The following is a 72,089-nucleotide window of genomic DNA, read 5'->3' on the forward strand; positions in this document are numbered from 1 at the left end:
CGTAGTAAATAGAAGTTATAATATTTTTATAAATAATTGGCTTGTTTAGGCTCATGAGCCTAGTCAAGTTTGATATATGCGAATGAGGCTCAGGCTTGTTTATTAAACGAGCTCCAATCTAGGATCGAGCTCGTTTTTTAAGCTTGGCTTGGTTCGAGCTTTTAGCAAACTGATCTCGAGTAGCTCACTGGTGTATTGGATCGTTGACACGCCTAGTCAAACGGGTTGAAAGTCATCTAAAGTTTTATTAACGTATAAAACCTCCTAAATGGTTTCAATCAACTATTACTGAAATAATACAATTTATTTTTCATTTTGACATGTTAAGTTTCAAAGTTGATGGACAAAAAGTGACGGGTCAACTCAACCTCGAGACTTATTTCAACCTGTACAAAAGGATTGGGTTGACCCGAACATGTTACCCGACCCGGCCACGTTGCCACCTCTACTTTATCTCTTCTAGTGTTAAATCTTGTTTTATGCAACTTACATGCTTGTTTCAGATGAAGTTGATCCGGAATGGGTTTCATCACAAACCACAATTGGTCATGTGAATGGAAATAGTGACCTAGCTCACAGTGTGCTTGAGGTATTTTTTATTTATTATTCTCAATCTGCACACATTATTTAACATGATGCTGAGATCAAGCAATTAATCTTTTATGTTAGTATTTCATTATACTTAATCAACAATCTGAATTTCTGAATAGAACTGATTTAGAATGCATTAAGATTTAAGAATATGCTTGGATGGCTTTCAACCCGTTTGACCTGTTCCCCTTTTAGCTAAATCGCTTGATATGCTCTTTTGAGATAAAACGTAACCTAAATTAACACATCCAAAAATGAATTGGATTAAAGCTGTCACATCTACCTTAATCTGTCTGTGCTAAACATTGTTTTCATCTCATTTTTTGCGGTTTATCTCGTTGGCTGACAATTTACATTATGTTGTTTTAATTTTAAACACGACAGCTTCAAATAAATGACCAAAGGTTTGAGGACGCCGATGAAATGGAAAGCAACAACCGCAATGGTGGCCGTCAATGATCATCTTTGCTTCTACATTTACATACCAAAAATTAAGTTTACATGAGGTTTTCAGTTAATATGTAAGGTCAACTATTCAAGTCTAGCATGTTGTCTGTAGTTTGTAAGCCTATTGCTCTTACATCTAATTTTTGACTCTTTTTTAGAACATCTGGTGCTTTGGCTTTTCTTTTTGTGTGTTTTAGACTAAACAAAATCTTGTTTTTATAATGTTGTTTCCTACAAAAAAAATAATTGCAATTTGTGTTCCTGGATCTGGGTATAAGGAGAGTGCGAATATGATAGGGGTTTCAATGACAGGGTGTTGGCGACCAGACTAAGGCCGAAAATGCTAAATTATTAGACCAAAGACTAGACTAGTTAGGTCTTGGGCGGGATAGCGAATGTTCAGTTGGTTTATGGGATATTTATAGATTATTATGCATAGTGATAATGTATGATGGTGTTTGGTATAGGATATGTAGTTTACAATGTTATATGGTGTTTGGTATAGTATATGTTGGAGATGCACAGGTATTGTTTTAGATCGAGACATCATCTGGCGACCAACCCGTCACCATAATCAGGCAACTTTGTCGCACCCTCAACCCCACTCTCACCCGAATCTGTACCGATCTCATAAACCGGTATCATTGTTCTTTGTTTTTCACTGGAGATTTGTAAAACGTTGGGATGTTTCATTGGAGTTTTTAAAATGAACTGAAAAAATGAAGGTGGGAAAGTAGGAGGTCATTGGAGTTCTTTAAATGAACTGAAAAAATGAAGGTGGGAAAGTAGGAGGGTGGGGCAGAAGTGGCAGGGTGGTGGTGGGGTGATGAAGCTTGCACAAATCACCGGAAAAAGGAAGATGGCCGGTGATGAAGGTTGGCCGGTGATGGGGGTGGGGGTGGTGGCGGTGGCGTGGGGTAGGGTGGGATGGTGGTGGTTGGTCCCACATGTATTTTTTTAATATTTTAATGTTTTATTTATTAGGTTTTTAATAGTAAGGGCATTGTAGTCATTTCACATCCACTTAACTGAGAAAACTAACTCTCATCCACGTTGGGGACCATACAAGAATGAATGTACAAAAGCTGAGGACTATAGCTGTAATTTTATAAATATGGGGACTATAGGTGAAATATCACCAAACCAGAGGGACTATCCGGGCATTTTTCTCCATTTGGATAAAAAACAAGCCTTTTTCTTGAAATGTCCGGATCAATTTGAATGATTGTTTTAGCATGACTAGAACCAGATTACAAGCTAAGGTGTTGCAATATGTATTCCTCATGGGATGCAAGGAGAAATACATTAATTTAGGCAAGTACCTTCATTTCCCCAAATTTGACACGACGACAACAGAGGTCCGGTTTTCCCCAAATTCGACGGCCTAGGGTTCTAGCGGAAGCCACAACGGAGGTGCGGCTACCCAACCATGATGTTCTGAGCGGCTTGGAATTTAGGTTTAAAGAGAGAGCAAGGGGGAGTTTCAATTTAGTGAGAGAGAGAGAAAAGATCGAGAAGAGAGAGAGAAGGGGAGAGAAAGTTTATTTTTTTTTTACACAATATAAATTATTTACACAATAAATAATTTTTTTTTTGTGAATGGTCAATATTTTATTTTTATTTTTATTTTTTTTTACACAATAGTCCTTCAAAATAAGAAATGACAATGCCTTATGCGGATAGCACATGATCATATTTAACCAAAAAAGTAACTAGGTTAGGCTTAAAGGATATACCGTCTAAAATTTTAAAACATCAAGTACATAACTTGTTAACTTTTACGCTAAAGTACACCATATGAAAAAACATATATAGATAAATGACAGTAATTTACTCCTTTTAAAACAATTAAGTTTCAAACGACCATCTAAGATAATTTAGTACACAACATATTTATGAAAAGTGGGGTTTTCGAATTCTAGCCTACCAGTTTGCTATCACTCATTAATCATTATTTCATCTCTTATTTAAATTTCTAACACATTAACAAAAAAAAAAAAGATAAAGAAATTATCCTTGGCAAACTGCCTTAGCTGCTTCAATTACAGCTTCAACTGTAAGTCCAAACTCCTTATATATCCTGCCTGCTGGCGCACTCGCCCCGAATCTATCGATCCCGATGGCCCTCCCTTTCTTTCCGACCAACTTCTCCCACCCAAATGTGGACCCCGCCTCGATACTAACCCGAGCCGTCACACCACTCGGCAACACACTTTCTTTATATTCATCACTTTGTTCATCAAAAAGCTCCCACGAAACAAACGACACCACCCGCACCGCCTTTCCGTCTTTCCTCAGCTCATCACCCGCCTTCACTACAATTTCTAGTTCCGACCCTGTTCCGATCAGGATCACATCCGGTTTGTTGTTTAATGAATTGTCTGACAAAACATATCCGCCTTTCTCGACTTTTTCTATCGCCGTTCCGTTTAGATTCGGAAGCTTTTGTCTCGAGAGTGCCAAAACCGAAGGGCGTTTTGTGTTGAGAATCGCAACGCGATAAGCACCGGCAGTTTCGTTCCCGTCAGCAGGTCGGAGCATGAGGATGTTGGGCATGGCTCGGAAACTTGATATATGTTCTACAGGTTGATGAGTGGGCCCATCCTCCCCTAGACCGATCGAATCGTGGGTCATGACGTAAATCACTCTAGATTCGGATAGTGCAGCGAGTCTAATGGCGGGTCTCATGTAATCTGTGAAAACAAAGAAAGTTGCACAGTAGGGAATGAGTCCTTTTGTGTGATGAGCGATTCCGTTACAAATCGCTCCCATCCCGTGCTCCCGGACACCAAACCGGATGTTACGCTCTTCGGGGGTCTCTTTTTGAAGATCTCCAAACATTTTTAGAAGAGTCATGTTGGAGGATGCGAGATCTGCACTGCCTCCGAGAAGCCCGGGTAGAACTTTCGCTAACGCGTTCAAGCACTGTTGTGAAAGATTTCGTGTGGCATCTCCCGGGATGTCTGGAGTGTAAGTCTGTATAAAATATAAAATAAACATGTCTCAATAACGCCTAAAACATTTAAGAAATGGAAAAAAAGTTCTAATTTATATAGGTATCAAAGATCATAACATTTTATATAAATGCGTGAAGTACCAAAATAGGTGGAAACCGGCAAAGTGTTGGGTTAGTCAAGTTGGTCCGTTGGATATTGGACAGGCTATCCATTTACCTATGAACGGGTCGATTTATGTTTTTGTTTCATCTAACACGGGTAAAATTGAAAAAAAAACATAGCCAAAAAGGTGTTAAAATTGCCACCTAGAGCAGAAACTAACCGGTAGAGCTTTTTCCCAACCAACGGGCAATTCACCGCTGATAAGAGCTTTCAACTCTGTGGCATCTTCCTTGTACTTGTTCTCATATGCCGCAAACTTTTCATTCCACTCAGTTTCAACAACTTTTCCTTCAGAAATGTGATGACTCCAATGCCTACACACAAATTCTCAACCCGTTTAGCCGATTTTCTACATTCTAATGTGACGACTCAAATTACGAACACAAACAATGACGTACTTTTTAACATCATCAGGCACATGAAACGCCTCGTGGGCCCATCCAAGATTTTTTCTTGTGGCCTCGACTTCCTTAGCTCCCAACGCGCTACCATGAGCACTATATGAGTTAGCTTTGTTTGGTGATCCAAATCCAATCGTAGTCGTAACCTATATAGATAAAAGTTAGTCAAACAATAAAAAGAATCCGAAAAATAGAAGACAAAGATTCACACATATTAATCTTGAACATATATAACCAAAAAGATTCTTTATCGTTTAACAAAACATGTTAGTAATGTAAAACTAATATATAAGTAAATGCCACCTCAACTAATGCATAACAGTATTTATGATTATAAACAAAAATACCTTGATCAAACTCGGCCTATCTGTAACAGACCTAGCTTCCTCAATCGCTTCACGTATTTCATCATATCCGGAATTACCGTTCTTCACCCAAATTACATGCCACCCTAATCCTTCAAACCTCTTGTCAACATTCTCGGTGAAAGCAATATCTGTGTCTCCATCAATAGAGATATGATTGTCATCATAGAAAGCTATTAGCTTCCCGAGCCCCCAATGTGCAGCAAGAGAACAAGCTTCATTTGAGACCCCTTCCATTTGGCAACCATCACCAAGTATAACGTACCTAGTTGAATATTAAGATAAGTTAGATGTGACAAAATGGGCAGTTCGGGAAGCTTTACGGGTCAATACTAGTAAATTTTCTACTATTTCTCCAAATAAATTAGTGTGTTAAGAGACAAAATATAGCCTGAATTGACCCGTCTATAAGTAAATGGATCAAAATTGCCACATCTAAGACAGGTACAACCAGAAAGAAAAAGTTAAAAAAAATGAAGTTGATAATAAAATGTTATGGCGCATTACGTGTAATGATCAACAATCTCATGGCCTGGTTTGTTGTATCGGCTTGCTAGATGCTTCTCTGCAAGGGCTAAACCAACCGCATTAGCAATACCCTGACCAAGGGGTCCTGCAAGAATACATATAAAACCAATTTACAAATTCAAGTGCTCATCCAATTTTTTTCTAAACAGTTCTATAAATTGGAAAAAATGTTTTGTGTCAACCCGGCCCATACCCGTTACCCAACTTGACATGTTTCAACCCGTAACCATTACCCAACCTACCAGAGGCACCCATTTTACCACCTCTACATACCAGTTGTGACTTCAATTCCTGGTGTCACAAAGTTTTCAGGGTGTCCAGGTGTTTTGCTTCCCCATTGCCTGAAGCTTTTCAAGTCTTCTTCCTACATTCAATTTAAATAAAACAAATAAAATCAAACGTTTATCAGCATCTACATCTAGGTGTGTAAACTAGACGAGCTGAGCCCAAGCCCGGCTCAATTGGAACTCTGTTTCCAACTGAGCTAGGCTCTCGCTCAGTTATTGTTTAGTAACTATTTTATTAATTATAATTTAAAATACAAAAGGCTTTTAACGTGCAACGGTTGTGGCTCATTTATTGTTTATTAACTATTTTATTAATTACTAATAGATATAAATTTATAGAGAAAGTGTAAAATATCAAAGGCTCTTAATGTGTGACGGTACGCGACCACCAATATAACGTGCGTAATTAAGGTTAACCCAACCCATGCGTAATTATGTAAATAACGTGTGTAATTAGGGTTTAACCCAGCCCATGCATAATTATGAAAATAACGTGCGCAATTATGTATTATAGCGTGCGTAATAGCTTAGATCGAATGGGCGGTTGAGATGCTCAGATACGCATTGCACGATAAGGTGGTCTTGTACGTTGAGTAATTATTAACACCCATAAGACAAACCCTAAATTGAAAAACAAAAGTGTATATGCAAATTGTTTGGATTCATAAAACAAAAGTGAAATCAAATGAATGAACAAGATAAAAAACAGGTTTAAAGAGAACAAACCTGAACACTATCGTAACCAGCGAGATGAAGCAGAGCATAGTGCAGCATGCAGCCATGACCAGCCGACAACACAAACCGATCACGGTTAAACCAGCATGGATTCTTCGGGTTATACTTCATGACTTCATCAAACAAAATATGACCCAAGGGAGCACAGCCCATGGGCAACCCAGGGTGACCCGAATTCGCCTTCTCAACCGCATCAACTGCCAGAAACCGGATCGTGTTCACCGATTCTTCCACCAACCGCGACTCCTTATCAACTGTTTTTGCAGCCGACTTGACGGTGGCGCGTGTGAACCACTTTCTCCGGGATGGAATGAGGGCGGAGGAGGTGGAACCGGAAGTGAAGGTGAAGTTGAGGGTGGGGTGATTGGAGATTTGTGGTTTGGTGGTGGATATGGGGTTACAGAGGAGAGAAGATGAAGCCGCCATTGTTGATTTTGGTGCAGAGAAGATGATCATCGGAAGTAGTAGTATTACTATATAGGAGGAGGTGGTGGTGGTGGTCAAAATATTGTTTTCGTGTATTCCAGCAGCAGCGAGGTGCCTCCACGTGGATTTGGATTTCTCCGCCTTCTATAATTAGCACTTTTCTTTTCTTTTTTTTTTCCTTTTTATGGAACGGATTCAAAGTTTGGTTTGGGCATTCCCGTGAGAAAATATACGGCCAACTGGTACTTGATAGACGTTGTGCCACCACAAGAGTTAAACACTCTCTGGCGTAACACACAGTTGGACGAAAATCCGAGTGAGCTCAAGATAGAATCTGTCACACCCTCAATTTTCACATACAAAGTTTTACCACGAAGCGTGTGACTGACCAGAATCTAGCCACTAACCATGTTGAACCATCCATGTAAAATTATAAAACCGTCACTAACAACATGATTAGTGATAACGTTTTAGTTTTTCAAAACACAGTTTATGTTGCGGCGAAAGTAAAGTAAAACCCAACACGAATTTAAAGAAAAATCACGAGTTTAATAAGTGTTTCAAAATATAAAGTGTTAACGAACCACGCCACTCCAGCCGTTTGCAACGCCCGTCCACAGCTGTTGTAACAACCCTCGACAAAACTATTATTTATTATATTATTTTATTCAATAGGAAAACCTAACTGAGACACCCAAGTAATTCTGCACAAACCCTGAAAGTTTCAGAACAATCAGAATCAGGATCAGGGCCCCTAAAACTCAGGGGGGGCAAAACCCTAGTTACGATAATCTAAATAACTTTCTGGCCGTTTAGAATTTTACAATTTCATCGACTCACCCAAGCTACTGAGACACGTGGCTACCTATAGAAAATAGGTTACCCCTCGCGTAGCGCGACGCCCATGGGGGGTACCCCTCGCGCTACGCGACAGGGTCAAATTTCGTGTATAAATAGAGGAGTCTGGGACTTGAAATTCTGCGTTTGAACGACGAAGAAATTCGTCTGAGGCACGGAGTTATGCTCTGTTTACCATAATTAACACACACAAACCTCGAAACGCTGCCGCAATCAGGGTAATAACTCGATCGCTATTACGATTCAGTTTCCGGAATCAATACATTCAAAGAATGTCTAAGTGCCGCCCACATTGGGCTATGCTTTGTCGTTTGTCGGTAATCCGATAAATGAGTTGAAGCATTGTACTTTGTCGTTTGTCGATAATTCGATAAATGAGTTGAAGTACTATACTTTGTCGTTTGTCATTTTGATAAATGAGTTGAAGTATTGCACTTGGTCATTCATTGTGAGAAATTGATCTCGGAAATTATCGTAACTGCTGTATTGATCATTAACCTAGAATTGTGTGCTTGTTATTAAACTTAGGATAAAAAGGCTAATCAGTAGACTAGACTCTGCCCAAATTGAATCAGCAGTATATCAAGGATATCGGTAGACTAAACTTTGCCCGTAGAAATCTGCACTGTGAGTTCATTTCTCTTTTCTCACCGTTTGTGAGTCTATACTCTTTTATCACAGTTTTATCACCTTTTTGTGAAACAATTATATTACAAAATGCTTTCTAAAAATCTTAAATGGTTACCAGTTATACTTACAGTAATTAAGTTATTATATTTTACTGGTATGGGAGGTATTATACATTATTTGATTCTCATTGCTATTACCCAGAAAGTTAGCATGACCACAATTATTATATATAAATCTAAATGGCGGATACCATAACAAAAGTAGAGTATACTGTATTCTATGTGTAGTCAGGTTATTATATCATAATATTACAATTAGTGAATTAACATATTTTAATAAATTATAATAATTGATATAAAATGTCATTATTCTGGATTACATGATTTTGTGCTAGAGATAATATGATTGACAAAGTAATAAGACATCATTATGTCCAAAGTCACTAGCTGAAAGAATGATCAGCAGTGATATGTCCAAAGACACTAGTTGAAAGAATGATCAACAGTGTTATAATTAAAATCACTAGTTGAAAGAATGATCAACAGTGATAATGACCAGAAGCACTAGTTGAAAGAATGATCAACAGTGCCATGAATAGAATCGCTAGTTGAAAGAATGATCAACAGTGATAATGACCAGAAGCACTAGTTGAAAGAATGATCAACAGTGCCATGAATAGAATCGCTAGTTGAAAGAATGATCAACATCGATATGACCAAAGACCTTAGTTGAAAGAATGATCAACAGTGTTATGAACAAGTGATATGGTCAGAATCACTAGTTGAAAGAATGATCAACAGTGATATGACCCAGTCATAGGAATTGCTTAATGATAGATAAATTGAATAACAGTAAAGTATAGTTATTTGATTAATTCACTATTGGATGAAAGTAAACCAATGAGTGATATTATTGCTGTTATATTGGAATTGTTATTATGTGACAAAATACTGATTGAGTAAGGTAAAAGCAAATAAATATAAAACCTTAATACTGTAAGGTATAACAATATATTTGCATAAAAATGGAATGAATTCACTCAGCATTCCTGCTGACAAAACCTTTTTCAAACATGTTTCAGGTAATTATCATAAGGCTGGATACGGCACTGAAAGGCATCAAGAAATGGCTTATTAAAGAAATATTGTTTTATAAAATAAAATTTATCTTTATTAAAGCTACCATTTTAAAATAGGGAGTTATCCCATCTATTTAAATCAAATCCGGTGTTTTCTAAACTCTGATATTTTTCCTAACTCACGGTCCTGATGAAAATTCCGCTGCAATGTTTTTCAAAAATAATCACCGGTACCACGGGACTGCTCACGGCACCCGATTCCGTCCAGGGCGGGTCGGGGGTCGTGACAGAAGGTGGTATCAGAGCTAAGCCACTACTTTGATCCTATAAGTGTTGTGATAATAATATTTAAACTTAAATAAAAGAGTTAGGACATTGCTATTAACTGGTAGCATATCTGACTTGAATATAAGAAGAGATGCCTTAGTATAAGCTAAGCCACTTGTTTAAGCTAATTAGGTGTTCTTTAATACCTAAACAATAAAGTCAGGAAACTAATGCAAATTAACTTATGTGTTGTACATGAATATGTATATGTCAATATGCACATATAATATCCTGGAGGTATTATTTTGTTATAATTATTTTGTGATATTAATAAGTAAAAATATTTGTAATCCAGATGTCGAATGAAGTATCACATAATCCAGAAGCTCATGCTAATAATGAAAATCCTTTGGATAAAATGCTATAGAAAATCTAATAGCTCAAGGAATAGCTAATGCTTTACCTTTAATAATTAAAGCTGTTAAAAATCCCATAGAACCCACCAAAGCTATGAGCAGTAAGCATACCCGTGACGATAACCATAGTGACAATAGTAATAATAATGATATTATCAAAACCCCATTTCCTAAGAAGAAGAAGGCGATGACTCTCGGGTGTACCTACAAAGAATTTCTAGCCTGTAAACCAACCGAGTTCGCGGGCAGTGAAGGTGCCACGGCTGCTCTTCGATGGTTGGAAAAGACAGAGGCTGTTCTTACGATCAGCAAATGTGCTAAAGAAGATAAGGTGATGTATGCATCTAATCTCTTTAAGGAAGAAGCCTTAGAATGGTGGAATACAATTCTTCAGGCAAAAGGAAGGACCATGGCTTATGCCATAAACTGGGAAGAATTCAAGGACGTAGTAGAAGGAAAATTTTGTCCTCCTTATGAAAAGGAAAGAATAACTAACAAGTTCCTAAATCATAAAATGATAGATGTTAATTGTCGTGAATATACGACAATATTCTTCGAATATGCAAGAATGGTACCAACTCTGGCTTCGCCAGAACCCGTACTAATTTCTCGTTATATTTGGGGATTAGTTAGCGAAATCTGAGACATAGTTAAGGCCGTTAGACCACAGACTATTGAGGAAGCAGTTGAACTAGCTAACATGCTGACAGATGGACTAATCCGCACAAGAGAAGAAAACAAGAAGAAAGAATTAGCCCAGAAAATTTCCCAAGAACTCAAGAAGAAAGAAACTGAACCGTCATTGGAACAACCTATCTGCAGAAACAATAACAAAACGCATTCAGGACGATGTCGTTTTAGGAACACACCTTACTGTGACTTCTGCAAGACGACTGGGCACATAGAAGAAGAGTGTAGAAGGAAAACTAACGTCTGTTACAATTGCGGGGAAACCGGACACATCAAACCATATTGCCCGAAACTAACCAAAGTATCTGACAACAAGGCTAGAACAACAAACGGAGCTAAGAAGAACGCGCTAGCATACGCACTTACTACACAAGAAGCAGAGATGATTCCAGACGTAGTCACTAATATATATCTAAGTTAAGTTATTATTTGACCCTAGTACAAATAAAAGTTCATAAAATAAATACATTCCGCCAAATATTTAATCCATTTCCAAACCATAACAGACTTGTTTGGTCTTCACTTTCGTTGAATCATTTTGGTCACGATCACCTTGTGGTGACATTTTCACAAATTTGAAGCTTGTGTTAATCTCGTTACACCTCTTATATACGGGTTTAATTATTCATTTATGTTGAATCCGCTTTGATTTATTCTATCAAAACAATCTTAACACAATCGTGTGCTGAGATAATGATACACAAATTCATTTCATATTTCCGTGTATCTATCGAGCGCTTCGCAATCTTTATTGCTTTATCATCTTTGATCATTTCAATTTCAATCCAAAATCCTAATGTATTTATTTGAAACATTCGGATTTACTTCATTTGATTTACATCATGGTGAAACTCGTTTCATCCACCACTACTATGACACCTTGTGGCGTCATAATAAATTTATAGCTTGAACTATTTTCAATTTTACTCCTAATATACGAATTTTAATTTTTGGTTCATATTCTTAACCAATCTTAATACAACTATGTGTTAAGATAAAAGTACACAAATTCGTATCATATTCCGGTGTGCTTCTTAAACGTTTCTTCTATCATCAAAAATTTTATAATATTTCATTTTGTCTTTTCATCATCAATTGAAACTCCTATTTTTGAGTATCCAAGTTTTCTTCATTTAAACTTTCAGTTGATTATACGGTAAAATTGTTCGAGCACCGTAACTATTGAAATTATTCCAATCATTACGACACCTTGCGGAGTCATTACAAACTTGTAGCTTGGGCTAATCCTAATCATACAAACCATTCAAAACCACGTATGTCTTTCGTTTGACTCATCATATGAAAGTAATCTTGATATAATTGTGTATTAAGACAATGATACACTAAACTTTATTGCATTCCAGTATATCCTTGCAATGTCAATACACTGATTCTCTCTTGATATGATTCGATAATTAACAATGATCTTCGTGCTATTATTTCATTCTGACCTTATTGATTCTGAGTCTTCCCCAGTTGCCAATCAAAGTAAGTTTTCTTTTGACCATGAATTTTATTCTAAAAAGTTATTCACTAACTGTAAACAGATATCTATTTGATCATATATCTGTTGACTTGAACCTAGTCCCATTCAAAACCATATCATTTCATCTCATTCGGTTATCATCAATTTCTCGAAATAATTCAGTTGAACCATTGAGTCCTATTTATTGGTATTCACAAAATTTGACTCTGTGTCATTTACCTTAAGAATCTAGTGACTAAATTATGACATAAATCTAACAGAAATATCATAACCCAAATCTCGAGGACGAGATTTTTATTAAGGTGGGGAGGATGTAACAACCCTCGACAAAACTATTATTTATTATATTATTTTATTCAATAGGAAAACCTAACTGAGACACCCAAGTAATTCTGCACAAACCCTGAAAGTTTCAGAACAATCAGAATCAGGATCAGGGCCCCTAAAACTCAGGGGGGGCAAAACCCTAGTTACGATAATCTAAATAACTTTCTGGCCGTTTAGAATTTTACAATTTCATCGACTCACCCAAGCTACTGAGACACGTGGCTACCTATAGAAAATAGGTTACCCCTCGCGTAGTGCGACGCCCATGGGGGGTACCCCTCGCGCTACGCGACAGGGTCAAATTTCGTGTATAAATAGAGGAGTCTGGGACTTGAAATTCTGCGTTTGAACGACGAAGAAATTCGTCTGAGGCACGGAGTTATGCTCTGTTTACCATAATTAACACACACAAACCTCGAAACGCTGCCGCAATCAGGGTAATAACTCGATCGCTATTACGATTCAGTTTCCGGAATCAATACATTCAAAGAATGTCTAAGTGCCGCCCACATTGGGCTATGCTTTGTCGTTTGTCGGTAATCCGATAAATGAGTTGAAGCATTGTACTTTGTCGTTTGTCGATAATTCGATAAATGAGTTGAAGTACTATACTTTGTCGTTTGTCATTTTGATAAATGAGTTGAAGTATTGCACTTGGTCATTCATTGTGAGAAATTGATCTCGGAAATTATCGTAACTGCTATATTGATCATTAACCCAGAATTGTGTGCTTGTTATTAAACTTAGGATAAAAAGGCTAATCAGTAGACTAGACTCTGCCCAAATTGAATCAGCAGTATATCAAGGATATCGGTAGACTAAACTTTGCCCGTAGAAATCTGCACTGTGAGTTCATTTCTCTTTTCTCACCGTTTGTGAGTCTATACTCTTTTATCACAGTTTTATCACCTTTTTGTGAAACAATTATATTACAAAATCCTTTCTAAAAATCTTAAATGGTTACCAGTTATACTTACAGTAATTAAGTTATTATATTTTACTGGTATGGGAGGTATTATACATTATTTGATTCTCATTGCTATTACCCAGAAAGTTAGCATGACCACAATTATTATATATAAATCTAAATGGCGGATACCATAACAAAAGTAGAGTATACTGTATTCTATGTGTAGTCAGGTTATTATATCATAACATTACAATTAGTGAATTAACATATTTTAATAAATTATAATAATTGATATAAAATGTCATTATTCTGGATTACATGATTTTGTGCTAGAGATAATATGATTGACAAAGTAATAAGACATCATTATGTCCAAAGTCACTAGCTGAAAGAATGATCAGCAGTGATATGTCCAAAGACACTAGTTGAAAGAATGATCAACAGTGTTATAATTAAAATCACTAGTTGAAAGAATGATCAACAGTGATAATGACCAGAAGCACTAGTTGAAAGAATGATCAACAGTGCCATGAATAGAATCGCTAGTTGAAAGAATGATCAACAGTGATAATGACCAGAAGCACTAGTTGAAAGAATGATCAACAGTGCCATGAATAGAATCGCTAGTTGAAAGAATGATCAACAGCGATATGACCAAAGACCTTAGTTGAAAGAATGATCAACAGTGTTATGAACAAGTGATATGGTCAGAATCACTAGTTGAAAGAATGATCAACAGTGATATGACCCAGTCATAGGAATTGCTTAATGATAGATAAATTGAATAACAGTAAAGTATAGTTATTTGATTAATTCACTATTGGATGAAAGTAAACCAATGAGTGATATTATTGCTGTTATATTGGAATTGTTATTATGTGACAAAATACTGATTGAGTAAGGTAAAAGCAAATAAATATAAAACCTTAATACTGTAAGGTATAACAATATATTTGCATAAAAATGGAATGAATTCACTCAGCATTCCTGCTGACAAAACCTTTTTCAAACATGTTTCAGGTAATTATCATAAGGCTGGATACGGCACTGAAAGGCATCAAGAAATGGCTTATTAAAGAAATATTGTTTTATAAAATAAAATTTATCTTTATTAAAGCTACCATTTTAAAATAGGGAGTTATCCCATCTATTTAAATCAAATCCGGTGTTTTCTAAACTCTGATATTTTTCCTAACTCACGGTCCTGATGAAAATTCCGCTGCAATGTTTTTCAAAAATAATCACCGGTACCACGGGACTGCTCACGGCACCCGATTCCGTCCAGGGCGGGTCGGGGGTCGTGACAGCTGTACCTAGTGACCTGCAAAGCATGCAACTACATGTTAACAATAAAGTTGGCGAATTCATAAATTTGAGTTTAGCAAAGTAAAGTTCACAATGTTTTTTATTTATGTATGACTCAGGCAGCTAACCCTTATCACGTGACTAAACTGTGTACCGAATGCTGACGTTTCGTTTGTGCCCTCATTAAAGTTCACGCCCGGCCTCCAGCACAGTGTGAGGTTTGTCAAACCTAATAGCGCTGTCAACTAATACCCCGCGTATGCACACCCGACAATCTAATCGGTAAAATGTAGGGACTTTCATGATAGAGTTTTTTCGTTAGTACAAGTGTACTACCCCACCTCCAGTGGATAGTATGTTTAAGTGGTTCACACAAGGAACGCGCGCGTAGCCCCAAACAGGTCTACCGTAAAAAATGTTGTTCCAACTAGAAACGCATGCTTTTGGAAAATGATAGTGAACTCACCGTAGTTTGCTTGGTAGCAAACGAGAAATGCAATCATGAATGTCAATCTCGTCCTGATATGTAACACCCCAAAATGCATAATTGATTATTGTGCCTTTAAATGTATTTGTATGTAATAAAATAACTTTAGTTGACTAACTAAGTTAAGTAAGAATGACTCTTGTTGTTACACCCCAAAAATGTTAGTTTTTGCATATGGGTTAATTAAATTGGAAAGTTGATGTAGTTAATAAATATGTTAAGGTAATTGACTTAGTATGTGAAAAAGTTTAAATGAAAACAAACACCTAAAATAGAGGGGCTGAACATGTCAAGTTGTAAAGTAAAAATATAAATTTAATTAAAACCAAAACACACACACTAGGTGTGTGTGTCGGGATCGAACTAAAGGGGAGAAACAAGGGGAAGCCCTTGTTTTCAAAGAACCCAAGAAATTGAAGGGGAATCTCATTGCAAATCAAGTGCATGAAGTCAAATTCTGTATAATCTAAGCTTTCTAAACAAACGGTAAGTTGTAATTCCCTGATTGATGATTTTTTTAGGAAGTGGGTTTTGATCAAACTTAAAGAATCATGAAATTTGGAATGATTGTATGTTAGCTTAATCAATTAGAATGAGTATATGCTTGAAATTTCTCAAATTAGTGACTTATGTTAGAAAACCCACTTGAATGCATAGAAGATGATGAATGATTAAGATTGTAGGTGAAGTAATTGAAGTAATGTTAAGATGTAGGAAGTGTATTTTGATTTTAGATAGTTAAGAGATGAAAGATTAGTTGAAATTGTTAACCTTGACAAACCATAATATGAATTAGTAGGTTTATGCTTGAACACTTGTACATAACACATTGTTGGTGGTACACACGCCAAGTGTTCGACAAAATGCCTCAATGAGAAATTTTGTATTTTTGACTTAGAATATGTATATGATGGTCATGTTTTAAGTATGTAAATAACGTTCGAATTGAACTAAGATGCTTTATCCCAAAAACACCATTGAGAAGTAAATATGAAATGTAAAAGTCTTAATGTAAATATTTATATGCATAGCGATAAAGGAAGAAAGTTCAAGTCACACGAAGCAAGAAGGAAATCACGACCGAGGTACGTCACTTGTACAATTTGAATTGTAGTAAAGGTGTCCTTATGTCTTAAATTGTAGAATTGGTTGCTTATTTTTATCAAGATGAATTTGTTATGTGTTTATGTTGTCGAATTAACCCGAATGGGTCAATTTATTAGAAAAGTATGTTAGATATAGGTTTGTGATGATGACTTGTTGTAAACAGGTCAAATAATTGATATGTGAATTTTGAGAAAGAGTTACTAGCACCCGTCTCGAACGGGTCAAATAATTAGAATGAATCGTGACAAGGGTGTTATGTTGCAAATTCGTTGTAAACGAGTTAAGATAGGAAGAGCCTAATGAGGAAGAATGAATAAGTAATAGACTCATTCCGAATGAGTCATATGAGAAAGAATGGTGTAACCGATTTGGTTGCGAAATCAAGAAAGTCGGATTCAAGAAAGAGTTAGTAAAGTATTGTACAAAACTTAAGATGGCGAATTATTAGTTCATTGAAATTAGTTGAATTATAAATGATATGCTAATGTTGTTTTGGTTGTGTTGGTTTTAGGTAAAACTCAAGTTTAGATGGTTATGCTTCGCTTGGATCGAACACACTTTGAACGCCGTTCATGCGCTTCCGCAAATTTTGTATAACATGTAAAAGGGTCAAAACACTTTTGTTAAATGGTTTATGTTTAGCAGTTGAATCTTAAACTTATACATGTTTTGTTATTTTGTAAATTCTAGAATGTAGTATAACTTTATTATAATTACGGTTATGTTATGTTTTATTGAAACGTGTCATAGTATTAGTTTGAATGTTGATTTTATAAAAAAACAGGGAACCGTTCATAGTACGAACGGGTCATGCCCAAATTTCATTAAAAATAGTATGTCGTCACCTTACTTTTGAAGTAGAAAAAAGTGGGCGTTATAAGTTGGTATCAGAGCCGAGGTTTGAGGGATTCAAGTATTAGAGTTAAAATGCTTGAACTCAAACCGTAAGTTCGTATGAAGGTGTGTTCGATCCGAAGCGCTATGCAAGTAAGTAATTTATAAATTTTCGATTTATGTTTTTAGTTGGAAACGGGAAGGGGTTATAGTTAACTCAGTAAAATAACCTAGGTTGGAATATTACGGAATGTTACGGGAGGTTTCGGGTTGAACCGGGGCTCGGGAACGAAGTTTTTACGTAAAAATGAATAAAAACAGCAATTGCAAGTTAGGTCTGGGATTCAGCGCCCAGTGCACCAAAAACAGCGCCTAGTGCGCCAAAATGAACTTTCCAACTGTGGTGCGCTGAAATCAGCGCCTAGTGGCGCCAAATGTTACAAAACTTCCTGGTTTTCACTTTTTGACCTTCCAACTTGTGTGTATGCTTCCAATACTCCGTAATGCCTCCCAAAAACCTTCCATCAAGCCCCAAAACGCCAATGAAATTCAAGAATACAAACTGATTAACATGAATGCCTTTAGTAAAAGTATGAACGAGAAGGAAGTTAAGTACATGAATCAATGTATGATTTAATTAACACGTCTAGGATGTTTGTAATGAAGAATGATCTACGAGAATGAATTGTTAAAAAAAACTAATAAAGTATAAAATGATAAAGAGAATGAATGGAATGCTATCTAATACAAGTATGTAATTGTAGATGGCAAATGAAGGAGATGCAAATACAGCGGATTTAAATGGGTATCGTTACGGGAAGGGTTGTGCGGATTAAACTTATAAGAATGGAATATAATAATGAAAGGTAAAACCCGTAAGCAAATACGGATCGAACATATAAGAGTCATAAGTAAGAATGAAAAGACTTGAATCCATATGTATCTGCGAACCAAACACGTAAGAACAAAAGGTCGAATCCATAAACAAGTGGAAGTGGGTAAAAGTGAGGGAGAGAATGTGCTTGTTCATCCTACTAAGGTAAGTATAAATCTTGTAGTATAAATCTTGTCAGTAAGTGATGCAGGTAGCCTTGTCAAGTCAAGTAGGTCACTTGACTAACATGATGTATATATACATGTGATGCACTTACGAACAAGCGAGGGATAGGTTGAGTTTAAAAAAAATGTATTGACGGTTCGACCTTGATGGAGTCAAACGGGTTATATGGATAAGTGTGTCAGAACTCAAGGATTGAAACCACAAACACAGTTTTATTATGAATCTCAGCAATCAGACACACGCAATAGACAATCAGTCAACACAGATTGTTCTACAAGTAAAGATCTCCAGTAGGATGATCTGTATAAGACAGAAGGAAACCCTAATCTCACGAATATATGTGTGAGCAGAGGGAATCAAGACAGAATGATATAAGATGAGAGCGAGTGAAGTAAGGAGCTCGAATCAATCAGCCACACCAAACACCCTTCTTTATACGGGACAAGCCCTAAGGGGCCACCGAGAATCAAGGGAGCCCAAAGCAATCAACAGCTAAGCATAACGGTTACTAGCCCAATGACAGCAACCTCACAAACAATAAACATGGAAATATATTAGAGAAGGCAATGAACATTTAAACTGAATAAATAGTATAAATAGTATTTTTAACACCCCCCTCCCCCCCGCAGTTTAAATGTGAAAAAGATTAGACAGACCTAAGAACTTACACATGTCTGCATGAGCTTTTGGCAGCAGGCCTTTAGTGAAAATATCTGCCAGTTGATGTTCAGACTTGACACCAGTCGCTTTAATTAAGCCTGAAGCAATTTTTTCTCGCAAAAAAAAGAGGTCAACCTCGAAATGTTTCGTTCTGTCATGAAAGACAGGGTTAGCAGCAATGGATAAGTCTGCTGTGTTGTCACATTTCAGCACAACAGGAATATCTACATCCACTTTCAGTTCCCTTAAGATGTTTATCAACCATAATACTTCACATGTAGCATTGCACATAGATCGATATTCTGCTTCGGCAAAGGATCTTGAAACAACGTTTTGTTTTTTGCTTTTCCAGGAGATCAATGAGCTTCCAAGGAATATACAAAAGCCGGTGACAGATCTGCGGCTTTCAACACATTTGGTTCAGTCCGGATCTGCAAAGGCTGTTAAATGAAACGTGCTACTTTTTTGAAAAAGAATGCCAGTACGTGGTGCACTTTTCAAGTAGCGCAGAACCTTGAAGGCAATTTGGGTATGAGCCTCAGTTGGCTTATGCATAAACTGAGACAAATAATGAACCGAATAGGCAATGTCCGGTCTTGTATGTGATAGATAAATTAATTTTCCTATCAGTTGTTGATACTGTGTGACGTCCACAAGTTTTGACTTAGTGAGAGTTAGATTTGTCAAAACATGATTTTGATCTATGGGACAGCTGTTGGGCTTACTTCCACTCATCCCGTATTCATTTAACAGGTCCATACAGTACTTCCTTTGAGAAAGGCAAATGCCATTGGTAGTTTTAATTACCTCAATGCCCAAGAAATATTTGAGTAGGCCAAGATCTTTGATTAAAAACTCAGTTTTTAAAAAATCCTTAATTTTGTTTATTTCTTTTTCACAGTTTCCAGTTAGAACAATATCATCTACATAAACAAGAAGCACAATAAACACAGAGTTCACAGATTTGATGAACATGGAATGATCACACTTAGATTGTGTAAAGCCAATTTTGACCAACACTTGAACAAGTTTTTCATTCCACATTCGTGGAGCTTGCTTTAGGCCATATAGAGACTTATTTAACTTACATACTTTGTTCCCTTTAACATCCAACCCATCAAACCCATCAGGTAAAGTCATATAAACTTCTTCTCTAAGATTACCATATAGGAAGGCGTTGTTAATATCCAGTTGATACAGGGGCCAATCATTTTCGACAGCTAGACTGACAACACATCTGACAGTTACCATTTTAACGACAGGGGAGAATGTTTCCTCAAAGTCAATCCCCTCTCGTTGGTTAAAGCCTTTGGCCACAAGCCGAGCTTTGAACCTATCTACTTCCCCTGTTGACTTGTATTTGACCTTAAATACCCATTTACACCCAATAGGTTTTTTACCACTAGGAAGATCAACAATATCCCATGTATTATTCTTATACAAGGCAGATAATTCATCATTCATAGCATCAATCCACCTTTTATCATTAAGAGCATCTTTATAGGTGCATGGTTCAATTATTTTATTGATATTAGTAGCAAAGCAAATGTTCTCACTAGGTAAGTTGGAATAATTGACGACTTTATCATAGCTATATTTTGCATTCCCAACAATATAATCATCGAATCTTTTAGGAACAGAAGCGGACCTAGTTGATCTTCTAATGTTTTGAGTACCCTCAGGAAGGTTTGACTCATCACCAATGCCACTAGACTCAGCCCTCACAGGTTCAGTTGTAGCCCCTATGGACTCATTCCTCTCAGTCTCAACATCAGCTCCTGATGATTGCCGAGTATCACTATCGACAGTTGACTCAACTGCATCACTGTGTTGCTGAGTCACAGTGGTTGAGTCAGAAATATCCTTCTCTTCATCATTGGGATTTGTATCACTTGATGTTTCAAAATTTTCAAAGAAGTTGAGTTGGTTTAAAAGGTTTGTACTTATTTGTTCATGAGTGTTATTAAAAGGGAAGACAGTTTCGTGAAAACTGACATCCCTAGAAAAAATGAATTTTCTTTGTTCTAGACTCCAAACCTTATATCCCTTTTTAAGATTTGAATATCCCATAAAAACACATTTTTTAGCTCGTTCCTCAAGTTTATCAGAGTTGTCTAAAATGGTAAAATAGCAAAGACAACCAAAAACTTTCAAGTGATCAAGAGAAGGTTTAAAGCCAAATAACATTTCATAAGGAGAACAACCATGCAACACAGAAGAGGGAAGCCTGTTAATCAAGTAGGAAGCAGTAAGCACACATTCAGACCAGTATTTGAGGGGAACTTTAGACTGAAATAATAAAGCTCTTGCAACATTTAGCAAGTGTCTATGTTTTCTCTCCACAACACCATTTTGTTGTGGAGTATATGTGCATGAGGTTTGATGAATAATCCCTTTGTTTTTAACAAAGGATGACATTTGAGAATTAATAAACTCGGATCCGTTATCCCTACAAAAAACCTTGATATCGACTTTAAATTGAGTTTTGACCAGATTGTAAAAATTTTGTATGTTTTCAAAAACTTCTGATTTGGATTTTAGTAAGTACACCCAAACAGTCCTGGTAAAATCATCAACAACTGTGAGGAAAAATTTGTAGCCATCTATGCTAGTGACTTTGTAGGGACCCCAGACATCCAAATGAACTAGATCCCCTACTTTAGATGATCTGTGTTCACTTAGAGGAAAGGGGGACTCTATGTTGTTTGGCTTTGTGACAGATGTCACAAGGCTTGATGTTATTTGACTCAATTTCAATTTGTAAGACTTTCAACACTTGTTCAGCTGGGTGACCCAGCCTTGAGTGCCAGAGCTTTATATTTTCAGTTTTACTCAAACAAGAGAAATTAGTGCCTAGAGGGTTACCATAAAAGTACAAACCCTCAGTTTGTCTACCAGTCACCAGGGTTTTCTTTGTGCAGGAATCCTGAATGTAACAAGTATTTTCATCAAAAATGACCATAAGTTTGTTGTCCTTGGCTAACTTATAGATAGAAATAAGATTCACATAGTACTCCGGCACAACAAAAACATCTTTTAAGATCACAGAGTCTGACAACTTAAAGGACCCAATTTTAGTGACTTTAGCATCAGTCCCATTTGGATGTTTTATGGTAATATTATATTCAGACACATCAACTAAGTTAAACATGTTTTCACTGGTCATGACCATATGCTGGTTTGCACCAGAATCAATGATCCAATTCAGATTCTGTGTTGAAGGCCCCATAGAGTTAAAACAGAAAGAATTTTTATAGTTTCTAAGAGTAGAGAAGGAGTTAAAGCATTTACCTCCTACATTGGATTCTTCAATTTTATTTTCATTCAGCAAACCTAGCAACTTAGAAAACTGATAAGCAGACAGAGTGTTCAAGGAACTAGCACTTTTGTCACTCACAGAATTGTTCACAGATAGACTATTGTTGCCATTAGTAGAATTATTAGACCTAGACCATTGACCATTTTGATTTGGCTTTTGTCTATAATTGGTAGGGTAGCCATGAAGCTCATAACATTTGTCAACAGTATGCCCAATTTTGTTGTAATGAGTACACTTAAGATTAGGATTAGGGCCCTTGTTAAACCTTTTTTTATTGTCATTGAAGTTATTTATTTTAGCAGCAAAACCAACATTAGGAGCTTTGGACCCAGTATTTGATCCTCTATGAGACTCTTCTCTAGAAATGATAGAGAAGGATGTTTTGATAGTTGGTAGAGGATCCCTGGTTAAAAGATTTGTCCTAACAGGTTGATAAATATCATCCAGGCCCATCAGGAATTGCATAAGTTTAATTAGCTGATTAAATTCATTAAATTTAGTGGAAACATTGCAAGTACAAGAGGGCAACTGTAGCATGGCATCAAATTGTTTCCACATTGTGTTAATCTTATGATAATATTCAGAGACACTAGCACCATTTTGACTCACAGAGTTAATTTTTTGAAATAGACCAAACACAACAGAACCATCAACTTTATCATAAGTGTCTTTTAAATCATCCCATACTTCAGACGCAAGCCTAGAATAGACTTGTCCAACATATAATTCCTCAGAAACAGAGTTCAAGATCCATGTTAACACAATTGAATTGCATCTGTCCCATTGACTAGCAAGAACATCATCAATTTTAGATTTAACACAAGTATCATCAATAAACCCTAGTTTGTTTTTAGCCATTAGAGCCAGCTTTATAGCATTTGACCAAATCACGTAATTTTCAGTTCCTTTTAATTTAATACTCACAATAGTGAGACCACTGGAATCACTAGCATGCAGATATAGAGGATCACTGGCATCAAGCTTACTAACCAAGGTAACAGATGAATCAGATTTATCAGGCATATTTGGCAGGCAAACACAGAGAGTAACACAGAAACAAAGGCAGGTAAAAAATTAAAAACACAACCAGCAAATCACAAGGACCGGCGAAGCCTGGACAGAGGTCCGATCAGAGGTTCGTCACTCAAGGTGCCTCCGCAGACGTAATCCAGGGAGCCACAACACAACTGACCAACTAAATGCAACAGAGTGAACCCTCTCTGTGTCCCAATAAATCAAACCGGTATGCCAAAAATCCGCTATCAAGATGCCTAGACTCAAAACAGTCAAAAAATCATGCAGAGTAAAATAAAAGGGAGAGATGGAACGGACTCACAGTGGGTGCAAAATCTCCGGTCAATCAGGCTTGTAAGCTTCACTTAGGGTTACAAGTTTTCTGATCAGAGAACCAAGAACACAATCTGTTGGTTTGCCCTAAAGAGGGACCAACTAGAGTCTTCTTCAAGAGAAATGCAAAAAGCCCAAAAAATTAGGGTTTCAACCTTCAAGAATAGATCTGTTTCCAGGAAGTCAAAGAGGCTTCGGAAACAGAAGACAGCCACAAACCCTAGAACTTAGGGTTTTACGAGCAGCGGCAAGACCAGAATCAGAGCAGCGGAAGACCACCAGAGCACCGGTTTAACCTCGGAGCTCTAATACCATGTCAGAACTCAAGGATTGAAACCACAAACACAATTTTATTATGAATCTCAGCAATCAGACACACGCAATAGACAATCAGTCAACACAGATTGTTCTACAAGTAAAGATCTCCAGTAGGATGATCTGTATAAGACAGAAGGAAACCCTAATCTCACGAATATACGTGTGAGCAGAGGGAATCAAGACAGAATGATATAAGATGAGAGCGAGTGAAGTAAGGAGCTCGAATCAATCAGCCACACCAAACACCCTTCTTTATACGGGACAAGCCCTAAGGGGCCACCGAGAATCAAGGGAGCCCAAAGCAATCAACAGCTAAGCCCAAAGCAATCAACAGCAATCAACAGCTAAGCATAACGGTTACTAGCCCAATGACAGCAACCTCACAAACAATAAACATGGAAATATATTAGAGAAGGCAATGAACATTTAAACTGAATAAATAGTATAAATAGTATTTTTAACAAAGTGTAAGACCAATGACAATATGATGGAAAGGGAGATGAAGCTAAATGTCACATAAACAAAATTTTGTAAGAAACATATTAAAAGTCAACTCATGTGAGTTGGGTGGATGGCGGGCTACGACCCGGAGAATGGCATAAGTATGGATGAGGAAGAAAAGTTGTCCGTGAACTGCTAACACGGTGAAATGATGTTTTGTTAGAATGTGTGAATTGAAAGTAAGTACAACACATGATCCAATATAAGTATACAATAAGTAATAAGTGGCAAATTAACCTTGAAAAGTCAAACTGCAGAATTTAGCATATAATTGATAAACTGCAAGCGTAGTACGTAAGAAACGAAGTGTGTAATGTAGTATATCAAATAAGTGAGAAATTTGTGAAAGAAATATAGGTGAGTTAACACCGAATACAATGAATACCTGAATGAAAATGATAGTATGTTAAAGAATGGTTATGTATTGACCTGTCATAAACGGGTCAAACGAATGAAAATGATATGTTAAGGAACAGTAATGTATTGACCCGTTACGAACGGGTCAAACAAATTATGTTTTAAAAGAACCTAGTAAGGACTAGTATGTAAACAGGATGATTTGATAAATGCCATGCTTGAGGGAAACTGAATGAAATGTGCTAACCCTTGATTTGTAGATGAGAATGGACGAAATCTTGGTGTGATAAAACTAGTAAAGTTAGTGAAAAGATGCACACGAGTGGAAGCTCATCACATGGATGGACGAGGTCAATCTAGTTTTTGACACTTGCTCATGAAGGGGCGGGCTGAACCAGGATACGGATCGTTGTTTATGAAAATAATAAGGTTAGTAAAGTATTTGACTTGTGAATGATAAATAGAAAGTTATAGACGGAATAATGTTTCTATACGAACTAAAATGAAATATTTAATATGGTCATACAGTTGATCCGGTAGAAGCGGGTCAACGAACTAGAATGAAATGCTTAATATGGTCATACAATTGATCCGGTACGAACCGGTCAAAGAATAAGAATGTTATGTTTAGAATGAATATGTTGACGATCCAATACGAATGAGTCAAAGAATAAGAATGTTATGTTTAGAATGAATATGTAGACGAATTCGGTAGAAGCCGGTCAACGAGCTAGAATATAATGTTTGAAATAGTCATGTATTTATTCCGTTGTGAGCGGGTTAAATGTTTATTAATTTACTATTATTCAAATGGATTAAAGTGATGAAATCGAGTGGATGAGTAAGCCAAATATAATGTAATAGAAGGAATATAAACATGAGGTTTATGGGAATAATGAAAATGATAAAATGTCTAAGTGAAGTTAGGATGTGAGATTGTATGAAAGACTTGACATATATGAATGAAATATGATAATGATGTAGTTAGTTGTAAACTAACTTGAAGAATGTGTTATAGATGGAACTCGTACAAGAATTCGGGTAAAATATATGTCTTGGAAAAGATTATGCATTAGAGGCTTGTACATTGTGCTTGAATGGGTGATACTCGCCATGTTTTATATTAATTACTTAATTTGCGATCAAGAAGTGAATGTGTGCTAAAAGTAAAACATATAAACTTGCAAGTGAAGGATGATGTTATGATTATGTTAAATTGACTAACCTTGTATGTGCTTGTCAAATGTAAGATAATGAAAGCATTAGCATGTGTAAAATTGATTATGTGTATTTGTGTATGTAATTAGGTGATTACATGGTTGTATACTAAATGGGTACGAAATGATTATGGTGTCATTAGCATAACCGACTACATAGATATGGACATATGTTCCTAAGTTGGAAGTTTGCATACTTGATCGTTGACTTTTCAGAAAAGTCAACGAGTATGAGAATAACATGATTAGAAATCCTAATATGATTGTAAGAAAAGAAGGATTGAATGATGCATGATGGATCCTTGTATGATATACTTAATGATATGTTAAATTTGCGTGAATTTGGAATGATGTATTATTGAATCTATGCCTTGTGCTTGTTACAAATGATAAGTGAAAGTTAAATGCGAGATATGAACTAGATATGATAAGTAATATATAAAATCTTGTATGCTAACAAGAATGTGAATGTGGTGACATGTAATGATAAGCATTATGTCAAGATGAAGCAAGCACGAAAGGCAAATGGGTCAAAAGGAGGCGAGGAAGTGATCACGAATATGGACGCTTAATTTAAGCGACTATCGATCTCACTTATTATTTTGTTTAGATAAAGTTATCTATATTTGGAACACTAAAATCAAGTAAGGATCTACACATAATGGAATTGCTAAGATGAGAATGGTTGTAATGGTCGTTCGATGTCAATCCGGTGTAACCTCAACGTAGGGGCAAGCGAGTCAAAACTTTTAGTATAAATATTTAGCCGAAGAACATGTGGATTGGGTTGGAAAGGTATGGAATGAATTGAGGACTTGAATAATGATTTATTTCTCGTATTAGAACCCTCGGGACACACGGTTAGTGAGTAGAAAGAACAAAACGCAAATTCAGCGTCTGAGCTGCAGAGGAGGCGACGGTGACGCCCTGCCCTGTTGCAGCCGATACCTTATCTTGTTGTCTACGCAGGTCCGGCGTCGGAAACCCGTTTTTCGCGTTCTTTCTCACTTTTCCTTGCTTTCAAGGCCCCGATAAGCTTCCAAAAGTATCCCAAGCCTACCATAGAGTATTGTGAGGTACATGTAAGAACGGAAACTTAGGAGGGCAAGTACGAAGATGTGGTATGTATGTTGATATGTTTTCTTTATGGACATGGCTAAGTTTTTAATAAGTAAAACTTATTGAGACACTATAGATATATGAAGTGACGTGACTATTATATGGTAACATGCTTATAAAAAGGAGAAAAAGAGAATGGTAGGCCTATTATAGTAGGGTGTTCAAAGGAAATTAAGTGAATGTGTATGCACGGGATGTAGTTTATTATGTAAAAGAATCATCCGCATAGATGTTGTGATTAGTATTTGTTTAATATATTTGTGAGCATGTAAATTATACGTAAGAAATTTGAGTAATAAGGTATGTATGATCGTAGTAGGACCATTTATACCCGAAAGAGTTGGACTACATAATGTGTATGCATAAACCGTACGTATTCAGGTTTCGAGGACGAAACCTTCTTTAAGGGGGGTGGACTTGTAACACCCCAAAATGCGTAATTGATTATTGTGCCTTTAAATGTATTTGTATGTAATAAAATAACTTTAGTTGACTAACTAAGTTAAGTAAGAATGACTCTTGTTGTTACACCCCAAAAATGTTAGTTTTTGCATGAGTTAATTAAATTGGAAAGTTGATGTAGTTAATAAATATGTTAAGGTAATTGACTTAGTATGTGAAAAAGTTTAAATGAAAACAAACACCTAAAATAGAGGGACTGAACATGTCAAGTTGTAAAGTAAAAATATAAATTTAATTAAAACCAAAACACACACACTAGGTGTGTGTGTCGGGATCGAACTAAAGGGGAGAAACAAGGGGACACCCTTGTTTTCAAAGAACCCAAGAAATTGAAGGGGAATCTCATTGCAAATCAAGTGCATGAAGTCAAATTCTGTATAATCTAAGCTTTCTAAACAAACGGTAAGTTGTAATTCCCCGATTGATGATTTTTTTAGGAAGTGGGTTTTGATCAAACTTAAAGAATCATGAAATTTGGAATGATTGTATGTCAGTTTAATCAATTAGAACGAGTATATGCTTGAAATTTCTCAAATTAGTGACTTATGTTAGAAAACCCACTTGAATGCATAGAAGATGATGAATGATTAAGATTGTAGGTGAAGTAATTGAAGTAATGTTAAGATGTAGGAAGTGTATTTTTGATTTTAGATAGTTAAGAGATGAAAGATTAGTTGAAATTGTTAACCTTGACAAACCATAATATGAATTAGTAGGTTTATGCTTGAACACTTGTACATAACGCATTGTTGGTGGTACACACGCCAAGTGTTCGACAAAATGCCTCAATGAGAAATTTTGTATTTTTGACTTAGAATATGTATATGATGGTCATGTTTTAAGTATGTAAATAACGTTCGAATTGAACTAAGATGCTTTATCCCAAAAACACCATTGAGAAGTAAATATGAAATGTAAAAGTCTTAATGTAAATGTTTATATGCATAGCGATAAAGGAAGAAAGTTCAAGCCACACGAAGCAAGAAGGAAATCACGACCGAGGTACGTCACTTGTACAATTTGAATTGTAGTAAAGGTGTCCTTATGTCTTATATTGTAGAATTGGTTGCTTATTTTTATCAAGATGAATTTGTTATGTGTTTATGTTGTCGAATTAACCCGAATGGGTCAATTTATTTGAAGAGTATGTTAGATATAGGTTTGTGATGATGACTGGTTGTAAACAGGTCAAATAATTGATATGTGAATTTTGAGAAAGAGTTACTAGCACCCGTCTCGAACGGGTCAAATAATTAGAATGAATCGTGACAAGGGTGTTATGTTGCAAATCCGTTGTAAACAGGTTAAGATATGAAGAGCCTAATGAGGAAGAATGAATAAGTAATAGACTCATTCCGAATGAGTCATATGAGAAAGAATGGTGTAACCGATTTGGTTGCGAACTCAAGAAAGTCGGATTCAAGAAAGAGTTAGTAAAGTATTGTACAAAACTTAAGATGGCGAATTATTAGTTCATGTTCATTGAAATTAGTTGAATTATGAATGATATGCTAATGTTGTTTTTGTTGTGTTGGTTTTAGGTAAAACTCAAGTTTAGGTGGTTATGCTTCGCTTGGATCGAACACACTTTGAATGCTGTTCATGCGCTTCCGCAAATTTTGTATAACATGTAAAAGGGTCAAAACACTTTTGTTAAATGGCTTATGTTTAGCAGTTGAATCTTAAAGTTAAACATGTTTTGTTATTTTGTAAATTCTAGAATGTAGTATAACTTTATTATAATTACGGTTATGTTATGTTTTATTGAAACGTGTCATAGCATTGGTTTGAATGTTGATTTTATAAAAACAGGGAACCGTTCATAGTGCGAACGGGTCATGCCCAAATTTCATTAAAAATAGTATGACGTCACCTTACTTTTGAAGTAGAAAAAAATGGGCGTTATAAGTTGATATGTTTACCGTTTCAATTAATTTAATTTGGAATCGTTTCGCTAGTTTACGTATTGACACTTGGTTTATCAATCTACTCGTGCTACGCGGCAGGGTTTCGGTCGATACTGAGTTTGGTTTCATAGGACATCGGTATAGCAGCAGTAGGAATCATGCCCAAGAAGATATTTACACATGCTTCATATTGATCGAGAATCGTAAAAAGAAATTCATATCGGACGGTTTCATTGTGACGTGTTAAACCGGGAAAAAATGACGTTTTTGAAACTAAAAGAAGTCTTAAAATATTAAGATATATCAACTTTCAACTATTTTATTGAACCGATTCAAGGACCATATACATTAAGATATTTTTAAAATAAGGGTATTTTATGAAAAGTATCAAACCATGATATTTAAATTAAAATTTACCAACTTCAAAGAATTATTTAAAAACAATTTAAAAGTTTGATCAAACTTGGCTAGATGAGGAGAACCCCACATCGCCACATATATTAATGTAATGAAAAAAATAGTACTGTAGTGAAAAGTATAGAACTTATGTATTTGTCCGTCTGAATATGTGATGTCAGAAAAAAAAATAAGTAACAAAAAACAAACGAGATTAACTTTGAAGAGGCAAAATGCAAACTAAACAAAAGTTTGTTGGTGAAAATCAAAAACTCACAAAATCCACTAACGCAAACGCCCTTTGTGATTTGATATATATATATATATATATATATATATATATATATATATATATATATATATATATATATATATATATATAGGGGATAGTTCCGGTACAAAATACTCTTAACCTACAAATGGTGAGAAACGATCTAAGCCCTCCATCCTCGCAATCAACGGCTGTAATGAAATTTACTACTAATTTGCGTCTCCCTTTTCCTATTTCTTAATGAAAAGGGTAGAATGGGAATTGTATAAATAAAACAACCCCTTCAAACTCCAACGGTCTCCCATCAAATTCCCATTCTGTTAACACCGCAGTGTAACTGAAATCAAAGTGAAATGAGCGATTCAATCTTAGCATTCGAAGATGAGATTCAAAAATTGGCGATGAAACCTTTCAGAAAATTACAAGATTCATGCAGTAAGTTGTGTTGATTGATTAGATTCAACTATTTTTAGTGTTAGGGCTTTGACATTCTCATGTAGTTGAGTTTTCAGGGAGAAAGTTTCTTATCAACCTTAAGAAGAAGAAGAAGCGTGAGAAACAAATCGAAATGTTGAAAGATAACACTGTGCAATGTGGTACTAGTTACTGATTCTACTCAATTTTTTGTTATACTAGCTTAGGGTTTTATTATATGGATTGATTTAGGTTTTTCCGTTAGGGTTTTACTATATGGATTGATTTAGGCTTTTTGTTGTGTTGATTAATATGGTGTTGTTAAGGTGGTGTATTATGTGGTGTTGATTATATGATGAAATTCATAAATGTGTTGTTGGTACTGTTACCTGATAGACTGATAATTGTTGTTTATGATGTTAATAAATAGGATTTGATGTTCTGTGATGGTGTTATATCACTAGCTTAGATCTCTGGTTAGTGCTTTTAGTTGTTTAAAACCTTTGTTACTATCACCACTTTATTGATGCTATGTAAGCGAATAATTTGTCGTTAAAAGTTGAATTTATTGTGTGGGTTATGGTGTTATAAGTCATCGGATGTACAAAGAGTATGTGTTATTGTTATGTTGTGTTGATAAATGGAGCAAGAGGTGTTGTTATATGACTAGGTTGTGTTGTTATATTGAAAACCGATGTTTGATAATACTAAATGTTTAGGATGATATGAACTTGATTTAAATTTTGAATGATTGTGTTAATTATCATCAGATTCAAAAAGAGCGAAGCGACAATGTGAACAACATGATTCAGATGATGATTTTGAAACTCCCATGCCAAAAGGTAAAAGAAGATGTGATTATATATCAGGGTAATTTGTTTTTTTTTTACTAATGTTGTGCTGGTAACACTTTGCAGGAATTAGTGTTAACAAAAAAGAGGACCAGCCACATAAACAACTCTCTTCATCTTGTCAGATTGTAACAAAAAGTAAACAGTGTATGTTATTTTATGTTTATATGACTTTAATTTGATGATTGTAATAATTATTTCTTTATAAGGTTGGTATAATACACATGTAAGCCATTTCATTGTGTTGCTATGTAGCATCAGCCAAAACAAAGAAAAGGAAGGAGCCAGTGAATGACAATGGGTCAGATGATGATTTTGAATCACCTAAGAAAGATAATGATATCCAATCACCTAAGAAACGATGTAAAAACGGGAAAAGAAAGGTGAACAATGACAGACCACATGTTTACAAGGATATCACAACCACTAGAATTAGAACAAGGAGCTGCCCAGCAAACTTTTGTGAAATGGTTCAATCTTTAAATGTTGCACAATTGGCAGTTGTTGAAGAAATAGGGTTCTCAAGTGTTCTTCAATTAGACGTGCACATGGTTCCTACATGTTTGGGGTATTGGCTTGTAACTAACTATGATGTTGAAAGCAATAACTTAGATATAGGAACCCGCAAAATAGAAATAACACGTGAGTTAGTCCGAGATGTACTTGGCATACCTATGGGAGATAAACAAGTAGTTGAAATGGGTAAACCGAGTTATAGTGACCCTGTTATAGCCGAGTTTAGAAATCAATACGGGGCTAGATCAAAGCTAAAAAAGGTAAAAGAAGTCATTGAGACAATCAAAGCATCAGATGAGAGTGGAAGAATATTCAAGCTGAACTTCTTAGTAGTTTTTAACACAATAATGGGTGAAACTACAAAAGGGTCAACGGTGTTAATGAGGTTTCTACCCTCTGTAACAACAGATGTTGACATTAAAGATTTGGATTGGTGTAGCTACATTGTCACTTTATTGAAAAATACTAAGGCAGGATGGAGTGGTTTGGAACATTTTAATGGCCCATTGACATTCTTGGCGGTAATTATATTATTCTTATCAACTTAACGTATTTTATATTTTCTATTTCATGTTTTAACTCAAAAAATCATCTATTACAGTTAGTGTATGCTCATGAGAAAGGAAAATCCTTGATGACAACTATACCAGCGATACAACACTATGGGACGGTTTCACTTATGTACCTTGAAGATGACTTGTTCGCTAACACTTATACTTTCCTTAGTCACTTGGAAGAGGCTATTAGATTAAAAGATGAAGAAAATGTGATCGACAAAGAGGGCGTCAAGAACAATGAAAAAGAAGGTTGTGGCACTACTATTACAGAAAATGAAGGTGAGCATCCTTTTGATTATGAAAAAGTTATGTTATTTGATTAAATAATTTCGTTTTGTATTCACAACACTACCTTGTATGTTACATAACATCACCTAGTGGTTACATATCAACACCACCTTGTCATTTACATATAAACACCACTCTGTATGTTACATATCAGCACTATCATATAGGTTACATAGTTACATAATAGCACCGTGTGGTTACATGTCAACACCACCCTGTCAGTTTCATAATAGCACCTTGTGGTTACATATCAGCACTGCCATGTAGGTTACATATCAGCACTACCTTGTAGGTTACATATCAGCACTACCCTGTAGGTTACATATCAGTACCACCCTGTAGGTTACATAATAGCACCTTGTGGTTACATATAAGCACCGCCATGTAGGTTACATATCAGCACTACCCTGTAGGTTACATATCAGTACCACCCTGTAGGTTACATATCAGCACCATCTTGTCGGTTACACAATAGCACCATGTGGTTACATATCAACACCTTGTAGGTTACATATCAGCACCGCCTTTAGGTTACCGATCAACACCACCATGTAGGTTACGTATCAAGAACAATGAAAAACAGATCTTTTACTGCTTTTACAAAAAAATGAAGGTGAGGATCCCTTTGATTATTCACTACAACACATTTTGTTGTAAAATTATGTTATTTGATTGAATAATTATAATGTGTTCACAGGTAGTTCATCATATGAACCATATGATTTGGTATCATCACCTACGAACCCTACCAATGAGAATGTGAGTAATGTTAATCTGATGAAATTTTCATAAAAGTTATGTCTAAACATCAACTTTTTTTTTGCTTATTTAAGGAGTTAAGAATTTTAATTGAGAAGAAGGTAGGACAAATTGATAAACTGATGACAGAAGTTGAGGGTCTCATGACAGAAGTTGAGGGTCTGATAACGAGGGGGATAGATAAATATCCAAATGATGATGGGATAAAACAAGTAGCAGTCGAATGGGAGATAAACTTACAGAAATACAGAGACAAGAAAAGGGATGTTTCTGGCAACAAGGTTCAAAACGTTACAGAAATAAACAACCAGGCGGGAATGTCGTTGAGTGAATCAACAGAAGAGGAGATTGGTTTTTTAACAATGGAACAACTAGAAAAAGATGCCTTTATGAAGATCGCTATTTTAGAGAGAAAACAAACTAACCAAGCAAAACCATCTGACAAGCCGAGTTTTGACTTCATGTCACAACTTACCCCACTAGATGAAGCCGACTATACCAACACACCTACAAGAGATGGCACCGCAAAGCATAATGATGATGTGAATGTTGCAAGGCTATTGAAAAAAATGCCAATTTTGCGTACTGATGACGGTTTCGATGAACAAGAAGTGGTGATGGAAACACCACCAAATCAAATATTGGCACCATTACCTATAAGTGTTGTGAAACAAATATCAAAGATAAAAGAAACTCGTCCTACACGTAACAAAACTTTGCCTGCTATCTTGCGTTCACCATTTACTCGAAAGAAGGTCAGTTTGGCAACAAGATGGTCAAAGGCCGAAATTAACATATCAGAAACCATATTCGCTGCCAACAAAGATGTTTGGTATGAATAATATATATATATAAATATATTAGTGGTTTTCATTTAAATTTGTTTTTGTTTATAATAAGTTATGCTGATAAACAGGAATACTGTGTTTGAAACGAAACATGGGATAATTGTGCCAAGGGTATCGCTCGAGACAATGTATCCAGGGCTGATGGTTCACATAAGTGTGTTAGATTGTTGGTCTGCAGTGCTCAACAGTGAGGACAAATTCCGTAACAAAAAAGACCCAAAAAGGATGTTTTGTTACTGTAATATGCTGGTAAGTTTTAGGTTACATAACAACACTTGTGGTTGCATATCAGCACCGCCTTGTAGATTACATAACAACACTTGTGGTTGCATAACAATACCTTGTGGTTACATATCAGCACCTGGTAGGTTACATATCAATACCACTGCGTAGGTTACATATCAGCACCACTGTGTTGGTTACATATTAACACCTAGTCAACACCTTGTAGACTACATATCATTAATAGTTATTGGAAACAAATCAATTTTGTGTTTATGTAAATATTTGAAAGTTGACGAAAGTAATACTAATTTTGCAGGGCGATAAAGATTTTGATATAACAGTCAATGAGGAAGAAAGAATCAAGACTTTCAATACTAACATGGATAGAATTTTGCGGGACACTGAGAAAAAAACCATTATTGGTTTTGACCTACTGTTTATCCCAATATTGTATTCCAAGCACTACTATGTCATTTGTTTCAATCTGACACAGCCACAAGTTCATGTCATTGACAATCTAGCTTCTAAAGCTGATTTTGATGCAAAGTATGGTCAACGACCACAAATCATGGTGAGATTATCCTTTTCTTTTCTTGGAGTTTTATTGTATTTAAAATTCATATGATTATAACAAATTCTTGTTATACAAATGCAGCAAAAAACATTGTGCAGCTACTTGGAAATAGTCGGCCATCCACTTGCATCAGAGTTGAAAATGTGTAAACCAGTACGTTTAGAAATGCCGTGGAGGACCCATTACAATTCTGTGGATTGTGGTATTTTTGTAATGCGTCATATGGAGACGTACAAATGCACCCCAATCAAGGTCTGGTTATGTGGACTATTAAAAGAAGTAGAAGGTCAAAGGGGCCAACTAAATGATCTTAGGGTGAAGTATCTTGTAAAAATACTCATGTCAGATATTAACATACAAAAGGATGCTATTGTGGCCGAGGTTCGTCAGTTTGCAAAGGTACGTGATGAGGAGAAGGAAGCACTGAAGAAAAGCCGATTTGAAAGGATAAAAGAAAGGGTAGAAAGTGCTATATAGTTTCGAACATGGTTGTTATTGTGCATGTTATTGTGTTGGTTCAAAACTTGATCACTATGACTTAACACACTCTAGAAGTTTGTGTTGTTGTTTACTTTCGATGCATTATATGGTGAATAAAATGAACATGCAAGCAATCCAATGGTTAAACAAATGCAGTATGATGTATGTATGTTTTGTTATTAGGGGTGTAAACGAGCCGGGCCGAGTCCGAGCTCGACCAGGCTCGAGCTCGGCTCGTTAGGTTTTTATGAAGCTCGAGCTCGAGCTCGGCTCGGTTCGAGCCTACTTCTTTGAGCTCGAGCTCGGCTCGTGAGTAAAACCCAAAGCTCGAGCTCGGCTCGACTCGACTCGGCTCGAACTATTTTGAGAATAACCTTAAACGAGCTAAAAGCTCGACTCGAGCTCACTTCAACATCGATTAAACGAGCCAAAGCTCGGCTCAATAATGTTATCATCATTATTAATATATTATATATAAAAAAATTAAAATTTTGTATGGGCTCGTTTAGGCTCGCGAGCCTAAACAAGCTTTGTATTTCAAGCTTGAGCTCGGGCTCGATAACAAAACGAGCTCTATTTCAAGCTCGAGATTGGGCTCGGGCTCGGGCTCATTAAGGCTCGGCTCGTTCGAGCTTTTAAACGAGCTCTATAACAAAATAACGTGGTTTGTAAATAACACTCATAATAGATAACATATATAAAGAGATCCATATTTATGTTAGCAAGATAACCACTGAAATAATGAACATAAAATCCATAATATTTCTTTACCAGTACTAAACAAAATGTAAAAAAAAAAGACAAGAAAGTACATGAATATTAGCACCAAAACTGTCATACCAGCACCTTATTACATTACTTGAATCTAGAAACATATTAAAACATAACATCCTATTTTGGTTGGTTCTCACCATTTCCTCTGTTGCAAGTTCGCCTATCATGGTCATCCGAACCACAAATTTGACATCTTCTTTGCTTTCTTATTGATTTCTTTGACGCTTGTTCATGAAAGGATTTGAATCGTTTCTTAGAACCAGAACCCTTTGTCCTAATACCAACAGGAGCACGTATGGTATCTTCAGTAGGTTGATTAAATCCTAGCAAATTTGCAATCCTATCCTTTTTTGGTATGGGTTGTGGAACGCCAATACATTCATCAACTTTAATCATTTGTTGTTTCACTTGATCCCTGTATATTACCAACTGCTCCATGTTGTTTACCAAACGATTAACAATATAATCATTCCCAAACATAATCTCACGCACAACCCCTTGTACACCTTCAACGTTGTCATTAGAAGCTGGTTTGTTGCTAAAACCTTGATAACTATTGTTCGTAACAGCATCTCTTGTCCATCTCTTCATTATATAATTTTTTGGGAATACTGTTATTTCACAAAGCCTCAAGACACAAAATACATGCCTGCATAACAGTCCATATTGCTCATACCTATTGCAGCTACATTGAAGTACCATATCCTTCTCCCGAAACAATACCTAGACATAACAAAGATAAGGCTAATCAAATAACAACACCATGATGAACATTTAATATTTGTATTAAACCAAAGTCAGAACTAAACAACACAATTAATCATGTTGTGTTGCTACAAAAACAAATAACAGCACGATGTAAAAGTTTGTGCTAATAAATAAAAACATAGTAGCACTATAACAACACTCAACAGTTTTATAATTTGTTTTATCATGACAAAACAAATAATTCAGTTCTAAAAAAAACCTTTTATTCAGAATAAATTGAATAATTAATTTATATACCTCAAACAAACCTGAACCTTGAAACTGTAAGTCCTTTATGAAGAACTTTATAAAATCACCAGCTTCAGTATAACTCTTCGATGTACATTTGTGCACAGAAGCATATATCTCGTCTTGTACATCATTAAAAATGTTCCTAGTGTATATCTTGTCAGCCTCTCTCTCTATATCCTCCTCAGTAAGCCATTCAGGGACTGTATTCCTTGTATCATGGTCATTCTTACGATGTGCATACCTTTGTGCTTCCATGGCAGTCTCAAAATGGCTTAGAAACTCAACCAACGTGAGGCTACTGTTAGCAACTTGTCCAAAAAAGTGATTTTCGCTTTCAGAACGGGAAGTTGTTCGCATAAGACCCGACATGTGTTCATGACGGTAATAAGCTGGTATCCAATCAGCTTTCAAAGAATACATGTCACTCAACCATGTGTTGTTAGCCAGATTAAATTCACTAATCATCTCCATCCATTTGGTTTCAAACTCAACAGGCTCGATCAAATCAGTCCAGACAATGTTACATATGCGTTGCTTAAATGTCTTGTCTTTTTTTAAGGGTTTCCCAACCTAAAGTTGTGAAATAAACACACATACATGCACAATGCACATTTCAGTGATTACGTAATAAAAAAAACCAAAAACACACATGTATTAAATAAATAAAAAGAACACATTTTGAACCTTTCCTGCAACTTTCATCATGATGTGCCACATGCACAACCGGTGCCTAGTTGTCGTAAAAACCTCTGCTATAGCCTTCTTCATCGCAGCGTCCTGATCGGTGACAACAACACGAGGAGCACTACCAAAAACTTTCTTGAATACTTTTAACAACCACTTATACGTATCAGCTGTTTCATTTGCTAATAAAGCAGCAGCAAACGTTACATTATGATGATGATTGTCAATTCCCGTAAATGGTACAAAAACCATGTCATATCTGTTGACAGAACATAAGACAAATTGAATAACAGACAACAAACAACAACAGGTATAGATAGCATACAAGTTAATAAGCTGTGTTGATATTCATCATTAAAATAACACCAGATAATAAGTTCTATTGATAATATTCATAATAACAGCACAAGTTAATGAGTTGAGTTAATAATACAACGTCAAACAATATCATACTGCTTATAAAAAAATCAATGTAAACTTACTTGTTGGACCTAAATGTAGAATCAAACGATACAACGTCTCCAAACACAAGGTAATTGCGTTTCATATCTTGGTCAGCCCAGAATAACCCACCAAGAACACCTTCTTCAAGATTAAAATACTCACATGAAAAATCGGGTAAGAAATCCCTTTTTAGCTCTAAACGATTAATAACCATTTGAGCATCGTGCTTGCCAATGAAGAGATTAATATCTCTCTTGAAGTTCTTACAATCAACTTTTGTCGCGCCAACTTCTTCGAACCCACCAAAATGTGTTCTCATGATATTAAAAGCCTTGATAGGTCCGATATTTAACTTTGATAAATCAAAAATTAACTGCTCTTTGTTGTAGGACAAGTTCCTAGCAGCACTTAACAAATGATAATCATCAGCGTCAACTAACTCATGGTTATGCCTTTCAACAAAACTATACACCTTATACTTGTTTGTCTCGCATATTTGTAAACGTAAATGTGCTAGACATCCTGTACGGATTGAAGGGCGCCTTCTAATCTGTTTTTCTTTAGAACCACTTTCTTTGTCATCTTTCAAAGTGTTAATTCTCCTAAATATTTTATGTCCTTCTTTTGAGCAAACAAGATACTTCAAGCTAATAACACCACGATTGGTAGTTTGTGTGTTCTTACGTACAGTAAAACCTCCCAGTTTAGCATAATTCTCATAAAACTGGCAAGCTTGTTCCAGTGAAGAAAATATCATACCTATTACAGGTCTAGATGACAAAGGCACATCAGGTATGTAATAAGGTAACCCAGTTCTCGGGGAGATACGTTCAATACCAACACGACGTTTTTTGTGAACATTAACATCAACACCTGAACATAAACCAAAAACACTTAAATTCAACTAAAAATACTAAACTACATAAAAGTGATAATAATATAATGAAGAAGATAAGTACAGATCAAACCATCTACATTCTGAACTTCATCCGTATTATCCGTTCCTGAACCACTATCGTCATGAACACATGTATCCACAGTAGCCATTTGAAGTAATCAATCTCTATGAAGATGCATTCGTAACAGAAAGAATTAATCTCTAATGATAATGCAATTGTATTTGTAATTAAAATAATTGATCGATCTTTCAATTGCTTATTAATAATTAATCGATCAATAAGATCTCTTATTGAAGGATCAATTGAACTAATTGATCTAGTGATCGATCTACTATTAAGATGCAATTGAATTCATACCTGAACTAACCGATTGATCTCTCAGCAATACGCCATTGAAGAATTGAAGAACTGATTGACCTAATTGGACTATCTCTGGTATACACAACTGATCTAACGTGAATTATCCCCAAAACAGAAAAGGAGTAAAAGTACCGTTATACCCCTCCAAGAAAATTGCTTAAATGCCATGTGTCAATAGATTACTGGTTCCTACGTTTCTTAGGTTAAGGGTATTTTGTATTTGATCCTACCCCTATATATATATATATATATATAATAATGCAAATGTTTATTAATATATTTAACTAAACTAGTCATTTTGTTATTGGTCAATTACCATGATATATTTCCTATGAGAAACCCCGTTAAGTCGGCTCTAATCATAAGCCTAAGCTGGATACAATGATACATACACTCATAACCCACATACTGTAATTTTGAATGAAATGAATTGGGGAAAAAGTTGTTATCTCATTAACTGTCTGAGTATTTAAACTAATTACAAGGCCCTAATCAACAATTTAACAACTAACTAACTTCTTAACAGAATATTCCACTAACTACTAACAGAATAAATAAGCTAAGTAGTTAAGTAAACTAACACCCCCCCCCCCCCCCCCCTCAAGTTAGAGGGAATGAAAGCCCCAACTTGGACAGTAAAAGTTGATGCTTTGTGGAAGAAAGACTTTTTGTAAACAAGTCAGCTGGTTGATCCTCGGTTGAAATATGAGACAAAGAAATAAGTCCTTTTGAAGCTTTTCTCTCACAAAATGACAATCCAGCTCTATATGTTTTGTTCTTTCATGATATGCTGGATTCCGAGCAATATGAATGGTTGCTTGACTGTCACACTTTAAAGATATAGGGATAATAAAAGAAACTGAGAATTCATGAAGTAATCTTGTCAACCATGTGAGCTCAGCAGTTACCCTTCGCATTGATCTATACTCTGTCTCTGCTGAGCTTAAAGACACAGTAGATTGCTTTTTATACTTCCATGAAATTGGGCTGCCACCAAGAAGAATAAAGTAACCAGTAACTGATCTTCTTGTATTGGGCACTGCTTTCTTAAGGATCTATAATGTCACCAAGAAGGCTTAAGGATCTATAATGTCAGTTATGGGCCTATGACCGATTAGACACACGTTGGGCCAATTCATAGCACCAAATTACATAAAGGTTTACCGGTCCAGGCTACATACGCTGGGCTTAATAAGCTCTTAATACATGTTCATTTATATTGGGCCATCTACTGCCACCAGGCCCACCACACTCCAATACCAACCCCTTTTCAGTTTTCAATATTTATAAAATGTTAATTTGAACTTAACAAAAAAAGGGAAATAAAGCATAACCCATTGTTTCATAATTAAAAATAAAAAAGAGTCTTTACAGATAATCAGATAGTATGAAGAAAAATATATTATTTTTGTGCTTCAGCTTGATGGTGGTTCGGGTGGTTCCCACGAACTCATATCTAGAGTATACGTGGGTCCATGTCACCGCAGGTACGTGACATTTTATCTACCATCATAAACAAAAGACCTTCTACACAGCGCGTGTACTCAATTATCTCATCTTCTAAAGAAATGTTTTCATGATCGAACTGCCTAGTTGAACCGCAGACTGGGTGACTAACCGGTCGGTCGGAACTCGGAAACATGAACCTATCATGTCTGTTTATGTCTCTTTGGACCATTTTAAGTTTAAATGGTCTGATTGGAGAACGAGCATTTAAATACTAAAGTTATTTTTCTTTAAAAATTTAGCATTTAATTAGGTTTAAACTTATATAAAGAGTTTGGAGTTCGGTTTATTTTAATCACGACGTCGAAGATCAAGTATGGTTTGCATGTAATTTTATAAACTCAAGTTAGATTATAATTTTATAAGCATATGGTGTTTGCCACTTATAAAAGTGATGTCGGTTCAAATGTTTACAAAGCCAAAAATAGGTATTATTTAGGTGTAAAAAAATTTAAACAAAACAGTTTTTTAATCATAATTATCTTCTACAATATTAATTATGTAATTATATATTATATTCTATAAGAACTATAACATTGTATAAATAACATGCTCACCAGTTTAATTAAGTTCCAGGTATTAATGTAGCTCATTTATTAAATGTACTTAATTTTGTGTTGGAAACCAAAACTTGATTAAAACGTTTCGCAACGAGATCTAAACAAACTTATAAGTAGCTCAACTCGTTCATATTAGCTTGTTTAGAAAAAAGTTTAGATATTTTTAGAGTTAACTGCCATTTTCGTCTATGTGATTTGTTCATTTTTGTCATTTCAGGTCAATTTTAAAAAATGCTCCAGTTTCCTTCGTGACATACTGGAAACGTGTCAATTCAGTCCAAAAATTTAAACCTAGTTAAGTCGGACAGGTTAAATGAAGGGTATTATTGTCAATTCATATATCTTTTATTTTCACCTTATTTTATGAATTGACAATAATACCCTTTATGTAACCTTTCTGACTTAACTAAGTTTTAATTTTTGGACTGAAGTGGCATGTTTCCATTATGTCAGGGAGGAAACTTGTGTATTTTTAAAAATTGGTCTGAAATGGTAAAATTGAACAAACCACATGAACGAAAATAACAGTTAACTCATATTTTTATAAAAGACTTCATCCTCTAAGGGGGTGTTTGGCCTAGCTTTTTTAACAAAGCTTATAGCTTTTTTAGCTTTTTTTACAAAATAAGCTTAATTTGGTGTTTGGTTTAGTTTTTTATGCTTATTAGCTTATATAAGCTAATTTGAAGAAGCTTATTTGAAGATGGATTTTTAGCTTATTTGAAGAAGCTTCTTTGTGTAAGGGCAAATGATATAAAATAAGCTATAAGCTAATCAAAATATTTAAAAAAAGCTTATTAAATGAAAGAAAATAAGCTATAAACTACTTTAAAATATAAAAGCATAAGACAAAAAAATAAAAGCTAGGACAAACACCCCTAAATAACTTTTTGAATCTTTTGATAAAATAAGTATCATAGTACATCTCATATATCAAAGACTAATACATGTGTTTTGAAATTAGTGAGTTTGTTGATGTATATAAATCCCGAACCACTATCTTTAAAATATTTGGTATTTTGAATATTATGAACGCTGGTATTTTAATATGAAATGTAAATTTGGTATAAACAAAAATATTTTTTATTTAATTAATGTCTCAGTAAAATAAGCTAATAATCACAATAATGATTAAAGCGAAAGAGAAAAAGAGAAGGAAATGAGAATGGGGTGACCACGCCTTTCCCTTTCCAGAATTATTACATTTGGGGGAACATCTCCTTAAAGGCTTGAAGGGTTAGATAAAAGATATATCATGAAATTAGTCGATTTTGCATGAGATACGTCTACAACAATTTCACACATACATGCATACATACATTAAAGTTCTATACAGAATACTAAATATTGTGAGAACACACAGTAGAAAATAAATCGTCCATTTTTTCAATCCTAAAAACCTAAAAAGTAAAAGAAAAATGTTATAAATGTAAGATTTTTTGTTTCTTACATTATAATTCAAAACAAAATATGAGTGAACATGCTTAAAAATAAATGATTTAAAAAAATGGTATAAAATGAAGTGTTTAAAAAAACTTGAAAATACAAACGATATTAAAAAGAACGATTTTAAAAAAACAAATGGTTTAAAAAGGAACAATTTTAAAAACGATAGATGATTTAAACAAAATGTAAAATAACAAATTATTTTTTTAAAACGACTTTTATAAAAATAAACGATTAATGAAAATACATATTTATCTGTATATTTAAAACGTATTTTGTTAAATAATAATCGTGAAAATAACGAAATAATAAAAAAAACTTGAGTAATTGCATTAGTAATCTCTTAAATATTAAAAGAACTTTGTAATTATCAAAAACAACCCCAAAGTATATAATGACCTAGTTACCCTTACACTTAACTGCAAAAAAAAGTAACCAAGTTAGTGTCAGGGGCCAAAACCGTTATAAAATGCAACCTCAGGGTCTAATATATTAAAAGATTTCTTTTTGAACTGAAATGGTTAAACTGGTTAATCCACAGGGGCCAAAACAGTAATTTACTCAATATTTAAAAACTAAGTTAATGTAATAAAATAAAATAAAATAATTTGTACTTCTTCAAGTTCCAAAATATATATGCTGTGTTATTCTTAAAAGTGTAAGTATACACCATGTTATTAAATCGTTTTATGATATAATCAAGAGAATCATACTTATTATCAAACTTCTTGCAAGTTTAGGCAACGAATATACAAGTCGTAAGCTACCCCCAATAATTCAAGAAGAGAAATGTACACCTAACATCAAGAGAAGAAAATATATTATATCGGTCACATCATAAGCTATGGCAAAAATATCTGAACCGGTAAAAAACCTGAAACATACAAGATAGATAGCATGATATATATATTCAAGCATAAGACCGAGTATAAAATTAACTAATTAAGTAATACCCACCCGAATAGGAGAACCTGTTCACCCGAATATATTAATATATTATATAATTTTAAAAAATAGAATAAATAGTACGTTGATTTTTTTTTAAAAACTTGAAAATTTAAAATTATAGAATGTTAGAAATGTAGTTGAATACTTTATATTTCAAGTAACATTTTAGGTGAGCTTAAGATAGGATTTCCGGTAAGAGTAATCCTAACGGGTACCTTTTAACCACATAGGTTCGTACACATGATATCCGCGTGCATACACGCAAACACAATTAGTAGGGTAGGATAGTTTACGATTCGAATTGAACCAGGCCAAGGTCAACGTGTGCCTATTGGTTCTCATGCCTACCCTACACCAATTTAGAATATGTAAGCTTTTTACCAAGAGGCCTCTGTTTCTCTGTTTTAGTGACATTGGTAGATTTCTCTCAACCAAATAGTAAGTCTTCAAACCTCGATAAGGGTATTTAGATGAATTTTAGGTTTTGTAGAATTAGAGAGAGTGTCTCCTTAGTATAACAAAAGAAAATTCAAAACCAATGTTATATAAGAATTACCGGCATTTATATATTATCAATTAGCAATATTAATACGCATAAGTGAATTGTACCACATGCTTAATGATTGGTTTGTGTTAGTTGCAAATGGTGCTTATTAGGTTGTTTTTATGGGTATTTAAGGTTGTTTTGTTGGTTGTTCGGCTTCATTTTGAAGCCAAAGCTTTCTCTCACCACATTGTATCCTGCCTCTCCATCACCACCGCCAATCTTCTGTGTTGTCGTCTACTCCGATCATTCTTACCTTTCAACCAACACCTAAATTTATTCTTTGTTTAGGTATATGCTTACCTTCTACTCCGTTTAACCCTGAAACTTCTAGGTTTTAACGGTTTGTTTGAGGCTTCTTTTTTTTTCTGAGGGTTTCGTTCTTTGATGTAATATGTGTTGTACTTTCAAGGATTTGTGGTTGCATGTGGTTATATTGATGGTAAAGGGGTTATGGCTAAGTCCCCTTTGATGTTGTTCTGTTCCGTCGTCATTGTTGTTTAGGCTTTGGGATTATGTGATAAAAATTTTGTTTATCGTTGGTTTATGAGTGTGTCTTTGATTCCAGTGTCACACCCCAACCGATGGCGGAATCATCGAGGCATGGCACTGAGCGAAACAGATTGTCCAGAAGTTTCCATAACAATTATCATCACTATTCAGTTTAAATAACACGTCCCATACCGTGTCCCAAATAATAAACAAATTATTACAGATAACAACCAGTCAAATATTCTGTTCCGACAACTCAGATTTAAATAAATAACTAAATATTGTTCACAGGCTCCTAAAGACCCAGCCTGACAAGATCTACAAACAACTATGCACCAGTTGCTCTTTTCTGACAGACAACTATTTGTTGGGGGCTTCTAGAGCTTTATTCTAGCCTCGCTTTCCTAGCAAGCAAACATCTTAAACACCTGTCACATACGTTAAAATAAAGTCAATACATATAATGTAAAGGTGAACATACAAGTTTGATAATAGCATATAGAGTTCGAATAGTTTACGCATAACCAGCACGTACACAGAGGAAAATGAAGCATGTTAATTATCGACATGGACCTATCGATACCAGTGACTGCGGGTTGACTGTCCGAGACAGTTCGCAATACATGATTACTACCGTAATCCATGCAAGTAATTGTCCTTAACAACCCCCGTGTGAACGGGTGCTGAGTCCAAACTATAGTACTATGTCGTTAAGGCAGGTAGACAACATTCCACGTGTAAACACAATCAACAACCATTCATTTAGTCACATAATACATGCATATTGGTTAGCGTTCAAATAACTTGAGTAGTGTGATCGATTGTGTTTTGATATAGGTAACGTATGTAACACCCAAAAGTGCTAAAAGCAAAAAGGGGCCGAGTATACTCACAGCGATTGATTGATGGATTGAAGGGAGCGCTTGAGAGTAGGGTTAGCCTGAACAGTTCGATAGCATAACGATGAATACACGTAAAAAGGAAACAAGTGTAGTGGGTCGAACAGCCTGATCGATCGAACAGCAGGTTCGATCGAACGGGTTGTTCGTTCGGCTGGAAGATCCGTTCGGAAAATTTGTTCGATCGGCCGGTAGGATCGATCGGCTGGACTGTTCGAGTGGATTGTTTCTTTCTTTGAGTAGGATGTGCTTGTGTATGATGGTTTGACCTTTTGAAGTTTTCGTTGTAGTATTTGAGAACACTGAAGTGTTCTTACCTTTCAGGTCGATCGATCGAACGGTCTGTTCGATCGGCCGTCTTAACCGATCGGTCAGGAACTTCAGTAGTAGTCCTCAGCAGGATGTCACTCGATCGAACAACATACTCGATCGAACAGCATACTCGATCGGGTGGCATTCCAATACGTCGAACGATTTGAAAATCGATTAAGGGTTAAAGCATAGTATCTCATGATCCGATGAGTAATGTTATCAACTAGCTCGTTCGATCGAACATCACCTCGTTCAATACTATACTTCATAGAATTGTCAAATGGTGGGGCCATATGCTAGCCGATCGGCTGGCCTGGTCGATCGGCTGATATGTCCGATCGGTTGGGCTGTTCGTTCGAACAGCATAACCGATCGGTCAGCATCCTGACCTGGTCGGCCTGTTCGTCTAACACTTGGCTGTTCTGTTGATTTGACGTTATATTGAGGTAGTTTGTCAATGAGCTAAACCATGGAACTTTTCATTCTTACTTATTTCTCCCGCTCGGACAGGAATCACCCAAGTCCGGCCGGTAAACTGTTCGGAACGGTAGTTTGATGTTTATCCCGAAGTCGGTGAACCTTGTAGATAGAATCCGAATCTTGAACCACTCATCCACTAGAATGATCGGTGAGTTAACTCAAGCTCCGTTTCTACCAGTTTGAAGGCATTGAGTGTAAAAGAGTTGAAAGAAAGTTAGAAATCCTTCTTTCAGTCCTTCACACCAAGTAAATGTTTAGATATTTGATAGATCTTAGCTTGTTTATGTGGAAATCGGTTAGATCCGAGCTATTCATGGTGGATTGAGGCCAAAACATGATGTTCTTGAAGAACACCATGATGACATCATCCTAGAATGCTTAGATCTTGATGATTTCACGGTTAGAAATCAAGATTTGAAAGATAGAAAGGTGTAGGAGTGTATATTGATCAAGAAAGTACAAGATTTAGGATGAAAACTTACCGAAATTGGAAGAAATCTGAGAAAAGGTGAGGAGCACGAGCTGGTCGGTCAGAGAGTTTCCAAAAGTGGAAAGAAAGACAATGACAGCTCTATTTATAGGCTCCAAAAGAGGAAAGGGCTGGCCGATCGGCCAGGCAATCCCGATCGGACAGCCTGCTCGATCGGGCAGTCCGTCCGATCGGCTGGGCTGTTCGATCGGCTGACAGCCTGATCGATCCACAGCCTGGTTCGAGTGTTCGGTGCGACGATTTTCGATATTTTGATTTTGATTGAAGATGATACGAGTACGATAGAGTTTCCTATTCAAATTACTTTCAGTCCCAACTACTATATTTAACATACAATCATCTATATTTCACCCTATCCTTACGTTATCATTCGTCGTAATTCGATTTCGATTACATTCGGTTTTAAGTTTCGAGTTTCGATTCGAGTTTCGATTGATCACCACACAAAACATAAAGTAAACACGCACAGGCAACACATAAGGCACACACACACGTATAATATAACCAAAGTTCGCGTAATTCGAGATTCGAGTTCGATGATGGTTAGATCGGTTTGATTACTGATTAGTTAACTTTATCGCGTTGTTACTTTCTACTATTCACAGTCGTAAATCGGTTCGCGTTGATTAAACATTCGATTACTTCGATTCCTTAGATTAAAAACACTTACTCCACATAATATAAATAAAACACAAAATAGACTATTTACAGTCAAAGAAGTCAAAGTTGACTTGGACTTTGACTTTGACTTTGATATTCGAAAACACGGGGTGTTACATCCAGATACTTGGATTTAACGTGTACTTAACATGTGTTGGTTTGGTCTTTGACCCTTTCTCTTAAGGTGACCGGGTTTCTTTGCTTTATAATTTGGTTTCGATGAAGACACTGAAGTGTTCATCCAAGACTCTTTGGGTCAGGCAGTTCTGATTTTTTGCTTTTGTTAAGTGACATTATTTTGGCACTGCATGCCCCTTTTCGGGGTAAATTGTTACTTTTTGTCTTGATGAAGATAGCTTCATGCTCATCTGAGAGTAATGGCTATGGTGGTGCTTCAGATTTGGCATGACATTGTTTATTGCAGCCGTTTGGAGCTTATGAGCATGGTTTTTTTCCTTGTTGTATGGTCGGTTATGGTTGTGAGGACATGGTTGTTATTTATATATTATGAGTTAGCAACATTTTGTTGGTTTTGACTGTTGTGCATGTGCGCAAGTCGGTCTGATTGTCAACAATTCAAGTGTTAAGAACATTGTGTATTATCAATTAGCAACATCGGGTTGGTTAAGTTACTTGTACCACATGCTTATGTGGTGGTTTATGTTTATCTTAGTTGTACATGATGCTTATTAGGTTGTACCTTTTTTAGGTACTTAAAGTTGTTTCATTGCTTGTTTGGCTTCATTTTTAAGCCATTGGGAAATTGAGTATCGATGAAGATGACTTTATGGTCATTCGAGAGCGATTGTAATTTATGTGTATGATAGCTATGATGGTGCTCATCATTTGGTATGGTAATGTTTATTGCAACAGTGTCGTGATTCTAAGCATTGATAGTTATGAAGGTGTTTTATCTTGGTACATGATACTTAACGAGGTTGCTAAGATAATATATGAATCTAATATACTATATAGATTTACTAGGTTAGAACCCCGTGTATTATACGGGTTGAATAAATATAATTTTATATTTTAAATAATAAAAAGTTATATCTTTATGAACCCCGTATATTGTACGGGTTAAATAAATGTACTTTTATATATCAAATAATAAAAAATAGTTATATCTTCAAAAACCATGTGTATTACACAGATTAAATAAAAGTAATTTTGTATACTAAATACTAAAAACGTCGTATCTTTAAAAAACCCGTGTATAATCAGGTTGAATAAATCTACCAAATAATAAAAATATTACATCCTTAAAAACCACATATGTTACACGTGTTGAATAGATCTAAAAAAAAGTTATACCTTTAAAAACCATGTGTATTACACATATTAAATAAATGTAATTTTGTATATTAAATACTAAAAACGTCGTATCTTTAAAAAACCCATGTATAGTCAGCTTGAAAAATCTACCAAATAATAAAAAAATTGTATCCTTAAAAACCCCGTGTATTACACGTGTTGAATAAATCTAATTTTACATAGCAAATGATAAAAAGTTATATCTTTAAAAACTTCGTGTATTACACGTGTTATATAAATGTAACTTTGTATACCAATTAAAAAAAGTTATATTTTTAATAAATTAGGATAATATTTAATATTAATTTATTATTTATATATTTAATATAAGATAAGTAGGAAAGAAAGGTATTTGTTTTAAAAATATATTAAATTAATAATTTAGATTTGTTAATATAAGATAAGTATAGATTTGAGGATTCCTTCTATGAATGACATGTGTCTCAAACTTGGTTTCTTTTATTATAGTAGATAGATAGATACCTGTAGCACATGCAACAAATTATAGTCAAGTCTAACCAACAATATATGTAGTGTACCTAGGTGATGCCCCACCCGCGTTGCGGGGCGAGTGCCGAATAATTCTCAACCAATTAAAAAAAAACAGTACTATAGTTTTGCTAGAAAGGAAAAGTAAAAAGATTGTTGGGCAGCTTTTTGACAGATTTTTAGCTTGGGGCAAAGTCATATTTTTATTTTTACTTGGGGGAAAAATCAAATTTTTTTCCCGAATGTAAAATCCTAATTTTTAGGTAGGGAAAACCATATTTTTATTTTGCACTGGGGGCAAAAACGTAATTTTGAATTGAGGGTGATATCGTAATTTTGAACCGAGGGGAAATCGTAAATTTTAGCTGGGGGCAAAAGCATAATTTTATTTTGAACTGGGGGCAAAGACGTAATTTTAAACTGTGTGCAAAACCGTAATTTTAAAGTAGGTATAAAATAATAAACTCTGGGGCGAAAACGTAATTTTAGCTGAGAGTAAAAATGTTATTTTTTTACCGAGGGCGAAATCGTATTTTTTAACTCGGGGCAAAAGGGTAAATGTATTTTGAAGTTGAGGCAAAACCGTATTTTTTAACTAGTGGCAAAAACGTAATTTTGAATTAAGGGTGATATCGTAATTTTGAACCTAGGGGAAATTCGTAAATTTTAGCTGGGGGCAAAAACATAATTTTATTTTGAACTGGTGGCAAAGACGTAATTTTAAACTGTGTGCAAAACCGTAATTTTAAAGTAGGTATAAAATAATAAACTCTGGGGCGAAAACGTAATTTTAGCTGAGAGTAAAAACGTTATTTTTTTACTGAGGGCGAAATCGTATTTTTTAACTCGGGGCAAAAGGGTAAATGTATTTTGGAGTTGAGGCAAAACCGTATTTTTTAACTGGGGGCAAAAACGTAATTCTAAAGTGGATATAAAATAATAAAGTGGTTGGTCCAATGGAGGAGGGGCGGCCGTCCATTTAAACCAATGGCAGTGTGATACTATTCCCTTCTATGTGTTTTGTATATGTTAAAATTAAAAAGTGTTTTGTATATGTTAAAAATACTATTGTACACACTATATTAAAAATAAGAGTAAATTACTGTTTTCGTCCCTGTGGTTTGTCAAAAATCACTATTTCAGTCCATTAGTTTAAAAATTGCGATTTCAGTCCCTATGGTTTCACTTTCGTAACCGTTTCAATCCACCTCGTAACCATTTCAGTCCCCGTACTTAACAAAATAATGGATTGAAATGGTTACGAAAGTGAAACCACAGGGACTGAAATGGTTACAAAAGTGAAACCACAGGGGCTGAAATCGCAATTTTTAAACTAATGGACTGAAATAGTGATTTTTGACAAACCACGAGGACGAAAATAGTAATTAACTCTAAAAATAACTACATAGTGTATGCAACTATGATTACATTATACAATCAATAACACGTGTGGTGTGCTCAGAAAGGTATACACTAAACTATAATCATCAATGCATACATTTTGGGACGGGTATTTGGAGTATGGATTAGTTAAGGCTGCTCGGTATGGTCTCCGGCTTCTCTCCGGCGCCGCCACGTCAGCACCGTCCTCCCACGCCGCCCCCCCTCCGTCCCCCTCCGTCCCGTCCTCCCCGTCCGAGTTGTGCCGTTTGCGACGGACCAAACAGGTGGGCCTCCCCCCCGGCGACGTCAGTCCTCCCACGCCGCCCCCTCCGTCTTCATCCCTTCGCCGGCTTCCCTCCGTCACCATACCCACCAGCCTAATAAAACGTGTGGATGGGACATGTATAGTATTAGGTGATACCTGACACCTAATATGATCACCTGAAATCTACATACAAGTTTACTTGAACCATACACACCCCTAGTTCCACTTAATTACAAAAAAAGGTCATCGGTGAACTTATTTTATATGAAAGAACAAACCATATGCAAATTTGGTTCCCATCTGTTCTGAAAGTTAAGGTTGTTCTTATCTTAATATGTCTGTCTCTCTAAATATATAAATGTAAGAAAGACACAAGGGCATGGCTCGTGTACCTTTTGGTGAGGGATTGAGGGGTAATTGTGTTTGTTTAATAATGCAAGCTTCTCGTGACGATACAAGTAATTTGGACGAACATGAAGAATACTTATGTTACACAATGATTTTCAAAACTTTGATACATTGTACTAAGTTAGACACACTAGTACTTAAGGGAATGAGGGATTTGTTTAGTTAACACGCAATATAAAAGCGGATCTATACTAGTTGTAATGTTAGACGAGCTTGTGTGCTTAAGTTAGACACACCGTTGTATAACAACAATGTATCGAAGTTTTGAAAATCATTGTGTAACATAACTAGTATTCTTCATTTTCGTGATTGTAACCGATTTTTAGCTAATTATGAAATTGCAAGTACATCATCCTATTCATAGTGTAACTTCGTTAATGAAACAAAATTTTATCATACTTCTTTTTTGAACGGCCAACAGAATCAATCCCGAGCACTCTCAGGGCACCCACTAGACTAAACGGAGTACTCCGAGAGTATCCCGAATTCACCACCAATTCCGGGGAAAACCCGTTTGGCTCAAGGATCGAACTCAGGTTTCCCTGGGTCTCCTATCATTACCCACCAGTGTCTCACTCTACACCAAATAGAAGTTGAACCTGTATCTTCCAAAAAAAATACAAACTTTTTACCACTTGATCCAGATATCATTGGGTTTATCATACTTTTTATTTGTTGGTATTGCTATTTGAAGTTTTTTTTTTTGTGTATACATGTGAGTTAAGTTGGGCAAAGATATATAGGTGGGAGTATTTTTCAAGTGTAAGAAAAGTTGGTGTGGATGTAAGTGGCATTGATATGCGGGGTTAATGGACGACAGATAAGACTTAAAAAGCGTAGCCTTTGTTTTTGTTTCATGGGTCCCCTACAACTACCCTTCTATCATACGCTTCATACTTCTTTTTCACTTTATTACACTCACACACCCATTACATTAACTCTATTTATGATTCTCATCCTTGTATTTCATAAACATATCCATGAATGTTTTTGTCCATCACTAACTTGTTTTATACAAACTAGAATTGATTCCCGTGTTACGGGTCGTTTTTTTAACGTGGTTTGAGTATACTGATTTTTTTTCTTTTTCTTTTTTGCAATTTCTTAACAATCAAAGGGTAGATCAACGGAAAACGTTCATAAAAATAAACATGAAAATGTATTATATTTGACATAACTCATGTAATATATAGTAACTCGGATTTATTAAGTATAATGAGAATGTATTATATTGACTCGATTCGTTTCTGAACAAAATTTACGTCAAAATGTAGATCAACTGAAAAGGTCCATAAAAATAAGCATAAAAATATATTATATTTGACATGACTCATTTTCAATAAAAATCACGTTGAAATGTAAAACAACATGAATTTATATCTGACGTGTACATAAAGTTAATCATGTAAAACTCGAGTGAGTCAAAATGACATATTACAAAATTTTAGAGAATTTAAGTGTCAATATTAAAAGTTAAGGGGTGAAATTCACATAAAGACAAAGAAAATCAAGTTACTATAGCTAACAACTTGATCTGTTATATACATGGACGAGTTTCCAGTAAAAAGAACATTTTTCGTGAGAAGTGTGAGAAGGTATAGATATTGACATGTAGGCATTATGTTTTAGACTTAGGCATGATGTTTTGGATTGTTTTGGCAAAAAAAAAAAAAAAAAAAAACACCAAACATAACAATGTAAAACACAATGCAACGTATTATTGGCGTGAAATTTAAAACACAACTAAAACACACTACTTAACGTTCTTGGCATGATGTTTTAAGTTTTAAACGTATAATTCATTACATTGTGCCTTAAATTGTTATGTTTGGTGTTTTTCTTGTCAAAACAACCCAAAACATTATGTCAAAGTCCAAAACATGATGCCTACATGTCAATTCTTATGTCTTCTCACATTTTTCATGAAAAATTTCCTTTTGTGGCTGAAATTGTGGTGTTTTGTGACTTTGTAGGAAAAATAGACTTTGTAGCCAACTCTCACCCTACGTGTATAAATTGAATTATTAGGTAACCGACCTAAACATTATTAACAATGTTAAAAGGTTGGCTAAATTGCACTTTTCGTCCTTTATGTTTCAATGTTTCGACAGGCGCTGTCCTTTAACTTTAAAAATTACACTCTATGTCCTTTATGTTTGCAATCATTAACGCGCGGTGTCCTTTCAGCTAAACCCAGGTAACTTTTTATGTTAAAACCCCTCTTTGTGAAACTTTTTAACAACAGGGACCATATATGTTATTTTTTTATGTTAAAACCCTTCTTCCTCCCATAGTCAAACTGATGAATCAAAACCTCCACCATCTCCACCGCAGAGAAACAATTCTTCACAATCTTCATCTTCATCAACTGTCCTGAATCGGCAACCGCTGCCGCAAAACCCTAACCGCCGCCACCATCTCATCCATCTTCTCCTCCTCCAGATCATCAAATCCGTACACCGGAGCCGTCGGGGCATCATCCGGACACTTCCGGCTAAGCAAATCCTTCATCCTCTCCTCTAACAATCCACATTTCCTCAACGAGTTTAACGTCACAAGTCCGTCGTATAACTTCTCGTTGAAGAAGATCTGAGGCACGGAGGAGGATCATGTCCGTTCGATCAGTTCCATCTCGCGCGTTGGATACACGTCGACGTTGATCTCCATGTAGCGTAAGTTCCGGTCACGGAAGTATGATCGTACGGCTGTGGAGTCTCAGCAGTTTGATCGTGAAAATAACGTGATTCATCCTTTGAACTGTTCGTTTTCGTTATTATGTTTATTTAGCGTTATCGTTACTTTCAGTCCGGATAGGTTAAACTCCGTTACGTTTGAATTAACCTTCCGTTTATCGGAACTAACTTCGTCAAAGAGTTTACAGAATTTGAGTATTGCACATATGGTCCCTGTTGTTAAGGAGTTTTACAAAGAGGGGTTTTAACATAAAAAGTTAACTGGGTTTAGCTGAAAGGACACCGCCTGTTAATTTTTGCAAACATAAAGGACATAAAGTGTAATTTTTAAAGTTAAAGGACCGCGCCTGTCGAAACATTGAAACATAAAGGACGAAAAGTGCAATTTAGCCTAAAAGGTTTGATAGAAACAAAAGACAAAGTGTTTTAAGTTATATACACATTATTTATTATTCAAATTCCTAATAAGTGTGTTTGAAAAATGATAAATATGGACAATTATGTATTCCATCCGGTAGTTATATAAAAATTTTCACCATGTTTTTCCATAACAACTTGCCATGTATGGTTAGGAAAAACGGTTATAGTAACATGTTTTGCATGTATTATGTTCTTCAACTTATGATATACAAAAAATCTATCAATAAGCTGCAAGTAAAAAAAAGTATTTCATATTAAAAGAAGTTTTATATAATTTGTTAAATACTATACCAATATGGTAGATACCTAAAAAAACAAATAATATAATTACCAAATGATCTTTTTGTTCAGATAACTCGGAGGTTTGGCAATATAAGAAATCACCTTGAGCAAGTGCGAAATCTTGATAAAAGTATATCAATCTAAAAGTTAGACTACCTTTGTATTGAAACAAAAGCAATGAATCTTTTGGCAATGTTAATGACTGAATCATCTTGAACCATTCGTCGTGGAAAAAGTATGAAGAACCTGCTCTCCTAATTTTGACAGTAAAAACTCTTTCATCCATCGTAATGATTCGAACCATACCATCAGGAGCTAACTTGTAATCAGCTACCTAATTGTGGTAATTCCTCGGTAAAATCTGTATAGACAAAGGAAATTAATATAAAACATATAATATACAAATAAAGTTGATAATAACATACAGATACCCAAGAGTTCATCTTGTTGTTGATAGATAATGTAAAAAACAATTAAACATCTTCAATGATGTATGAATTTTGAATTGGTTGAAGATGATGAGGTATTATGTATATTTATAAAACAAAATTTATAAAACAAAATTTATAAAACAAAATCATTTACGTTATAGTAAGAGATCTGAATTGTGGACCAAGTAATTGTCTATTGTTTGCATAAATAACATGATAAAAAAAAGATATTGTTTTAAAATAGATAATTTACAAAATTGTAATTCAATAAATTATTACATTGAAAATAAATGATATATGTTACAATTTACGTTTTTATTTTTTTACTTAAAAACAATTTTTATTGTCTTATGAATTGTACATATGTTAAAAAACATAAACGGCTATATGTTTTGTTATATAATTTTTAGAAAATAATGAAGGATACGGATATATTTATAAATATTTTTGTTTTTCGGATTGTTTATAAAGATAAAATATTTTACGAATTTGTTTTTAGATGTATTTAATAGTTTCCATAAATTGATTATAACCTAATATTTTAAAAATAGTTTTATTAAGTACATATATATAAATTGACTATCTATTTAATAGTTTCCATAACAATGTTATCAAAACACTTTCCAAAATTAGGCACAAATTTAAAATTAACAAAAATTCGTTTTATTACAAGTTGGTTTTTAATAGGATTTTAGAGTATCAATAACTAGATTAGGTCTTATATTATAGGAACATTTTTATTCTGTTATTTATCAGGACTTCTTTTTAAAAAAAATGTAATATTGTTAACATGAGTATTGCCAAAAAAAAAAAAGCATGGTATCATATATTTAAAATCTAAACTAATAATAACGTTGTTGGTTCCATATTAACCATGTACATCAATAAACCATGAACTAAGTCAATAAGTTCCAAAACAATACCATGCAAAATAACCATCAAAACATTCAACATATACCTTAACACATAATTTCTGTTATAAACACATAGTTAGACGTGTTTCTTACACCAGCGTAACGTCATAGGACGATCTTTTGTTGTGAAGCCACGTATGTGAAGTGCAACATATCACCAAACTTCAAGTTATTATCAGACATGAACTTCCGCCAACCATCCATCGAGTAACGTGGCTTCCCATTGTTTAACTCCGTCGTCACGTCATAAACCTCCACAACTCTAGTAATTTTTTGAACACTCAACGAATGCAGATTAACAGAAAGACCTGCTCTCTTAACAACTTCAAAAGGCAGACACTACATGTATTGTATGAAACAAAATAATAGTCAAAGACAACAAAACATAAATTGTTAGTTTGTTATAAAAAATGTTATACTAGCCTATAGTCTCCTTCCGAACAAACTCAAAGAACTCAGCATCGTCAAGATCAGCAGAATGTTTTCTTGCATTATTTGTAATCTTCTTTGTATGTTTAACATTTTTGTAAACATTGCCGACTTTCTTCCCCTTGTTGAAGAAGTACACATATAGATGTGAGTTAAAAGCATGTGTAGCATATGTGGCAAAAATGCAGTTTATATAATATATACTAATTCATGGGCAAGTATACATACCTTGACCTTATCAGCAGATCGACAACATGAAATATCATCAGATGTTTTGATATGTACTGTGCCATGGAAACCCTTTGTGGTATTCTTGACTGTGTCCTTTCTGTCAGCAATAAGTTTACCTTTCTTCTTAACATGTTGTGATAGAATAACGTTAATATCAAAAATAACGTAACAATGTTTAAGGTGGTGAACTTACATCCTCTGTTGTCTTCAATTGTGAAGCCATACGTTTCCTCGGCGTGCATTCAACATCAAACTTAAACGGTTTACGTGATTTAACAGCCTTTGCTTCTACATTAGTCGCTAACTTTTTCTGAGTATTACATTCATGGATTAATATGACATTAATACACAACATTACAAATAATTGTAAAATCATTAAATTTAAATGTCTTTAAATTACAATAACGATTTTAATACTTAAGTAATTACCTGACTGAAGGATTTTCTTTCTTCTGAAGACGCAATTTTATCATCCTCATAGATGTCCTGGTCAACATTACTTGTATAATTAATAAAATGCGGAAATTAATAAATTTTTCACTGGTAATATTGAATACATACGTACCTCGAATACATTCTCAAAGAAACCAGCCTTGGATATCTCAAATACAATATCGTTGTCGGATTCAGCTTTCTTTGTGACAACCCTCACTAAACCAGGTATCCGTACGACTTAATTAATAATTAATTACTGCTTAATTACCGTGCTTACTTGAACTTATGGATAAAATGCTACTTGAATGTTGATACATGTACATACTTGCATCATACTCTACTTACTGTCACTACATTATTTACATGCTGAACCTTAGTGACAAACATGATGCACAAAAGCACAGTAGCACTATAAACGGATAACCTATTGAACACGCTGATAAAGCCAGCATCAGGCAGACACTGCCTCTCAGGCCTGTATGAGCCAGAAATATTTCACTACACCAATAGTGAGTGTAGGGATACAAGGGTTGTAGAACTGCGTCTCTAGGAATAAGATACAATGACTGGATGTGCCTAAAACGTACACTAAGCACAAAACTCAGCACTTTAATAAACAATTCAGCTTCTAGCTAACTAATAAAGTGCCAAAACATGAGAAAAATATTACTAGACACTCTCCAAAGTGTCGGGAATAAGTTGTGTCACTAAAAATGGTATTAACGACACTCTAGAGCTTTGTTAAGCGCTTTAACGAATTACTATCCAACCGAACAACCGGACATTACCCGGAACATGAAAATATTGCCATTAACAATATTTATCTTTTTCTGAGCCAGTTAGGATCCCTGAATACCCTAACACCCGCCATAAAGCACAACGCACAACTAACCGGGTTAAGCACTTAACTAACCTAAACTAACCTAACTATTAACTAACTAATTAGTTAGATTTGAACTAGCTACCCCCCCCCCCCCACATTACAAACCGTCCCCAAGAAGGGGGACATACCTTGTCCTCTAAATTATTATTTTAATCTACATGTTTAGTATCTAAAAGACATGTAATCCGTTGGGTAATACGTTTATGGAAGGTCTATAAGATCAAGGGTTAGCCTAACATATCATTCATCACTTAACACCCCAAAACAACTCCCTCTCCTTCTCCCAAAGCTCTCGGCCGAGATCCCCTATATCCATCCATCATATTTTCGAGCTTGATCATCACATTCCAAGATCACACAAGCATTAAGGATCACGTATAAGAAGGCTTGGTGCATTCGGAGCTCAAAGGACCTCACTCTATTGCTTTTATCCTCTCATTTTGCGCCTAGATTCTTCCCTAGCCTCGAGCTAGTAGTAAGTTACTTGAATCACCTTCTCGAACTATTTTGAAATGGTTAAAATGATTTGTAACGGTTAAAACTCGTAATCCTACAAGTTGATGCATTAAAGTTTACTAAAAATGCAAGTAAAGATGGTTAAAAGCTTATATGTTGTGTAAATCTTGTAGTAATTGATTTGTGTGGTTATTTGGACCCGATCTATGTTGTGGTAGCTCGGATCATCATTTAACCCGGATTGGTCATGATCATAGATCATGACATAAGGATGTTTTGGAAGTAACAAGGGTTAAAAGATGAAACTCTACCACACACGAATCATGAACTTGTGTAAAAGTGATTTTACTTACAAAATAGTGTTTAAAACTAGTAGATCTACGGATCTACAAGTGGTATTTTCAAAGAACCAAGTATAAAAGAAATCATGTTTTCCTAAAGACGGATCTTACGTTAACAAGAATGATTTTTAGAACACACAAGTGTGTAAACACTTGTGTAGCACAAAGTTTCGACAAAATAACAATTTTTGTAAAATTTACAAGAAGATGTAAAGACGGGATTTCTTTAAAAGCAAGGTTTTTACGAGATCGGATTGCTTTATATAAAGATCCGCTAAAAGTAATGGGATTTACTTCATAATTTTAGAAATCTACAAGTTCATGTGATTTATGCGATTTACATATTTATTAACTAGTTTGTTGTGTTGAATATTGTTTTGATTGAGTAAGAAAATGCTTGATTTGATTTATAAAAGAAAATGATACGCTTGAAAGCGTGGCCACCTCCAGTTACAGAGGAAACTCTGGCGAAATTTTTCCAAAAACCTAACACTTAGAATTATTTTCACTATAAGTGTTAGAAATACTTTTCGACATGTTTTCAAAATATAAGTTTCGCCACGACTTTATTTACAAAATATCGGAGGTGGGATTTCACAAAATTAAACGTGATAAATATATATTTAGTAAATATATTTTTCACAACGTCACTTGTCAATTATTTTGTGAAGTGTATAAATATTATTTTTAGGGTAAAAATAATATTATCGAACGTTAACGAATCCAAAATAATACGAACGCTTTCACGATAAATATATAAGTTACACCGGTAATTATTATTACCACTCGATCGTTAAAACGTAACTTACGCATTTTACGGAAATATTTATGAACGCGTATTTTTGTTAAAGTATTACTTTGGGAAAAATTATGTGAAATAAAAATATAATATTTTTGAGAAAAATATTTATATTTTGAAGTTAGAAATAAGATATATTTTAAGTAAGACTTAATAATATATTTCGTACGCACATGTATTAAATCCCCCATCCTTGGGAAGGAAAATAATTACCAAGTATGCACAGAATGTAAACACGAAATAGTTGTCTAACTATTTCCCAAAACTTAAACCATAAAGCTAAGGCACGGCCGTCCGTCTAATAGAGTTAGTACATGTAGGTCGTTGCACAGCTGCTTGACTTGGAGACATACTTGGTAGAGACGCACCGCAGTGAGTTCATGTCCCCCTTTTCTCTTAACCGTTTTCAGTTTTCCTAAACTGCGGGGGTGAAATACATGTTACTTTGATTACGAATACTTATTACATGGTATGGTTAGCGTAAGGAGGGTTATTATTTAGATCATGTGAATGGGTAGGCGGAAACTTGAGGTCATTAATCCTCAGGGTAGGACCGAGGGGCAGGAGCGGTAGATCTACTTGGGTGTAGCGAGCCCAACCCCAGGCCCAGCATAACAGACCTCGGAGTGACTTTGTACCCAACGCATAAATCTGCTAGGTTTGAGCCTTCCTACTTGCATTTCACACATATCTATGGCCTTGCAAACCATTGGTGATCTCTTTTTCCTTATTTGCTACATACCAGGATTTTATACATACAAAGGTTTATTTACTCACTTACACATGAACTCGCTCAACATTATTGTTGATTTTTCAACTTAAATGTATTTCAGGGAATTAAAGGATCTGGCGTGGTATGACACGTTTTTCCGCTGCACCAGTTATGAGATCATCCGGGTTTAGGGGATGTGACTCTTTCCTGGACAAGTCACAGTCCTTAAACTGTGTTTATGTTATGTTTGTGTTTGTTGAACAATGTTTTTGTCGTTAGGATGTGTTTTCGTTAAAACGATGTTGTTGTATTTGGTTTTTAAAACTTAATTAAATGGATGATCTTGCATGATTTTATTTCATATAGCTTTGTTATGATTAAGCTATGGTATTAAGAAGTCACACCAAATTAACCACGCTTCCGCAAAGCCAGGGTGTGACAGCTTGGTATCAGAGCTCTGATCATAGCGAACTAGGATTCCTTCTCGAGTCTAGACTATGATCACTAGGGCTCTCAGGAAAACATTTTTACTGCATACCACTTAAGTCCAGGTCCAAAACGTTTTTACAAACAAATGTTGAGCACATTTTATTTATTTTATATTAGGCTCAGTCTTGGAGGCTGAGGCTCGGTCTTGGAGGCCGAGGCTCGATCTAAGAGATCGAGGTAGATGGCTAGTGAGACTAGGAAGAGTAGGCTCAGTCTTGGAGGCCGAGGCTCGATCTAAGAGATCGAGGTAGATGGTTAGTGAGACTAGGAAGAGCAGGCTCAGTCTTGGAGGCTGAGGCTCGGTCTTGGAGGCCGAGGCTCGATCTAAGAGATCGAGGTAGATGATAGAGCAGTCTTAGAGGCTGGGAGAATTTGGCTAGTGGGACTAGGAATGTCAGTCTAGGAGACTGGGAGGCTAGTGGGACTAGGAGAATTATTTGATTGTTTATTGTTGACTAACATGTTTATATGATTATATGATCGATTGTTATACGTATATGTGTTGTGTTACAAACGTCATGCTTTCATCATGTACTAGAAAGATGGACACTACGAATCCCATGGCCATAGTATCAGACGACATAGTTTCATCGGAGCACGAGGTGTACATTTCCGATACTACCGGCACAGACGATGACGACTTTCAGCCCTTTTGCGCTGCCTGATGTCGTAACAGAGCCTACTGATGGCCATCTTGTTGGGAATTTGCCACTCGCGGTGATCCCTGCTCCTGTGCCCCTTGCCGCTTATCCCATTGTTGATATGCCCCCCGACGTGGTCCCTGACGATGATAACGATCTATTAGAGGAGGACCCATTTAAGGGCGAGGCCCTATTGCTGCTGGTAATGGCCTACTGCTTGCGGACGCTCCTGCAGGGGAAAACTCATGCCCATTCCCCTGTCCCAGACTCATTTGAGTTTCTGACATCCGCATTTTCGCATATACAGGGAGTGCATCACCATTCACACGACGCCGACCCTGATACGGCATCATCAGCTGCACCGGTTCCCGCACACAGCTTTGAGTTTGATCACAGTATTGAGGGTGATCTTGTTCTTCCACCTGGTTTTGATCCAGACCATGACCTTGAGTTCATACACTTAGACCAGCCCTTAGAGGATCCTGTAACCCCCTGTGATGGTTGATCCAGCTGATTTTGAGATGGAGTTTGTTGATCCGGAGCCAGCCGTGGCCCCTGAGCCAGGCGTTGCTCCTAACACCGCATTGGAGCATGACCCTGTTCATGCCGATGCACCCGCTGTTGCTCCTTGATTGATCATCTGCTTGGACGAGAGAAAATTTGGGGTAACTGTGCAAGACAATTTATTATTACGGGGGCCCACGTAATAACGACTTGTAGTGCACAGAAATCCTGGTGGACTCTGCGGGTCAAGCTAATGAAAACCAATGTAGCAGGAAATAACTTGAACACGAATTACCAAGGCGATGAAGCCTCGAGTTCATTCTATTTCAAGCAACAAGCCAAATTGGCAAGCCTGTGTGAAGGCTCAGAAATTTATTTTGCCCACCCATACATTGAGTAGATTTACGTGTAAAATTGGGTGAGTACATGACGGCTTATGGTGCTATGTATCTCATAGACAATTGGAAAGTTGTCTAACCCACTTCATGCCATTTCGGCAGAAGAGAATGCCACCCAGGCGTGACACAAACACCAGTATGTTGCCAAGGATAGAAGCCGAGCTGCAAAAACGCATCTCACAGGCAAATGCATGACATGAAGCACTCCGCTCTAAGCACAGCGATGGCACTACTGGAAATAACCCCCCCCCAACTGACCACACCTATAAGCAGTTCCTGAACTGCAAGCCCTTGAACTTCGACGAAACAGGAAGCGCCATTGCATTTGTTCGTTGGTCCGAAAAGATTGACTCCATTCTAAGAATGACTAACTGTTCGCCCCAACAGAGTGTTACCTTTACCTCGGGGTCATTTCTAGATGGCACACTCTCATGATAGGATCTTCGGATTCAGACCCTTGGTACAGATGCTGCTTATGCACTGAGCTGGGACGAGCTCAAGGAAATGATTGAGGAGAAATGTGGTTCTAAGACTGGAATAACAGAAGCTTGAGATGGAGTCCTGGAATTTGAAAATGGACGAACCAGAGATTCCTGAACATGTCCAGCGATCGCACGACTTGCCTAGGGTCGTCCCCTACTAAGTCATTGATGTTGTATGATAAAGTTGGGTACCTGTAAACCTTACATTTTGGTCTCGATTTGTGGCAATGCAATCGCAGTGATCTATTGTTTATGTTCTATGACATGGGATGTTATGTGACTGATTTATTTATAACATGAGATGTTATGTGCTGATATTGTTGAATACATACGTACGTTTCACCTGCTATGACCTAACCTACGTGAATCATCTTTTAGAAGATGCCACCAAGACGCGAAATGCACATGCCCACCTCAGAGGCGGAACTTCAAAAGATAATTGCTGCAGCTATAGCACAGCACGAGGCCCTGCGCTCCGAACCTAGCAGAGGCACCTCAGAAAATAATGGTTGTTCCTACTGGCACTTCCTCAATTACAAGCCTCCGAAGTTCGATGGCACTGGGAGTGCCATAGGTTTTGTGAAATGGATTGAAAGTATGGAACCCATCATTCGAATGAGTGGTTGTACGCCAGAACAACAAGTCCCATACGTTACTGAGTTGTTTCAAGATGGAGCTCGATTATGGTGGAATCTTCAGGTTCGAACAATGGGCCTAGCTACAGCATACGCGTTGACTTGGGATGAGTTGAAAGGAATAATGCGTAAGAAGTATTGCGCCCAAACAGAAACACAGAGGTTGGAAGGTGAATTCCAGAGTCTGATAATGGAAGGTCCGAAAATGTTGGAATTCATGCAAAGACTTCATGATTTGGCACGAGTCGTTCCGTACTTGGTAGAACCAGAATTGAGGAAATTAGGACATTTCATTTGAGAACTGGGACCTCAAGTTCTGAGCTTAATGACAACATCTACGCCACCAACATCTATGGCTGCAAGTAAGATGGGCTTGGCACTCGTTACGGAAGTCATTAGACTAGAAAAACTTGCAAACCCTGGCAAGGAGACTCACGTCGAGTCATCCGGAGATAACAAACGGAAGTTCTCGAACTTCAAGCAAGGCACTAGTGGGGTTGTTAAGAAAGGAGAGTCAAGCGCGCCAGCTCAGGTTACAGCTGGTAGTAGAAAGAAAGGAAAGGGATATATGGGCACTCAGCCCAAGTGCAACACCTGCCAGCGTCACCATTCTGGCCGGTGTAGTTTGAAAGTGTGTGAAGCGTGTGGAAAACCTGGCCACTTGAAGGATTCTTGTTGGGCCACTGTTGGCCAGGGAGGCCAAGGAGGATTTGGAAACAGAAACAATAACCGGGGTGGTAATGGAAATCGCCCACAAGGAAACATTGGAGGAAATGGGAATCGAGGCAACAATGCGAATCAAGCGGGCACTGTAAATCGTAACCAGAGGAATAATCAAGCTGGAAATGGTGGTGGAAACAGGCAAAGACCTGGATGCTTTAACTGTGGTAATGATGGGCACTACAAGAGGAACTGCCCAGAGTTGAACCAAACCCGGGGAAGAGTGTTCGATATCGAAGCAAGGGAAGCGCGCTAGGACCCCAATGTCGTTACTGGTACGTACCCTGTAAACCAACGCTATACATCCGTTTTATTTGATACTGGTGCCGATTATAGCTTCGTATCATTAGAGTTTAAGAATATGCTTGGGTTAGCCGCTAGTAAGTTAGATATTCCGTACTCAATCGAATTGGCTAATGGAAAGTTGGTAGAAGCCAATGAAGTTGTCAGAGGCTGTGTGATCAAATTGGGAGGGCGTGAGGTTGCTCTGGATCTACTACCAGTCCAGCTGGGGAGCTTCGACGTGGTGGTAGGAATGGATTGGTTATCAGGCAGCAAGGCTGAAATAGTTTGTCATGAAAAGGTAGTTCGTATCCCAACCGAAGATGGTGATGCAATGGTGGTTCATGGAGAGAAGCGTGATACGCCGTTAAGAATTATCAGTTGCCCAAAGCGCGAAAGTGTTTACAGAAGGGATGTGCTGCCTTCCTGGCACACATTGTAGACAAGAAAGCTGCTGAGCCGAAAATCGAAGACATCCCTGTCGTGAGGGAATATCCAGAAGTCTTCCCAGAGGACTTGCCTGGATTGCCACCTCGGAGGCAAGTGGAGTTTCGCATCGATTTAGTTACAGGCGCTGCGCCTGTGGCTAAAGCACCTTATAGACTTGCCCCGTCTGAGATGCAAGAACTGTCGACACAACTTCAAGAGTTGTTAGACAAGGGATTTATCCGACCAAGCTTCTCGCCTTGGGGAGCTCCAGTTTTGTTTGTCAAGAAGAAGGACGATAGTCTTTGAATGTGCATTGACTACCGGGAGTTAAACAAGCTGACGATCAAGAATAGATACCCTCTGCCAAGGATCGATGATCTATTCGACCAACTGCAAGGTTCAAGCTTTTATTCAAAGATCGGTCTTCGATCTGGATACCGTCAGTTAAAGAATACAAGAGGAGAGTATCCCGAAGACAGCCTTCAGAACTCGTTATGGACACTACGAGTTCCTAGTTATGCCGTTTGGGTTAACAAACGCACCTGCAGTCTTTATGGATTTGATGAATAGAGTTTGCAAGCCGTACTTAGATAAGTTCGTGATTGTGTTCATCGACGACATTTGATTTATTCAAAGACGAAAGCTGAGCACGAACAGCACCTAAGAGCTATCTTGGAGCTGCTGAAGAAAGAACAGTTGTACGCCAAGTTCTCTAAGTGCGAGTTTTGGCTACGAGAAGTACAATTCCTTGGGCACGTGGTGAATAGAGATGGAATCCACGTGGATCCCACCAAGATCGAAGCGATCAAGAATTGGGAAACGCCAAAGACGCCAACCGAGATTCGGCAATTCTTGGGTTTGGCTGGCTATTATCGAAGGTTCATTGAGAATTTTTCAAAGATCGCTCAACCATTGACGCTCCTCACGCAGAAAGATAAGAAGTTTGATTGGGGAATCAAACAGGAAGAAGCGTTATAGATATTGAAGGATAAGCTTTGCAATGCGCCAATCTTAGCATTACCGGAAGGTACAGATGATTTCGTGGTATACTGTGACGCCTCACGTCAAGGATTGGGTTGTGTGTTGATGCAACGCCAAAAAGTTATTGCTTACGCGTCACGCCAGCTGAAGGTACATGAAAAGAACTATACCACACATGACTTGGAACTTGGCGCAGTGGTTTTTGCTTCAAAGATCTGGAGACACTACCTTTATGGTACGAAGTGTACAATATTTACAGATCACAAGAGCCTACAGCACATATTCAACCAGAAAGAGCTGAATATGAGACAAAGACGATGGGTTGAGTTGTTGAATGATTACGACTGCGAGATAAAGTATCATCCAGGGAACGCGAATATGGTCGTCGATGCCCTAAGTCGAAAGGAGAGAATCAAGCCCATAAGGGTTAGGGCTTTAGAGATGATTATTCAGACCGATCTTTCCTTGCGCATTCGTGCCGCACTAAAAGAAGCTCTCAAGGAAAGAAACCTTGAAGAGGAATATCTCCGTGGGATGGAGAAGTTATTGGTGCCAAACAAGGAAGGAACGTTATGTTTTGAGAAAAGGATTTGGGTTCCTTTGTTTGGAGGTTTAAGGAAGGTTATTTTCGATGAAGCTCACAAATCGCGGTACTCTATCCACCCTGGAGCGGATAAGATGTACCAAGATCTTAAGGATTATTATTGGTGCCCTAGGATGAAAAACGATGTTGCCATTTATGTGAGCAAGTGTCTAACATGCGCTAAAGTGAAAGCGGAATACCAGAAGCCTTCAGGACTTCTGCAACAACCAGAAATTCCCAAGTGGAAGTGGGAACAAATCTCAATGGATTTTGTTACAAAGTTGCCAAGAACGCCAAGAGGCCATGACACTATTTGGGTAATAGTGGATCGATTAACGAAGTCAGCGCACTTCTTACCTATCAGGGAGAAGGATAATACGAGCAAGCTGGCCGAAATTTACATGAGAGAGATTGTTACACGCCATGGAGTACCTCTCTCAATCATCTCTGACAGAGACGGAAGGTTCGTATCAAGGATTTGGCAATCCTTCCAAGAAGCTTTTGGCTCGCAATTGAATATGAGCACCGCGTTTCACCCACAGACCGACGGTCAAAGCGAACGGACGATACATACTTTGGAAGACATGCTGAGAGCATGTGTTATGGATTTGGGCGGTAGCTGGGATAAGCATTTGCCTTTGGTCGAATTTTCATACAACAACAGTTACCACACCAGTATTGGTGCCGCGCCATTCGAAAGCTTTATATGGCCGCAAGTGCAGATCACCGCTTTGTTGGGCTGACGCAGGTGATAGACAGTTGGTTGGTCCTGATGTGGTCCAGGAAACCACAAATAAGATTGCACAGATCCGAGATCGCATCAGTGCGGCTCGTGACCGGCAGAAAGCCTACGCGAATCGAAAAAGGAAACCTCTAGAGTTTGAGGTAGGTGATATGGTCTTGTTGAAGGTATTACCCTGGAAGGGTGTGGCACGCTTCGGGAAGCGTGGAAAGTTGAATCCGCGGTATATTGGTCCATTTAGAATTTTGGAGAGAATTGGGCTAGTAGCATACAAGCTGGACTTACCCGCTGAACTGAATGGAGTTCACGATACATTTCATGTATCCAATTTGAGGAAGAGTCCGACGCAAGATACCGTTGTCATTCCTACCGACGAAATTCATGTTGACGACACGCTCCACTTCGTTGAGGAACCCGTTGAGGTTACGGATTGGAAAGTGAACAAGACCCGCCGGAGCAGTGTCAAGCTCGTCAAGGTTCGTTGGAATGCCAGACATGGTCCTGAATTCACCTGCGAGCGTGAGGACCGGATGAAAGAGAAATACCCCCACTTATTTCCCAAGAACCCTGCATCTAGAAGCAGAACTTAAAATTTCGGGACGAAATTTTTCTAACGGGGGGAGAATGTGACAACCCTCACTAAACCAGGTATCCGTACGACTTAATTAATAATTAATTACTGCTTAATTACTGTGCTTACTTGAACTTGTGGATAAAATGCTACTTGAATGTTGATACATGTACATACTTGCATCACACTCTACTTACTGTCACTACATTATTTACATGCTGAACCTTAGTGACAAACATGATGCACAAAAGCACAGTAGCACTATAAACGGATAACCTATTGAACATGCTGATAAAGCCAGCATGTTACACCTCGGAATTTTGTGTCCAATAAATAAATGACACGTGTCGCATACGACAAAAATAATATAAACCCGGATTTAATTAAGATATGCGGTAGGATTTTCGAATATGTCGACATGTTAATTTCTACCTCTGAGCGACTTCGTCATTTTAAATCCCAAGACCCTAAGCAAAATTAATAAGCATCTAACATATCTTAATCCGGTAATTACTAATAATCAAAAGTATCCAAGTTGTTAATTTGGGTTCTAAAAAAAAATAATGCAACACAAATGTTTATTCATAAGCCCATCATTTTACAGACCCATAATGCATAATGGGGTAGACATCTGATCAGGTATGGGTTAAAGGCAAGCCTCATAATTTATATAATGCATGTTGACCATTCAAACCTTGAAAGGTTAATTTTTTTGCCACTGCTAAGCGCTTACGGACCGTAAGGGTCCAGCCTTACGGACCGTAAGGGGGTGAAAGGGTAAAACATTTTCCGCCACAAGCTTACGGACCGCAAGGCCCATGCCATACGGTCCGTAAGCGACGCCCAGCGACAGAAAGTTGGCTGTTGGCTGTTTAAAGCGGTAAATCATTAATGTAAGGATCTTCCAGAGATATGGGCGACCCCTAATCACTACCTAACACATTAGGATAGTTGTTGATCATCAAGGAACCCTTGTAGGCCATGTTGTGATGATCCTATGCATCAACATTGCCTATAAAAGGCCACATTGTGCAAACAAGTTCCTCACACCTTGTTCTGCCTTCATTGATCACATCTGGAGCTCAAGAACACTCTCTACACATCTCTTGTCTTGCATAGGACTTCAGTAAGTGTGCTTGACCCTTTCTTATTTAGTTTTTGCTTACTTTTAGCTTAAAAGTCAATCCGTCGTAACTAACGGTTGACTTAACGGTTAATCACAAATGGTCCAGTGATTAACCGAATCAAAGGTAGTTATATGTTGGTATTCTTGTGGGCATTAAACCCTTAAAAGGGCACCCCCTGATCACCACTCTAACTAGTTCAAATATCGAGTCAAACATGCTTAGAAAAAGTCAACAAAAATGTTATTTTGCGATTTCTTGCATAATCTGTAATGTAGATGGTATGCAACCTGTTTAAACACTCATAAAACATGATAATAAGTATATTAACAAGTCTAAGCTTGTTTGATTCGGCCATTTGCTATATGGACCCGGTTCGGAGCCGAAAGTCGCAAAACTTTGACTTTTGCTTTGACTTCAGTTCTGACCCGTTTTAGTGTAATATAGAAATGCCTTAGGACTCTCTCAGGACCAGGTTACATGATGGTATAACCCTCTTTGACCGGTTCGTCGTTTGTCCAAGTCTTTTACACCTTTCCGTTACATGCTTAAAAGTTGACCGTAACGCCCTTTTCAAATAAAAACAAGAATTTCGGACACGTGAACGGATCATAACCTTGGTTATTGATTTCTAAGCATGTCCCTAAAATTTCACGTCAATCCGAGGTCCAGAATATGAGTTATGCCAAATAGCGCAAATTGCGAAACTTTAGTAATTAAATAGCGCAATTAGCATAACGCCTACCTAAACCCGGATTTCGACACCAAACCTTTTACTCACTGATGTAAAATAATATTTTGGGATTCTTAAAGATTTTTAATTATTTTTAACCTGCTCATAACCTGCGGTTATGGCAACGGTTCGGTAAATACCGAATATGCCCTTTTTGGCCATAATTTGAGTTCTACAAGGTCTTTTGAACCGATTCCAGTTGCTGCCGATTTTAAATAATAAATAAAGTATTTTAGACTTTATAAACTGTTCGGGAAACTCAGATTTCCTGTAGAACTCAGAAAGCTCTTTAAAAGTCTTTAAAATGACCGAAAAACCCCTACGGGGCGTAAATTGGATTTAAACTCGTTACGGGCAATACGGAAGGTATCCTAATGATACCACAACCTCTTTAAGGCATATTGACTTAGGAAACAAGTGTAGGACCCCTACGGTTACCCGTTACGCCTTTTGCGCGCACGGTTCGGCTTATGTAACTAGTTTACATAAATTAGCCGAAACGGGTCAAACTATTTTGCTTTGACCCCAAAATCCAGAGTATGATTATGATACCCATATAAAACAAGTCTTCAAACTTGTTGGGTCAAAATCACACTCCATTCATGGTTTTCGCCTTTCACGCGATTAAACCGTAACTATCCTTTGAAACTAACCGGTCTAAGCTACGACAAATATAAGGACCCGTTAGGATTCTAATAGGTTATTTTAAAACCTTCATTCCAGAATAGGAGACCAGTAAAAGCTATTTGTGATTTATTCAATTAAGGATTATACTTGCAAAGGTAAATACTTTTAACTTATTTTCCGTTATACGGGCTTGGGTTACGGTATCTAAAATACCGCTTGGTCGGGCAATTGACCCCAACTCATTAGTAGTTGGGTATTATCAATGTGACCCGTTTGAAAACTTGTTTTGTTGGCTTGACGCCTTTGGGGGCTTAATGACCATGTCCCGGATATCCTTGGCAGCATTTACGAATGGCCACGACCTTGACATCCCGGTGTAGGCGTACACCCGACATTATGTCTATAATTATAAAAGTGTAGCCGTTGGTTACCCGCCACGGTTTTATACTATGTGGTGTGTCTATTAAACTTTAACCCGATACGACTCGGGCGACCGAACGCATAGTAACATGTAATTCTTTACAAGATTTGATTATAAATTATCCCAAGTTATAAAGAGTTTGTGCCTTGAGCATTTAAACCAATTTTATCAAACATTTTACAAAAGTGTCAGTTGAATGTATTTACCAGTGTAAACTGACGTATTTTCCCCAAAAAGACTAAATGCAGGTACTATGCGTAATTGGCTGGGATTTCTCCTTAGCATCACTAGAAGTCTCGCAAGCTTAAGATGCCTGAAGTCTGTTGAACAATATTTTTGTTATTTTTATTTGGTCCCCTGTGGATTTTTATTTCAACAATGGTGATACATCGATATTACACTTAACGTTGAAATATAATTATCTTTATGCTTCCGCTGTGCATTCTTATATTGTGTGGTTTGACTATAATGTTGCCAACTACGTCACGGTAATCCCCCACCGGGACCACCGGTGAGACACGTGGAAACCGGGGTGTGACAGGTTGGTATCAGAGCCAACACTGAGTGAATTAAACACTAACCTTTGTGTTTAATCTCAGTTACAC

General features: G+C 36.4%; 4 protein-coding genes and 2 long non-coding RNA genes across 10 annotated transcripts in view; 4 read left to right on the top strand and 2 right to left on the bottom strand.

The window, feature by feature from the left end:
* The window catches only part of LOC110872819 (chloride conductance regulatory protein ICln), a 5,311-nt gene extending 4,025 nt beyond the window's left edge, over nt 1–1,286 (top strand). Inside the window, exons 6-7 of the mRNA XM_022121698.2 lie at nt 504–589; nt 976–1,286. Coding sequence (XP_021977390.1) covers nt 504–589; nt 976–1,050 — 161 coding nt within the window. The 3' untranslated portion in view covers nt 1,051–1,286. The remainder of the gene's footprint in view (nt 1–503; nt 590–975) is intronic.
* Nucleotides 1,287–2,852: 1,566 nt separating this feature from the next.
* LOC110872818 (transketolase, chloroplastic) lies at nt 2,853–6,914 on the bottom strand. Its single transcript, XM_022121697.2, has 7 exons — nt 6,465–6,914; nt 5,725–5,815; nt 5,431–5,536; nt 4,906–5,188; nt 4,556–4,704; nt 4,318–4,471; nt 2,853–4,014 (listed from the first exon to the last, which is right to left on the bottom strand). The coding sequence occupies exons 1-7, from the start codon at nt 6,897–6,899 to the stop codon at nt 3,049–3,051; spliced, it is 2,184 nt and encodes a 727-aa protein (XP_021977389.2). The 5' UTR covers nt 6,900–6,914; the 3' UTR covers nt 2,853–3,048.
* Nucleotides 6,915–15,693: 8,779 nt separating this feature from the next.
* LOC110871090 lies at nt 15,694–25,493 on the top strand. The gene is made up of 3 exons (XR_002553472.1): nt 15,694–15,839; nt 16,385–16,438; nt 25,117–25,493. It is a non-coding gene; the product is annotated as an uncharacterized LOC110871090 (long non-coding RNA).
* Nucleotides 25,494–27,910: 2,417 nt separating this feature from the next.
* On the top strand, nt 27,911–29,368 carry LOC110871089. The gene is made up of 3 exons (XR_002553471.2): nt 27,911–28,056; nt 28,603–28,656; nt 29,196–29,368. It is a non-coding gene; the product is annotated as an uncharacterized LOC110871089 (long non-coding RNA).
* Nucleotides 29,369–30,491: 1,123 nt separating this feature from the next.
* LOC110872817 lies at nt 30,492–35,898 on the top strand. Of its 4 annotated transcripts, none has more exons than XM_022121694.2 (11): nt 30,492–30,663; nt 30,729–30,824; nt 31,413–31,484; nt 31,560–31,640; nt 31,755–32,530; nt 32,611–32,845; nt 33,552–33,613; nt 33,688–34,445; nt 34,530–34,710; nt 35,003–35,257; nt 35,342–35,898. In XM_022121694.2, the coding sequence occupies exons 1-11, from the start codon at nt 30,582–30,584 to the stop codon at nt 35,735–35,737; spliced, it is 2,994 nt and encodes a 997-aa protein (XP_021977386.1). In that variant the 5' UTR covers nt 30,492–30,581; the 3' UTR covers nt 35,738–35,898. The 4 variants fall into 4 exon arrangements, with proteins under 4 accessions (XP_021977386.1, XP_021977387.1, XP_021977385.1 ...); XM_022121695.2 differs by having other exon boundaries at nt 31,560–31,631; nt 31,749–32,530; XM_022121693.2 differs by having other exon boundaries at nt 30,493–30,663; nt 31,749–32,530.
* Nucleotides 35,899–36,452: 554 nt separating this feature from the next.
* Nucleotides 36,453–40,133, bottom strand: LOC110872816 (protein FAR1-RELATED SEQUENCE 5). Of its 2 annotated transcripts, none has more exons than XM_022121691.2 (6): nt 39,898–40,053; nt 39,601–39,704; nt 38,680–39,514; nt 38,198–38,456; nt 37,520–38,083; nt 36,453–37,237 (listed from the first exon to the last, which is right to left on the bottom strand). In XM_022121691.2, the coding sequence occupies exons 2-6, from the start codon at nt 39,686–39,688 to the stop codon at nt 36,632–36,634; spliced, it is 2,352 nt and encodes a 783-aa protein (XP_021977383.1). In that variant the 5' UTR covers nt 39,689–39,704; nt 39,898–40,053; the 3' UTR covers nt 36,453–36,631. The 2 variants fall into 2 exon arrangements, with proteins under 2 accessions (XP_021977383.1, XP_021977384.1); XM_022121692.2 differs by having other exon boundaries at nt 36,468–37,237; nt 39,610–39,704; nt 39,898–40,133.
* Nucleotides 40,134–72,089: the final 31,956 nt, after the last annotated feature.

The sequence above is a fragment of the Helianthus annuus genome, chromosome 8 (genome assembly GCF_002127325.2).
Source record: "Helianthus annuus cultivar XRQ/B chromosome 8, HanXRQr2.0-SUNRISE, whole genome shotgun sequence".
Classification (NCBI taxonomy): domain Eukaryota; kingdom Viridiplantae; phylum Streptophyta; class Magnoliopsida; order Asterales; family Asteraceae; genus Helianthus; species Helianthus annuus.

What these genes read in the sequence shown, in the direction of transcription:
- LOC110872818 (XM_022121697.2), bottom strand. Translation starts at nt 6,899, where the DNA reads ATGGCGGCTTCATCTTCTCTCCTCTGTAACCCCATATCCACCACCAAA. An exon ending in AGGAATTGAAGTCACAACTG is followed by an intron (nt 5,537 to 5,724) that starts GTATGTAGAGGT and finishes GTATTCTTGCAG; the next exon opens with GACCCCTTGGTCAGGGTATT. An exon ending in GTTGGGAAAAAGCTCTACCG is followed by an intron (nt 4,015 to 4,317) that starts GTTAGTTTCTGC and finishes TATTTTATACAG; the next exon opens with ACTTACACTCCAGACATCCC.
- LOC110872817 (XM_022121693.2), top strand. Translation starts at nt 30,582, where the DNA reads ATGAGCGATTCAATCTTAGCATTCGAAGATGAGATTCAAAAATTGGCG. An exon ending in TACTATTACAGAAAATGAAG is followed by an intron (nt 32,846 to 33,551) that starts GTGAGCATCCTT and finishes ATGTGTTCACAG; the next exon opens with GTAGTTCATCATATGAACCA. An exon ending in CGAACCCTACCAATGAGAAT is followed by an intron (nt 33,614 to 33,687) that starts GTGAGTAATGTT and finishes TGCTTATTTAAG; the next exon opens with GAGTTAAGAATTTTAATTGA.
- LOC110872816 (XM_022121691.2), bottom strand. Translation starts at nt 39,688, where the DNA reads ATGGCTACTGTGGATACATGTGTTCATGACGATAGTGGTTCAGGAACG. An exon ending in GAATGTAGATGGTTTGATCT is followed by an intron (nt 39,515 to 39,600) that starts GTACTTATCTTC and finishes GTTTATGTTCAG; the next exon opens with GTGTTGATGTTAATGTTCAC. An exon ending in AAGGTTCAGGTTTGTTTGAG is followed by an intron (nt 37,238 to 37,519) that starts GTATATAAATTA and finishes TGTTATGTCTAG; the next exon opens with GTATTGTTTCGGGAGAAGGA.